Source organism: Ziziphus jujuba, chromosome 9 (assembly GCF_031755915.1).
Source record: "Ziziphus jujuba cultivar Dongzao chromosome 9, ASM3175591v1".
In the NCBI taxonomy this organism is placed as follows: Eukaryota; Viridiplantae; Streptophyta; class Magnoliopsida; order Rosales; family Rhamnaceae; genus Ziziphus; species Ziziphus jujuba.
The window spans coordinates 29,214,536-29,282,332 of NC_083387.1; the positions used below are offsets into that span (position 1 = coordinate 29,214,536).

Genomic DNA, 67,797 nt, shown 5'->3' on the forward strand with positions numbered 1-67,797 from the left:
AATAATATTAACATTGTTTGAATCATTTAATACACATGACATATATTGCACTCTCATCAATAATATTCTCATCATCATCATCATCATTATTATTATTATTATTATTACTATTCCATATATTCTTTTAAGATTTCTAAAATGAATTTTTAAATCTCATATTTGAAGTAATCCAAATACTATAAATAATTATATTAATAAAAAAATCCAACAAAACATTCTCTTTAATAAAAGACTATTTATGTATATTTATATAATCTCTTAACAATCTATTTGATCAAATAAAATTGTGATCCTGTTCTAACTCGCCCATTCTCGTGGAAGTTACTTATCGCTTGTACTACATCTACCACCTAAAAATCATCTATTATATATTATATAATTAATAACACCCCTTAAAACATTAAGAACGAAAAAATTAAAATAATAATAATAATAATAATAGGGGAAACAAATTAAACTGGAATAACTTATACTACTTAACGATTCCCCAAACCATTAAGTTTAGCTGCTATCAGAAGGTGTGGCTATGTTATATACATCCTTTACCACTGACTCAAAATTCACGAAAATGTTCCTTAAATTCCAAAGCGCTTTACAAAAAGTTAATCATTAAATAAAATAATAATTAATATTAAAATTCAAATTTAAAACCCTAGATTTTATATGCTATCTCCTTAACATTTGCCAAGTAATGATTTATTTTTTTTTTTTTAAATAAAATGATCCTTACCTTTTTTTTTTTTTTTTTTTTTTTTGAAAAGGATCCCTTACTTATTAAAATAAAAAATCTCTGACTAAAAATTATTGTGTATATATATAATGGAATTGCATTTGAGGTCTTTAAATCTCTTCCTCAATTCTAAAATGCAAAAAGATTTCCAAAATATATATATAATACAAAAAGCTTCTTGGATTTTATCATGTAAATACTTTATCTCACATTCAAATTTTAGCATTTATTAAGCAATTTATTATTTTTTTATATCCTGTCAAAAACAAAATCGTTTCATTTTATCTTTGCCAAAAATTTTAAAAAAGAAAAAGAAAAAGAAAAGAAATCCTTTCATTAAAATATATATATATATATATATATATATATTTTATTTTATCTTTGCACTTCCCTCGCTATGACGTTGCAGATGATTATATATCTCATTGAGTCCAAGTCATCGCAAGCGATGAGTTTTGAACATTGAAAATAATAAGTAAACCAATTGAAACAAAAATATGAAAATAAAAGCATAAAGATGGAATACACAATACAATGAATTCAGAATTATTAAATATTGATACTGCTATGCATGATAACTTATTAGATACAACATATATATATATATATATATATACAGAGGCTTGGTCAACTCTATGCATAAGAAGCAATGCCATTCTAGAATAGCACCTTAATTAAAGCAGTACCATTTTGTAATATTTCTTCGTATATTTTCCTTTAAAAAAAAAAAAAAAAGTAGAACATGAGGTTGAAGGATTTGAGATCAAAAGAAGAATAATCATTTTGGAAAAGAATATTTTCAGACATATTTGGTTGAAAATTAGAGTAGTAAATAAACAAACTATACACTAAGGTTTGAAATGAAAAGTCTATTTTTGGAACACCAAAATGGATTTCCATGTGTACTGCATTAATATGACATTATTTGCTACAATTTCCACACCTTGCCGAATACAAGATGGGAAGAGTTTTCATACTGCATTAAAAGGGAACAAAGACATTACAATCTAAACCCAATATACAGAAATCTACTTTAAAATTATTGTAAGCCTATTAGGCCCTGAGTCTGATTCCCAAACAGCTACAAAACCAGATCATGATCTACTTTTTATAACTATATAGCAACATCAGTTACAGTTTTCCATATTATTCATTTTGCCTTACAGCCAAAAAAACAAAAACAAAACAAGAAAACAAAAAAAACAAAAAAAAAAAAAAAAAAAAGCCTAATTTGCATCATTGTTTGGCAACCATGAAACACAGCAGTAATTTCATTAACGGAAAGTGTTTCTTTATATTTCTGTGTGGAATTACGTTTCTCACCAAACTCAGTTTCTGCATTGGTGACCTCGATGTAGCATGCATAGATGCTGAGAAGAAAGCGCTTGTCAAGTTCAAGGAAGGCCTAACAGATCCTTCTGGCAGGCTTTCATCATGGGTGGGAGATGATTGTTGTAGATGGGAAGGAGTAAGCTGCAACAACAGAACTGGACATGTGGTCGAGCTCAATCTTCGCTGCCCCTACTCAGAAAGTTTGGATGGTAATGGAATGGTGCAAACTTTGAGTGGTAAGATTAATCCATCTCTGCTAGTTTTGAAATATTTAAATCACTTGGACTTGAGCATGAATGATTTTGGAGGTTCCCAAATTCCCTCTTTCATAGGATCATTACAGAGTTTGAGATATCTCAATCTTTCTGGTGCATCTTTTAGTGGAACTATTCCACCAAGTCTTGGAAACCTATCGAGATTGATATATCTTGATCTCAATAAAGTTGATCAGTTTGAGTTAACCAAAAGTAGCCTCTCCTGGCTTTCTGGTCTTTCTTCTTTAAAATACCTTCATCTTGGAGGTTGGGACTTGTCCCTGTCTGCAACAGATTGGCTCCAAATTGTTAACAGACTTCCATTACTCCTGGAATTTCACTTTCCCTTCTGCCAACTTTCCAACCTTCCTTTCACCCTTCCTTCTCTTAATTTCACCTCTCTTAAAGTGCTTGATCTCTCAAACAATAGATTCATCTCTGCAGTACCAGACTGGTTGTTCAATCTCAAAAGCCTAGTTAACCTTGATCTTAACTCCAACAACTTATATGGGCCACTTCCAGATAAAATTGCTAATTTGGCTTCTCTTGAAAACCTTGACTTTTCACTGAATACCATTGAGGGTCAGCTGTCGAAAGAATTGGGAAAGTTATGCAATTTACGGAGTCTGAAGCTTTCACAAAATAGAATTACAGGTGAAATAACTAATATTTTGGATAGTTTGTCCACATGCTCCAGAAGCAACTTAGAGACATTGAATTTGGGGTACAATGAGCTGACAGGAAATCTACCGAACTCTTTAGGATATCTTAAGAGTTTAAGGTACCTTCAAATGTCCTATAACTTATTTCAAGGCTCACTCCCAGGCTCAATTGGGAACTTGTCATCTTTGGAACAAATTTCACTATCTTATAATAAACTCAGTGGTATCCCAGAGAGTCTTGGGCAGCTCTCAAAGCTGACTATATTAGACATCTCAGAGAACATCTGGGATGGGGTCATAACTGAAATTCATCTCGCTAATCTTTCAAGCTTGAAGGAGTTAACAATCAATAAAAGATCGCCAAATATTTCTTTGGTCTTCAACATTAGCTCTGATTGGATACCTCCTTTTAAACTCACCTACCTCCTCATCAGATCAAGTCAAGTAGGTCCCAAATTTCCTACATGGCTTAAGAATCAAAGTGATCTGACATTTCTGGTACTCAGCAATGCAATGATTTCAGACACCATACCAAACTGGTTTCTGAATTTGGATTTGCAGCTGGATAAACTTGACATAGCTTTTAATCAACTGAGTGGCAGGGTGCCAAACTCATTCATATTCAACAAAGAATGCACAGTCAAATTGACTACAAACAGATTTCAGGGGCCTCTTCCACTTTGGTCATCAAACATTACCGAGTTGTATCTAGCGGACAATCAGTTTTCGGGGCCAATTGCTCCTAACATTGGTGAAGTAATGCCTTTGCTATCAGATTTAGATGTCTCCTACAACTCTTTGAGTGGGAACATACCCTTGTCCATTGGAAATCTAACGGGATTGATGACCTTGGTTATCTCCAACAATGAATTATCTGGTCAGATTCCTCATTTCTGGGAAAATAAACAATTCATGTACATTGTGGATATGTCAAACAACAGTTTTTCAGGAACAATACCAACAACAATGGGCTATCTAAGTTTTGTTGAATTCCTGGTTCTCTCAAGCAACAAACTCTCGGGTGAATTTCCTTCCTCTTTGAAAAACTGCACTAACATGTTTAGTTTGGATCTTGGAGATAACAGATTTACAGGAAAGCTTCCAGCTTGGATAGGAGAAGGTATGCACAATTTGTTGATCTTGCGCTTGCGGTCCAACTCCTTCAGTGGGAACATTCCTCATCAATTTTGTGGGCTTTCCAAACTTCATATAATGGACCTGTCCCACAATCATCTCACTGGTCATATTCCACATTGCATTGGCAATCTCAGTGGCTTGAAATCTGAAGACATAGAAGAAATTACATACCAAGGAAAATTGAAGGTGATTGCAAAAGGAAGAGTTCTGTTATATGATTCCATCTTATACATCTTTAATAGCATTGACCTCTCTAACAACAACTTATCAGGAGATATACCAATGGAACTGACAGAACTCATAAAACTTGGTAATTTAAATTTGTCCAAGAATCAATTGACTGGACAACTCCCATCTAGCATCGGTAATTTTGAGTGGATTGAAACTCTTGATATCTCCATGAACCATATTTCTGGTCCAATCCCACTTTCAATGACTTCTTTAACATTTCTGAGCCATCTCAATCTGTCGTACAATAACTTGTCTGGAAAAATCCCAACCACCAATCAGTTTCTGACCCTTGATGACCCATCAATCTACCAAGGAAATGCTGGTCTCTGTGGAAGACCTCTGTCAACTGAATGTACTGACAGTAGCCAAAGCAAACCAGGAGGTGATGAAGAAGACGGAGATGGAGATGGTGGAGATAAATTTGAGAAACTGGGCTTGATTATCAGCATTTTGATTGGGTTTCTTGTGGGGTTTTGGGGAGTTTGTGGGACTTTGATCATCAAGAGGTCTTGGAGAATTGCATATTTTCGCTTTGCTGACAGAGTAAAGAGCGTCTGCTTGTTAATGTTTTGAAGAATGTTTGTCACAAACAAACAGCCTTGTATGATGTGAAAACAAGCCCATCAGACTGCATGTTTCAAAATCGTTTCTATTTGTCCCAGTTTTAGTTATTTTCATAGTGAAATAATTCTGTGTGTTATAGTATTAAATCTTTGATTTCCTCCTTTTTTTTATTTACTTAAAAATACTAAAAGTATTCCCAGTAAACTATATTTTGATATTATGTCCCAAAATATAATGGTAATTTAGTAAGTAAATGTATTCTGATGTTGATCATGGATTTGTACAACATTGGAAGCTCCGACCAATTTTTATTTTTTTAATTACATAAAGAAATTATTGCCTATAAAATTAACTTTTAAAAAAAATCATAAATATCATTCGCTTAAGAAATTATCAAGCCGTATATTATTTTTTTTTAAAAAAAAAGTTTAATCCAGTAAGTCTATAAAATCCAATAATGTTAAACATTAATAGACAATTTAATTATTAATTAAGTTTCACCAGTTTATTAGTCCACATATAGTATTTATATTGCAACATTTTACCTAGATTATTAGCTAGCTATGTCTTAAATTTAAGTAACAAATGCAAGTTGAACAATTCAATAAATCATTAAGTTTCACCAGTTTATTACTCCACATAATATTTATATTGTAAATTTGCAACATCTCACCTAGTTTATTAACTACATTTTAAATTTAGAGAACACTTCTAATGGATATAAAGAATAAACACAAGCCAGATAAGTATCCTGATTTAGTGAAATTGTGATAAACTCTTTAAAGATCATTTGGAAGAGCCTGTACCTCTCAACATACAATTTCTCCACTTTTGCAGGCTTCAAATTAATAATCATTTATGTACCTCCAAAAGAAATTAAATAATATTACGTATCATTGACTGCAACTCACTCAGGTGATGATTAAGTTCCATGTAAAACAAATCAACGAGAAAACAGTGGATAACAAAAACATAAAGATGAAATACACAAAATAGAGCAACATAAATTTAATTAATATTATCATAAAATGGTTTTGAAATATTTATCACGCTATGTGGACTCGGTCCTTAATAATCATGAATATTAAAATCCTGGCGTCCAACCTACGTACCATCCAACCAACAAAACCGGCCATGACCATAGGCAGGGCAGAAAACACTACTAGAGAACACTACTAATTTTTATTTTTTTTTTCCCTTAGTCTTTTGTTAGTAGGGTACTTAATTAATATTTTTAAATGTTAGTGTAATATTTGGCAGCGTACCAAACTCATTAAGGTTTTCTCGATGATTCAACAATTGATTTGAGCTCAAACCACTTCAATGGCCACCTCCCCATTTTCTCAGCATATATTTCTTCTTTGTCATCTAATGAAAATCGTCTTTCTGGACCAATTCCTCCCAACATTGTCAAAGCAGGGCCATTTTTATTGTACTTGGACATATATTTGAAATCACTCTTTAGTCTTGATCTTGGTGATGACAAATTTTCTAGGAAACTTCCAACTTCGATAGGAGAATGCATGACCCGGTTGATGATTTTGCACTTGCTTTCTAACTTATTTATTGGAGACATCCCTACAAAATTTTGAACCTTTCCTAATTTCATTTATTGGACCTTTCACAGAATAATTTGTCAGGTCACATACCACATTGCATATGCGATCTAAGTTTCTCAAATTATGATATTTCTACATTTTGAAATGGAAATACAAGTATTCCATTCTATCCCTTGTTAATAGCATTGCAAAATGATTGTCCAGATGAAGGATATTCCACATTGACTTGAGTTTCTAGAATTATCTTGTTTAGTTGATATACATGGACAGCAGGTAAAGCTTTGGAATTGGTATCTAAGCTTGCAATGTAGAACACCGAATTTGAGGAGAAATCCAGAAGCTTTAAGTAAGTTGAGCACCGACATGGACAAGCCATATAAAGGGAAGACGGGCTGTCATGTAACATGTGCTGCTCAATAGGGTAAGACTGGGCTCCTAGGGAGAGAGCTCTCATGAGTCAGTAATGATGGCTAGGTGTTCTTGTGTTAAGAGTCTCAAATACTATTATGTGTGTGGGTCTTGTGTTTTATGTTGTGTCTATGTATTTATTTTGTATAAGTCATTAATATAATAGAAGTGATATATCTTGGAGACATGCCTACTTTGGCCTTGGTGAAAGACTTGGAGACAGAGTAGTCAGTTTGCCTTTTACATGAATGATAATTTTTAATGCCAGGCTGCCTTACGTTTTTTTTTTTTTTTTTTTTTTTCCTTTTTCAAATTGTGTTGTTGTAATAATTGATCTATCCTATAGACTGTACCAAAGAATTTAGGAAAGCTTTGATGGAGAGAAATAAAGCAACTTGTAAGTTCAATCAGGTTTGTATTTTCCATCTTTTCTTTTCACTTCACAGAAACAACTAATATATTTTTAAAAAATTATTAATTATTTTTACCGCATTAAATTGAATTAGAACCGTCTGATAAAATGAGAGGTGTTTTGGAAGTATTTATCAAATAAAAGTCAGTTACTATTTTAAGATGTTATGATCCCCTATTGAAAGGAAAAGATTGAGATAGAAACCATGGTTTTCGTTTTTGGGGCTTTAGAGAAGGACCAAAAATCTTCCAGTACTAACATACTTTTTGGTTTGGAACATTTGTGGGTCTGGTCATATTAATGTAACCGCACTATAATTTGTAAAGCTTAACTTTATGATATATCATATAACCTTTGAATTTTTTATTTATTGGTGGGATCTATATATGAGCCCATCCACATGTCAGCTAGGCACACTGTATAACTCCCACCGAAGTTTTCTCTATGAAAAGTCATGGTCAATAAATTGGACAAACAGGATAGTTATATCAATTTCTTCCAAAGGCCAAACACATTCGAAAAAGACCCACACTATGCACCCGTGATGCGCCTTTACCCACCCCAACATGTCAACATACAATTTTCTCCACTTTTGCATCCTTCCAATCAAAGAAAAACATGAAAACAAAAGCACACAGATGGAATGCACAACCCATTGCATTAACTAAATAGTACTTTAAGAGTGGTTTTGGAATATACACCATAGTCAAGAAAGACTGGGGTGAAAGCATTTGAGTATAAAGTCATCACACTGAAATTTAGACATAATACAAATGTAGAATGGGTATGAAATTAAATATCTATATGTGCAGAACTTGCAACCTCAAATTGGAATTCAATTGCATCTTTTTCTGAGTATACTCAACAATCATTGAAAATTTTCCTTTTTCTGTATACCATGGATATGTATAACATTATTTTCTACAATGTTTCACATCTTCTCGAATTCAAGTGGGAAAATTTTATTATTTTAAAAGGGGAACAGAAAGCATCCACCATCTCAACCCCATATAGATAGTGATCCTCTTCAAAATCTGTACACTGAATTAATCAGCAGGTCAAATTTGACTTCCCAACTACAACCCGGATTATGCTTTTATATTTCCTTATGGTTATAGAATATTCCATTTTACATAAAGTAATTGCATTTGAGATCTTTAAATCTCTTCCTCAATTCTAAAATGCAAAAAGATTTCCCAAAAAAAAAAAAAAATACAAAAATATTTTTAGATGTTATCAAGCAAATACTTTATCTCTTATTCAAATTTTAGAATTTATTAAGCAATTTATTTTATTCTTTTTCATATTCTGTCAAAAACAAAATCGTTTCATTTTATCTTTGCCAAAAAGAAAAAAAAGAAAGAAAGAAAAGAAATCCTTTCATTAAAAAAAAAAAAAAAAAGTTTCATTTTATCTCTGCACTTCGCTCGCTAGGACGCTGCAGATGATTATACATATATCATTCAGTCCAAGTCATCGCAAGCGATCAGTTTTGAACATTGAAAATAATAAGTAAACCAATTGAAACAAAAGCATGAAAACAAAAGCATAAATATGAAATACACAAAACAGGGGATTCAGAATTATTAAATATTGATATTGTTAGCAGTGCCATTCTAGAAAAGCACCTTAATTAAAGCAGTAACATTTTGTAATTTTTATTCGTATATCTTTCAAAAAAAAAAAAAAATGAGGCTGAACCTGAGGTTGAAGAATTTGATTTTAAAAAAATAATAATAATAATAATCAATTTGGAAAAGAATATATTCAGACATATTTGGCTGAAAATTAGACTAGTAAATAAACAAACTCTGTATTGAAGGTATGCAATGAAAAGTCTATATACAATTTGGAATACCAAAATGAAATTTCCAACCAAAGACTAGAGTGAGACATTGAGTCAATATTCATGTTGAATGTTCCTAATTTCCATGTGTACTATATGAATATGACATTATTTTCTACAATGTTCACATCTTCCCGTATTCTAGATGGGAAGAGTTTTCTTACTACATTAAAAGGGAACAAAAACATTACAATCTCAACCAAATACATGGCAATTTCCTTCCAAGACTGTAAGCCTATGAGGCCCTGAGTCAACAAGGTCAAAGTGATTTCCAAAAAGCTATAAAACCAGATCATGACCAATTTTTTATAACTATATAGCAGCATCAGTTACAATTTTCTATACTATTCATTTCCCATTACAGCCCCAAACAAAAAAAACAAAAAAAAAAAAGAACCCTTATTTGCAACCTTGTTTGGCAACCATGAAGCACAGCAGCACTTTCATTAATGGAAAGTGTCTCTTTATATTTCTGTGTGGAATTCTGTTTCTTTCCAAAATCAGTTTCTCCATTGGTGATCTTGATGTAACATGCATAGATGCTGAGAGGAAAGCGCTTGTCAAGTTCAAACAAGGCCTAGAAGATCCTGCAGGCAGGCTTTCATCGTGGGTGGGAGATGATTGTTGTAGATGGGAAGGAGTAAGCTGCAACAACAGAACAGGACGTGTGGTCAAGCTCAATCTTCGCAACCTCTATTCAGACAGTTTGGATGGTGATGGAACGGTGCAAATTTTGAGTGGTAAGATTGATCCATCTTTGATTGTTTTAAAAGATCTAAATTACTTGGACTTGAGCATGAATGATTTTGGAGGTTCCCAAATTCCCACTTTCATTGGATCATTACAGAGTTTGAGATATCTTAATCTTTCTGGTGCATCTTTTGGTGGAACTATTCCACCAAGTCTTGGAAACCTATCAAGATTGGTATATCTTGATCTCAATAAAGATGATCAGTTTGAATCAACTAAAAGTAGCCTCCAGTGGCTTTCTAGTCTTTCTTCTTTAAAATACCTTCATTTAGGAGGTTGGGACTTGTCCCTGTCTGCAACAGATTGGCTCCAAACAGTTAACAGACTTCCATCACTCCTGGAATTGCACTTAACCTTTTGTCAACTTTCCAACCTTCCTTTCACCCTTCCTTCTCTTAATTTCACCTCTCTTATGGTGCTTGATCTCTCAAACAATGGATTCAACTCCACTATACCAGACTGGTTGTTCAATCTCGAAAGCCTTGTTTACCTGGACCTTAACTCGAACAACTTATATGGGCCACTTCCAGATAAAATTGCTAATTTGGCTTCTCTTGAAAAGCTTGATTTTTCTCTGAATAGCATTGAGGGTCAGTTGTCAAAAAACTTGGGAAAGTTATGCAATTTGCAGAGTCTGAAGCTTTCACAAAATAGAATTACAGGTGAAATAACTGATGTTTTGGACAGTTTATCAAGATGCTCCAGAAGCAGCTTAGAGACATTAAATTTGGGGTACAATGAGCTGACAGGAAATCTACCAAACTCTTTAGGATATCTAAAGAGTTTAAGGTACCTTCAAATGCCAAACAACTTATTTCAAGGCTCACTCCCAGACTCAATTGGAAACTTGACATCTTTGGAACAAATTTCACTATCCTATAATAAACTCAGTGGTATCACAAAAAGTCTTGGACAGCTCTCAAAGCTGACAGTGTTAGACATCTCAGAGAACATATGGGAAGGTGTCATAACCGAAACTCATCTCACTAATCTTTCAAGCTTGAAGGAGTTGACAATGGACAAAGCATCCCCAAATATTTCTTTGGTCTTCAACATTAGCTCTGATTGGATACCTCCTTTTAAACTCACCTACCTCCTCATCAGATCATGCCAACTAGGTCCCAAATTTCCTACATGGCTTAAGAATCAAAGTGATCTGAACTTTGTGGTACTCAACAATGCTATGATTTCAGACACCATACCAACCTGGTTTTTGAATTTGGATTTGCAGCTCAATAAACTCGACATAGCTTATAATCAACTAAGTGGCAGGGTGCCAAACTCATTCAGATTCAACAACGATTGCACTGTCGACTTGAGTACAAACAGATATCAGGGTCCTCTTCCACTTTGGTCATCAAACATTACCATGTTGTATCTAAGGGACAATAAGTTTTCCGGGCCAATTCCTCCTAATATTGGTGAAGTTATGCCATTGCTAACAGATTTAGATATCTCTCAAAACTCTTTGAGTGGAAGCATTCCCTTGTCCATTGGAAATCTAACTGGATTGACAACCTTGGTTATCTCCAACAATGAATTATCTGGTCAGATTCCTCATTTCTGGGAAGATAAACAATTCTTGTACATTGTGGACATGTCAAACAACAGTCTTTCAGGAACAATCCCAACAACAATGGGTTCTCTAAGTTTTCTTGAGTTTTTGATTCTCTCAAACAACAAACTTTCAGGTGAAGTTCCTTCATCTTTGAAAAATTGCACTAATATGGTTAGTTTGGATCTTGGAGATAACAGATTTACAGGAAAGCTTCCAGCTTGGATAGGAGAAAGTATGCACAACTTGTTGATCTTGCGCTTGCGGTCCAACTCCTTCAGTGGGAACATTCCTCGTCAATTTTGTGGGCTTTCCAAACTTCACATAATGGACCTGTCCCACAATCATCTCACTGGTCATATTCCACATTGCATTAGCAATCTCAGCGGCTTGAAATCTGAAGGCATAGAAGAAATTACATACCAAGGAAAATTGAAGGTGGTGGCAAAAGGAAGGGTCCTATTATATTATTCCACCTTATACCTCTTTAATAGTTTTGACCTCTCTAACAACAATTTATCAGGAGCTATACCATTGGAACTAACAGATCTCATAAAACTTGGTACTTTGAATTTGTCAATGAATCATTTGACAGGTCAAATCCCATCAAGCATTGGGAATTTGGAGTGGATTGAAACTCTTGATATCTCCATGAACCAAATCTCTGGTACAATCCCACTTTCAATGACTTCTTTAACATTTCTGAACCATCTTAATCTCTCATACAATAACTTGTCTGGAAAAATCCCAACCACCAATCAGTTTCTGACCCTTGATGATCCATCAATCTACCAAGGAAATGCTGGTCTCTGTGGAAAACCTCTGTTGACAGAATGTCCTGGCAGTGGCCAAACCACATCAGGAGATAATGAAGAAGACAGACATGGAGATGGAGATGGAGATGGTGGAAATAAATTTGAGAAACTGGGGTTCATCATCAGCATTGTGTTTGGATTTTTTGTGGGATTTTGGGGAGTCTGTGGGACTTTGATTATCAAGAGGTCTTGGAGGATAGCATATTTTGAGTTTGTTGACAGAGTGAAGGATATCTGCTCGTCAATGATTCGCAGAATGTTTGTCCCAAAGAAACAACCTTGGATGCTGTGAAAAGATTACAATGTTTCAAAATAGTTTCTTTTTGTCTCTGTTTCAGTTATTTCCATAGTGAAATAAATTCTGTGTGTTATACTATATAAATATTTGATTTCCTTTCTTTTTATTTAATTAAAAATACTAAGAAAAGTATATTCCCAGAAAAGTATATTCCCAGAAAACTATATTTTGATATTATGTCCCAAAATATAAGATGAGTAAATATATCTTGTTGATTTCGATGGGTTTGTACAGCATAAGAAGCTCTGACCATTTTTTTTTTTTTTTAAATATCATTTATATAAAGAAATAATTGTCAGTAAAATTAATTAAAAAATTCATATGAATTGTTGGCACAAAAAATAATCAAGCCACGAAAATTCCAATCATCCATGTCAGTCACTATCAAAATTTCCAGCAAAAGTTGATGTTCCAGTTATTCTCCAACGGAAATTACACAGTAGTTTTAGGGGTTTAGTGGGTTCTTCAACACGGGTCGAATCATGTATCGACCCGACACGGTTTCCCTTATGAGATATTTTATTACCCGACTATATTATCCGTTCCCGCCACGGAGACAAGAAACCAGAGGAAGCTCTCCGGACACCAGCAGACGAACAATGACTCTGTGCCTCCTGTCAGTTCGTCCGCCTCCTCCATTCATCACCTGCCACGCGTCCCCATCCGCCGTTCGCACCGTCGCACCTGCTCCGTCACCGTCAGTTTCACCTCCACTTCCATCACTCTCACTAGACTCCAGCTCAACTCCGCCTTCTCCAATCCCCTGCGCTCTCCATTGCCAACACTTCCAATCGTACTCTCACTGACCTTCCTCAATTTTCAGAATCTTTTTTTAAATTTTCGGTTTTCTTAAAAGTAAAAAAAATTCAGGTGCTCCGGGTGTACTCATGAGTTCAATCTCCACCGTCCGTCCATAGTGGACGAGGCTACAGACTTCTTCAAGTCCGTTGGTGTCTCCAATTTCACATTTGATAGCTGTAAGCTGGTATGATACTGATTTTGATAAGCTTGAATCTGATAATTCTGCTTCGAGTTTGTAATTTTTCTTTTTTTGCGCTTATTTATTATGTTTGTGTTTTGGTATTTTTTCTTTTTTTTTTTTTTCTTTTTTTTTTATGATTTGGATGTTTGGGTGTGGTGGTAGTGGGAATGGAGGTGCCGAGCAAAATTAGCAGTTCGTGGTTCATCTGAGAATCCTGTTATAGGGCTTTACCAGGAGGGCACTCATAATGCGGTTGATATTCCTCACTGTAAAGGTTTGTTTTTTATCCCCATTTTCATCTCTTCATTTCTTTTAGTTATTGAAAGTTAGGGTTTTGTATTACATACACTGTTACACAAAATTAAATATATATATATATATATATATATATGTGTGTGTGTGTGTGTGTATATGTATATATTAACATAACAAAAGAAATTTTGATGATTTGAAATATATAAGTTGTGATATTTTATGTTTTTTGCGATTTTTTAAAGATTTAGGCATTTGGCAATTTCGCTATTACTTTTATTAGGTGTTTTGAAAATTTACTAAAATTTGAAATTTAGATTTTGAAATCTTAGAATTGCAACGTGGACAAGCGCCCCTATTGCTCAGTGTAAATCTTCACAAGTTTTGTGTCTTCTCCATGATGGGTTTTCAAATTAGCAAACTTTCTTGTAGTTTAAACCCAATTGTCGGAATCTAATGCAGTATGGTGCTGATTCCGTTATTTACTTGTGTATTGACTTATTTCCTTTGTTGTTTTTTTTTTTCTTTTTTCTTTTTTATTTTTTTTTTAAATATCTCAGCTCATCATCCAAACATTAATGCAGCTGTGGAGTTGCTGAAACAAGGTATACTTTATGCTAAAATACCATATATGATTTTCTTTGTTTTTTTGTGGCATAAACTATAAATAAGCTGTTTGTGTGTTTGTAAGGTATTAGAGAATTAAACATTGAACCCTATGATGAAGAGGAGGGGACTGCTGATTTGCGATATGTGCAGGTGACTAATATTATACCAGTAAGTAAATTAATATTTAACTAAAATGGTTATAATTAACTATGCATGATTTTTGTGTGCAGATGGCTGTGACCACGTACAATACATCGCTTCCTGCCTCCCAAAGATATAGAAATGGTTTGTAGCTGAATTCACACACATATTAACTTGTGACCCCCTTTCCTTACATTTTTGTGTTCATGCATAATAGTTGTTAGCAGGGAAAGTACAGGTTTCTTTAGTTTGGAATTCAAGAAATGAAAAGGCACCCAATTCAGAAAAATTGCGTGACTTGGCCAATGTAAGCTAGTCGGTGCCTTCATTTTTTTTTATTTTTTTTTATTTTTTTTTTTTATTTTTTTGATGTGTGTGTGTTATGGCTGTCAGGTGTCTTTATTTTTTTCTGAAATGGATGTACATTTTAAAGTATTTAATATTTGTAATGATTTGCAGTTTTTATGGAGAAAAGGTGGGCCAAGAAGTAATACCCATTTGATTCACTCTGTTTGGGCTAACTTTCAGACCTCAACTAACAATGTAAGATCAAATATTTTTTTATAAGAAAAAAGAGTTAATTACACATCCAACTACATACCATTTGCTTGATGATTGATACGTTGTACTTAGATGATAAGGGGTTAATGCAACAGAAGTACCATTTACTGGAACTAGAATAAATCACTGGCAAAAAAGGCATTTTCTTCATGTATGGAGTAATATGCTTTCAGCAATGGCTAGGTGCAAAGGAAAAAATACAATCTGCAGAAAGATACTCTGGATTTTTTTATCGTGAGTTGTGATTGTTACTGTGGGAGTTGTGATTAATTCATCGGGAAATGTTGGATCCCAGCTGCTTCCTCCGGGCCCAATAATGGGAGTTCTAAAGACTGAAGCATAGTACTTCATTTGGAATCAAAATTTTAGGAAGTAATTTAAATTTTAGTATTATAACTTTCCACTTCTTGGACTTGCTTTATTTTGTTTCTCATACAATTGCATACGTATGCATGTCACATGGTTTGCAATTGTTTTCCTTCTTCATTTGAATTGCATAATTAGTATGCTCAATTCGTGATGCAGATAATTTTTGGGAATAGGTGGAGGCATCTTATGGGAGAAAGAGACTTTTGGGAACATGTTGGAGGAATTGATTTTTCTTTGGCTCCATCCAGTTTTGGCCAAGCAAACACAAGGGTACTAATCTTCTTCCTCCTTCCCCTCTAAAATTATATTAAATATATGGTTCAAAAGATAGAAAACTGGTCATGTTTGGTTCTAGTTGCATATGCTCAATCTCATGTATCAGTGGGTATAAAAATCAAGTATAGAGTAGCCATCTAATAAAGCATCAGATCCTTTAAAGCATGTATATGCTTAGTATATATGGGAGGGTGGGGTCTCATAGTATCAAGGCCTGAAATCCCTGACAACATAATTTTTTATTTCTTGGTTGTTAGGGATATTGGTCTTTAGATCCAGTCTTCTTGTTAGCTGAAAAAATATTCCTACTGATAATCTCAGTTTCAGAGATATTGAGGGAAGGAGGTCCAGCTGCAAATTATCATTCTAAATAGTTGGAACTTAATAATAGAAGAACATAAATCTTTATATTCTGTTACTTGACACAGATCCTATTATAATCTTAGTTTAATTCTACTTTTATTCCAGGCTTTTGATATCCTGCTTCGGAAGTTACATAAGAATGTCCCTTATGGAGCATCTGTTGCTGATTTGTATGCCAGAGCTGGTGTTATTGGATTATCATTAGCTACCACAAGAAAATGCAGGCAAGAATAAGGATGTTTAATGCAAGCACTGAGGTTGAAATTCATCTCAAAGTTTGTGATCTAATGGGAAATGTTTGATTCTAGGTCTGTTAAATGTGTTGAGATCAACAAAGAATCAAAACTATCTTTTGAAAAGACAGTTGACCGGCTGCCAAATTTTGTAGATAGCAGAATCAGTTGGCACCATGCAGATGCTTCAAAGGTTAGTTTAACCATTTTAAGTTTTTTACTATACCTTATAAGTTGGCCTCGGAGTCAGTCTCATATATGCAGCTTTGTTGGAGTCTCATTTTTATGGCAGTATTTTTATTTCTATCACATGCGTTGGTGCATGCACAATTTCTTAAAATTGCATCTTAGGTTATAGCAATTGTAAAGCACTTTTCATGGTTTCCTCACATTTATCTTGTGTGATAGCTGTGGGATGGTTATGGTTCATAAATAATTCTATAATTTTTCCACAACTAAACAGGAACCTCTTTCTTGGATAATGGGGTCAGATGTAGTTGTTGTTGATCCTCCTAGAAAGGGACTGGATCCATCTCTTGTTGAGGCATTACATTACCTATCATCAATGGAGAAGAAATCAGAGTCATCTTCTGAAAGGTTAGGCCAATTCTGTAGTTATCATTAGTGGTGGCTTTCAATTCTGGGATGCCATATGCTTTTTGTGAGAAGTTATTAATTCATTACTTAAATACAAGTTCAGTGCATCAACAAAGGTCAAAGATGAAAAGAGACCATGGATTTTACGAGCAAGGGAAGCTTCAGTTCAGATTCGTAGCGAAACAACTCCAGATGACAATAAATCCCTACCCGAAACACTTATCTACATAAGTTGTGGATGGGAAAGTTTTAAAGAGGTACTTACTTTCTCCCTTTTGAACTGGTTTGATTATTTCAAATTTCGAAGTGGTTCATTTTCTCTAGCTAATTAATGAGGTATTATGTAACAGGATTGCAAGTTGTTGCTGTCTAGAAAGGCATGGCATTTAGAGAAAGCCCACGGTTTTAACTTGTTTCCAGGCACCCACAGGTACGGATCATTTTCTTTCTTTATTGTATACATGTTGTTCAGTTCCATTGTTGGCACATAATGATTTTTTAGGAAAAACTGTGTTTTCTTAACTCTATAAATCATGAATAAACCGTAGAGGTTTAATTATTTCCATGTTATTTGTTTGCAAAATTTGCATTATAATTTTTTTTTTTTTTTTCATTTCCTATTTGCATTTTTTTGTTTTGTCATAACAAGTATATTTTTTACCATGATTGCAGCATTGAGATATTGGCAGTATTCAAGAGGGGCAAAGGAGTGGGCTATAAAAAAAGGAAACCAGGAAAAAAGAAGAAGAAAGCTCTCTGAACAAAGAATTTGAAACTTGGCTGTAACTTTCATCTTTCAACAACATCTAGTAAAACTTGGCAAGGTTTTTGAAAGAAGAGGGAGAAAAACTTATTAGAAATTTATAACTCACAGATATCATCCAAGGCCAACCCTGTGTTATTTGTTCTGTTGAGAAAAAGAAATTTTGTCCATAGACTGAAATTTGTGTAAAAATAGTTGTTGAATAAATACATTATTGTGGTTTCTTATCTAATTTAATGAAAGAATTCATAACGTGTAAAACCTTCAAAAATGAGAACGTTTTGTGGCAGCACCAAGAAAGCTACTAGATACTTCTGTTCAATATGAGAGATTCAGTTACCCTTCTCTCTGCTCTTGGATCTTGCCAGATGAGGAAAGGCGGACAAAATGTTGTAAGACCTCAAATCCTGTCTGGTCAATATACCAATCACAGGAGGCACCTAGAAATAGAACAAAGTTTCAGGTTAGTTATGTCTACCCATTTGGGAGTTATTAGTTTTGAATATGACAATGTTGGTTATTTTATATGCACGGTATACCCTATATGTACTCTGTATAACTTAGAAGCACATCAAACTCTGATTAATTAGTGTGCATGGTGTTGAAATGTGAGAAATGTTAGATGGACTGACCCCAGCTGCTTGATACTTTGGTATAATGAGCAAATGGCGCAATCCCACTTGTCTGAAGAGCACCATGGCTTTTGCAACTGACATGCTTTCTACCACTGTGAAAGGTGTTGTATTGGTCAGAGGTTGCAGATCTATGTACATCTCCATTTCATCACTTGTCACAGCCACCTCCTCAATCTTCCCCTCCCTCTCGGCCAAATCCATCGAGGTAAATTTCTCTTTCACTTCCCACTCTTCTGTTCTTCTTTTCTCTCTCAGGAACCACTTCTTCTTCAGCACTTGGACAAGGTGAGCTCTGAGGATTAATCCATGTAGTTCTGTTGCCCCCTCAGCCAGTCCCACTGGTGGCACCACTCCTCCATCTACAACAGGGAAAGCATTATGTGTGGTGTTTCTCAGTACATCCACAACATGGGCCACCTTTTCGACTCCACAGAGGGTAACTACTGGCGGCTTGGCATCAGCAAGCTCACCAACAGTGAGATTCCGCATCCATGGTTCTGGATTAGCATCCAAGAAAGGCAGGCCTTTCAAGTGCAGTATAATCTCATAGATGCTTGGATTGAAACTGTCTCCAACAGTTTTGGCAATAAGGAGGACAATCATAGTTATGGGTAGTAAAAGAAGGTTGTTGGTGAGTTCAAGAAATATCACACAAAGTGAAACGGTCATCCTCATCGAGCCAGCCATGAGGGAGGCTGCACCTAGAACAGCATAAAGCCCCTGGTCAATGTTTGTATAAGATCTCATGGCAATACCAAGCAGGCGGCCATAAGCTGAGCCCATGAGAATGATGGGAAGGAAGAGTCCAGATGGTACGGCAATACCAAAGGTAAACAGTCCCAAGATGCAATACAGTGCAAAGAATATTAGGAGGGAAAAGGGGTTATATTCACTGGGAGTGTTGGTTGAGAAAATATTTCGAACTGCATCATCATTAGTGGTAAGGAGTAGAGTAGCTAGGTCATTGTAGTGTCCCTTGGGGCAGTTAAATTGCTTGAAGTTGCCAGACCGTCCATTGGTGGGGCAAGCAGAATCCGGAAGAGAGGAATCACAGGGTGTGCATTTAGCAAGAAAAGGGAGACCATAAAGGCAAGCAGAGGTAAAGAGTGATACGGTGAGACTGAGGAGGAGCTTGTGGAGTTTTCCCTTCCTGAAAAAAAAAAATACAAAAATAAACAAACAAATAGAAGAAATGGATAGTTGCTAGCATCTTAAAGTAATATTCTTTGTTGGGTCTTTGGAGAATGCACTAATATTTTTGTGAATATAAAATATCAAGTTGACCTCACATTGCTGTCAAGCTTGAAACATCGTATAACTGTCTGATCACTTGGAACATGGTGAGCTAATTTGTCTGACCAAACAGGGTCCTAACTGGTCTATCTTAATTTGGATTCATTTCCGTTTTGGTTTTCTTCATCCTCAAAAATGGGTCATATTTTTACAGCGTAGTCAAACAGGGTTTACTTTACTGATTTTACAGTGGATAAAATGAGATGTTGAAGTTTGGGATAGATTGCTTACTGATTAATGAGATTGTATAGTCTGAGGACCTTGTGGAGAAGGTGGTTGTAAAGGCTTCCCAGAACCCCACCAATAATGCCGATCAAAACAATAGGGATAATATCCATTAAACGGTACCTGACTGTAACATTGCTTACATCAAACATTATTAACCCTCCTGTTCCGAAAAGCCCACATTGCCCAGAATTGCATATTTCCATGAAAGCCCTGAGCACCACCACCACAACTGCTGTGCTAAAGAAAGTTCTCCAGAGGAGGGCACTCCTCCACCATGTTGCCACCTCTTCAAGAGAAAAAAGTACGCCACCAACTGGGGCTCGGAATGCAGCACAGACTCCTGAAGAAGCACCACAGGTGATGAGATCCCGGCGATCCCGGTCATTGTTGAAGTACCGGAGCCAACGCCATTTAATACGGTGATTATCAGGACCCCCTTGGCCTAGTAGGGATGCAATGCAACTCCCAATGTGCACGAGAGGCCCTTCTTTCCCGAGATCTAGGCCAGCGGAGACAGCTCCAATGCTTCCAATTATCTACAAGATAGAAAACATTTCATTCGACTTGGTCAAATAAACAGAATTCTGAGCTGGTCTGTCAGATGCAAATGTTTTTAAATCAGGGGCTCATCACTTTGCTTCTTTTCCATGTCACTAAATCTAATTCAGAATTCTTAATCATAAGTAGATCAAATTTCCTTTTGAACTCCTGTATTTTAACCAGCTTAAGTCTTCTTTTAAGCATGGTTTTGATTTCTTTAGGAATAGATAGTCCTATTTCCTGCATTTCAGAGGAATTAATAGGAAAAGAGAAATGTGCATTAGAACAGTAAAAATGGAAACATGGAATAAATTTCTGAATAGAACTAGTTAATTGACTCGTAACTTTTTGGCAAGTCCATAACAAAAGTTTCCATGACGTTCAGATTCTATAATGCAGGTTACCTACCGAATTCATTTTTAATAAATAATTGAAATAAAACTGATTCCTTAATTGATATTCTAAATTTGAAGAAGACCCACCTTGACAATCAATGTTGTAGCACCAAACATGTTGGGAGTGTCCACTCCATTTAAATAAGCTTTGATTTCAGGTATACCAGGTCCAGCAGCAGTGGGAGCAAAACAGACACAGAGAATTGCAGCTAAAAATGTCAGAAGAAAGTTGGATGCAGTTAAGTAGATGAACCCTGTCAGGTACCTACACCGCATTCATTTACACATTGATATTTTTAATCATGAATTTAATAATTGATATATTTTTTGTTTTGTATGTACAGAAAACATTGAAGAAAAATGAAACATTATCTGAAACCTCTCTTCCTGTATGAATCCAACCACAGCAAGAAGCTTGTAACCAGCAATGTTTTCCACTGCAAGGTTGATGAGGGTGGCTATTAAACCAGTTAGAAGTCCAACAAGGAAAGCCAAAGTCCACTTCAAAAATATATACTGCAAAACTTGGACTTCGGATCTGCTTCTCCAATCTTGCTTGAAAAGATCGTTCTCGTTGATTCTGAAAATCCATCCAAAAACTTCAAATTCAGTGAGAAAATTCAGAGGAGGAAAGAGAAAATTGGAAAAGAGTTTGAATCAGTAAACAGTAAATTACTCATAATCCAAACTCTCAATATGGGAAACTTTGGCTCCAACAATCGCAAGTGGACTGGATGAAAGTGTTCTATTTCTCTTGAGGAGTGGTTGATGCAGAGAATTGCTTTCTGGGTCTCTTTCTTCTAAGTAAACTTCTGTTTCGCTGTTGGGAAATGATGCTTCTGCATACTGGTTTGAATCTTCTTCCATTGGTGGTATAATTGGAACTGCAGATACAGAGAGAAACTTGAAGTAAAGCCCTGATGGTTGTGGTCCTTCTATTAAGACAAAATAAAATAAAGCTAACCTTTCTTAACTCTATAAGGAATTCAGGAGAGGGAGAGAGAGTGTTAGATAAGCAAACTCTCAAAGTTTCTAATGAGAGTCTAGACCAACCAAATACATAGAAATAGCAAAACAATTGTATATGGGAGGGTATCTTGAAGGAAATGAAAGAGACAAAGTCAAGAAGATATCTTCAAAAAGCATTGGGTAAAAACATAATGTTACTTTCCTGTCAAAAAATAATAATAATAATAAAATAAGAGAAAAAGAAAGTATGTTTTTTTGAGAAGTTATGAAACTTGGAAGATCGGCATAAATGATTCGTTTGGGTAAATTATATAAAAGGCAAACAACAGCAAGGCATGTGCCAAACATGGATGATTATAAAATCTACAACCACGCTTTCTCTGTTTATGGTTGTTAAAGGTATTTGTTGGATTGATGACTACTCAATATGTGTATAAAATTTCCAACTTCTTAATATTAAATAAAAAATGATGTGATGGAATTATATTAGGTTTTAAACAAATCGGAAAATTTTTTTAAAAAAAAAAATTAAAGAGGTTCACTGACTCTAAAATTGTTTTTTTTTTTTTTTAAATGGTCCTTGATATTATTGTCAAGGATAAGATCGTTCTCTTTGTAATATGACTTGCCCACACAATTGGAACTCACAATTAAATCAGTGCAGTAAGAAATTGAAGTTTTTTATATAAGTTCAAATAGAAAAGACAAAAAAAAATTATTTTAAATGTAAAAGAAAAATCATAAGTGCATTATCACTTTTGGTCACAGGATAGATATGAAAATCAGGTGAGTTGGACACCTTTCTTCTTTTATTTTATTTTATTTTTCCCTTGTTAAATTTTTCTTTTTTTTTTTTTTTTAATACTAATTATACCAAATGACATTCTTATTGGTCCAATGTATATTTAAATTCAATCCACCACTTTCACATTTTCAATATATCTATAAATTATGATATATAAAAAGAACTTTTAACAAGTTAAATTAAATACTCAATCAAAAAGATTCCTCATTGATTTCTTTCACGTTAATTAATAACTAAATAGTATTATGATTGTTACTTTGTTGCACTAAAAACGAAAATCCCTAATTGCCCCAATTCCTATGTTCATATTTTGATCGCCAATGGACCTATACATATATAAAAGTATCATTAATTTTCTTTTTGCTTTTTTTCTTCTTCTTTTTTCAATATAAAAGTCACATTATATGTGTATGTGTATATATATATATATATATATTTATGAAAAAATAAATAAATATCCAATTGGCAGCATGTTGTCTGTGCATTGACATGTTGCAGTTTGCCACCTAGATCCAGATAGGCACCAATGTGAGAACAACTTGGCTCAGTACACGTGTTGTTATCCTGATGATCTCATCATAGATATTAGACGGTTCAGATAAAAACGGCTCTTCGGGTGATTGAAGAGCCACCTCTTTTATTGATCAATTTATAGTATTATAAGAAGTTCAATTATTGTTGATGGAATAAATGTCCAACGTATTCAGATTTCACGAGCATCATCAACGTGGGATTGGACCCCACATTTCTCACTATCTTCGCGTTCAATCAAACTGGACCACCGATAATCAAGGTTTTGATGGTGATAAAGAATGGGACGTGGCGAACATTACTATGCGCCGTCCACAGACAAGTGAATCTCATTTGTTCCCACGTTTTGATTGGACAATGCCTTTTTTTCCAAGCAGAACAACCACGTGGATTTTTCTCAGCCATCTGCCTTGTGGACCTCTAACTGAGCTAACTACCATATCCATGGACTTTGTGATGATGTTTCAAATAGACAAATAAATTCCATGTTTTTATTTTCTTTGGAAGCTTTTTAATTAAAACTTCTAGACCAAATAATAAAGAATAATAATTTAAAACAAAAAAGGTTGCGCTAAAATTTTAGTCCAATGTAAAGCATAAAAGATGAATGTTCCACTCATTGATAAGATGAATTGTCTATGTATATTTTGAGCTAGAATAATGTGTTTAACCATTATAGCTTCACCCATAGAATTTTATTTATTCTTGAAGAGGGTACCCAAGTGAACCAACTAGCGCAAGCAAGTTGTGAGGTGCAATTGATCAGTGATATATAGACCAATTATATATACCTATAAATTAATATCAAATTAAAGAAGCTTTGGTAGGTTATTAGTAACAAGTAGTCCAAGTGGTCTGAATGTCTTAGACTAGTAATCAATATAGTATATTAAACAAAAACACCTCATATAAGTAAGTTATTAGGTTTGTTCAAAAAAAAAAAAAAAGTAAGTTATTAGGTCAAATAATATTGTAAAAATAGTTAACATTTTGATATTATAAGTGATGCTGTTTATTATTACCGACTATGAGTGTGAGGGAAAAATATATAAGTTATTAACAAAAAAATATATATACAACATGAGATCTAATAACTTAGATATAAATCTCATAACCAGGAGGATAATTTCCAAATAATTTATATTAATATTCTTTGAAAAAACATCATATTCATTGAATAATTAAATTTGCTTATAAAACACTAATTAAAAATGAGTTTTAAGACTTTAATGGGAAAGAATTGAAGCAGAGGGAATCAGCAACGAAAAGAATAAAAATAAAAATCATTCGACATCGAGTTGGGAGGCCAGAGAAGAGAGAACAAAACGAAGAAAATATGCTAGAAATGATAGCACGAGAGAAAAAGAAAAGTTTAACGAGAGTAATTTTGGATTAAAAAAAATGCTAAGACATTTTTAAATTAAGATAAAAATTAAAAAAAAAATGAAATGTTTTTTTTTCAATTTAAAAAAAAAAATATTCATGTTAAGATATAAAATGGTAAAAACAAACACACCCCTGGGGATTTGACGTAAGTGGAAATTTTATGTTGAGGAGGATCTGTATAAGGACCATAGTATTAGTGACGGTTTTTCATAATATTAACGACGGTTTCTTAGAAAATCGTTACCAATACTATGAAAAACGTCACTAATACTATGGTTTGCATGAGGATCATCCGCACCATAGACGGACTATTGACGTAAGTGTCATACTCTTTGATATGAGCGTGTATATCCCTTCAAATGTTCGTTTCCTGGAAACTTTGTTTTATTACTTCACTAGTTTTGGGTTGGTTGTGTTTTTTTTTTCGGAATTAGGGTTGATTATGTTATAAAGGATATGTTTGTCAAGAAAAATATAAACATTACTCCAAAAGATTTGCAGCAGGAAATAATAAAACTCTAAATAAAATCTAAATAAAAATGCCAACTTGTGGCTGTAGTTTAGTGGTAAGAATTCCACGTTGTGGCCGTGGAGACCTGGGCTCGAATCCCAGCAGCCACACTTTTGTAATCTTAATTTTATTTAAAATTTTTCGACCCCTCAGGAAACGTCGTCGTTGCCTGTAAGCCAGCCACAAAGAAAATAATTGCTCAGAATCCGTAAAAATATTGTCTTTAAACTATTATCTTATGAATGTGGATCTTCTAGATTTCTTTTTTTGCCCTTCTTCCTTGAAAAACCAAACCTAAATTAAAAAATGTGTAACTTAAAAAATATAATATACCTTTTTATATATAGTAAATAGAGATATTTTTTTAAATTTAAATATTTGGTCGAACTAATAGCAGAAACTATATAAATTATAATAAATTGAAAAAAAAAGAATTAAAAAGGAAAAAAACGGTTGGATTTTTTTTTTTTTATTAGCTTTGTTGCAAAGCAACAATATTATATAAATTATAATAAATTGAAAAAACAAAAGAATTAAAAGGAAAAAACAGTTGGATTTTTTTTTTTTTTATTAGCTTTGTTGCAAAGTAACAATAGTTGGAAAAAAATAAATAAATAACCATATTTGGAATTCAAAATAGGTTAAAAGGAAAAATAAAATGAGGTAATCTCAACCATTTTATTGCCAAATGTCATGTCATAAGATGGTGGCAAATTTAGGTAATGTTTATAGTTGGAATGGATATGGATCCAATGAGGCATACCAAACAATTACCATTTAGAGATTTCGGTTAACGAATATAATGGTTTGATAGTGAACCAGATTCTTTTAGCAACAATCTCACCATGGTTATTATTATTATTATGCACCATCTGCGATTGCCCTTATGATTATTTTGGCCAAACCAGTCTTCTCTCTGAAAAATTAATATACGTGGGTCTTTATGGTTTTTCTGCCATATATATTTTCATTGATGTCCTCACGGAAATCATACATGAAACAATGAGAGAATCAAATGCTTTGGGACACATAACGCCTACATATGTTGCTGTAGTAGCTATATCATTCCTCATCACTGTTTGCATATTAGTAAACTACTCTTTTAAGTCAACTGGGGGAATTTATGATCAAACATGGAATCCCAATTCTCTATCTGTAAGTGGGTCAGTTTATCTGTTTATTAATCTTTTAATTTTTATTTTTTTATTGTTCTTTTGGTATATGTCGTTCAATGTTGACATTTTTTTGTTTTATTTCGTTTTATTGTTGTATAGGATTGGGAATTTTGAACTTTGAAATTTGCTAAAAGATATGGCAGTTTTGCTATTAGATTTTCTTAAGGAGAAGGCTTACAAATTTATATTATCGAAGATTTATTTTAAAATTGTCACATATTATTGTATTGAATCATTGAATTAAAATGATCAGAAAGTCTTGCCAATTGAACTCTAATATTTGACCATCTTATCCACAGCTTCATGATTTTCTTTGGGTATGTTTTTGTAATTATGGTGGTAAATAGTGAAAAATTCCTCTGGTTTTTTAATCAGAACCCAGACAGCAAAGAGTTGGTGCAAGTATTGAGAAAAGCATCAATGGAAAGCAGAATAGTCATAATGACTATTGTTAATGAAAAATGGGCAAGTCCTAACTCTGTTCTTGATCTCTTCCTAGAGAGTTTCAAGATTGGTAAAGGGACCAAAAGGCTCTTGGATCACCTGGTGGTTGCCACATTAAGCAGCCAAGCATTTCAATTCTGCAAATCTGTGCATCCCCATTGCTTCCAGCTAACAACATTTTCCCCCAAACTTGCTAAGGATAAGCAACTTGGTGTTGAAGATTACCGCATGCTTATCCGCAAACGCAATGATTTGCTGCTTGAGGTGCTACAACTTGGTTACAGTTTGGTTTTCACAGTAAGTTTCTTTAAGTTTACTTGGAATGATATATAATAATAATAATAATAATAATATCTGAAATGGTTGAGATGATTTATTTTGGCTGTTGCAGGAGGCTGATGTTATGTGGCTGAGGTCTCCATTTGAGGACATCCATGGCACAAAAGAAATCACAATCCCATGTGACATTGATTCCGACGATGCACAAGGAGGTAGCAACACACCGGACAGCGGACTCTTCTATGTGAAATCAAACGAGTTCTCAATCGAGATTTTCAGATACTGGAAAGTCGAGGGTGTTTTGTACCCAAATTCCCATGTTGACACTCTCTGCAATGAGGTTATGATAAACCAGGAGTTTATCGGAATGCTTGGAGGAGGAATAACATTCCTGAGCACAGACTACTATGGTGGGTTTTGCCAGCCAAGTTACAACTTGAGTGAGGTTTATACAATTCATGGAAACTGCTGTGACAGTATTGAGAGTAAGGTGTATGATCTGAGGCTTGTTCTTGATGATTGGAGAAAGTTCAATGCACTATCATCAAGTGATGGTTTGGGTTTCTTTCCTTGGAGAGCGCCAAGCAAATGCAACCATAAAAGTTTGTTTATTTAGCAGAGAAGCTATAAATTCTTAAACAATGGTAAGGAAACACAGATTCTGCAGCAAATAGAACCAAACTTAAAAAGCTCATTCTCTAGACTCAGTTAATGGATGTGGCAAAAAACACCCTTGATATGCTTCATTAACAAAGGGAATAACAAAGTTTTCTTTTGTAGGAAAAACATATATTAGCTCATTACCAACAAATTTTCATATATTCACTTACTAAAGATCTTGTAATCCCGACGATATTCTACTTCTCCATGCCAGTTGATGAAGTGGATTTCAACGCTTGAAGATAATCTTGCAAGAGCGGGATTTTCTATAAAGTTAAGAGTAAATTTTGAAACATTGTTTTTATTTTGAAAGATAGCATCAGAATTTATGAAGCGTAGAGTTTTAGTATTAGTTTATAAGCTTTTATGCTCGCGCTCCATTCACTGTGAAATCCAACATTAAACAATTTACAGTGGACTACTTTATCCTTAAAAGAGGGCTTGAAGCTATGCATTTTAACATACTTATCGATAGATCTTTTTGTTCAAGTTTTTCTGACGGCTGCTTTTGAATGTGTTATTCCCATGTAGAACCTTCTAGGATTGAAAATCATTTTGATATTGTTGCTTCTTTATTGTATTTTAGGCCAAAATACTATAATGACCAAATTTGTTTATCAAATTTTGAATACCAAGTGAAATAAATACTTTGGAAAAGTACAAAATGTTTAACTAACTAAAACAACAGCTAGTGCAATGCAGCATTTGCCAAAAAAATGCCCCAGTCACTTAAAAGGATAACAAGGTAGCCAACACCATGCATAAAAATTTCCCAGAGTAGGAGTAAAAGATAGTCAATAAGTTTAGCAGCAACTATTACTCTATGTCATTACACCATGAAAGGAACTTCACAAGCCACTCTACAAAAATGCCTCTCAGCAACATTGACAGTATACAATTTAATTAGTTTTTTTTTTTTATATTTTTATATTTCTAAAAAGAAATTTGTCTTTTTGTTTTTCTCCTTTTTACCAATTAAATATGGAACAAACGGTTCTTCATACATGGCTAAGACGCATAAATTGATTCTCATCAAGCAACAAAACTGATGTGGCCGGGCAAACACAACCATTGAGATAATATTCTTCTCTAAAAGCTTGATGGGTGTTTCAAAATTCAAAGCAATGCATCACAAATGTGGATACAAATTGCATTGGCACTTCAAATTGAGAAAGGGGACGATTTACTGTTCAAAAGAGATCTCCCTCTCATTTTAGAAAAATATTACCCTCTCTATGCATCTGGTAGATAATTGCACACAGCATAAATGCCCTCAGCTTTGATGCAAGAATGAAAAATCATTACTTTATATGATACAAATATAAACATGTAATAAGTTATGCACCAAATTAACCAACGAACCAGATTCACTGAATGCAACTTACACAGACCAAAAACCTCTGAAAAACAAGGGTTAAGAGTTTTAGAAGTTGAAGACCGGTAAACATGGTCAATAGGGAATGTCTCCCTCTGGTAGATCCCAGTTGTCTTCATCTTCTTCCCTTTTGCTTGAAGGTGCATCCTGCTTTTTTGGTGGTGTTTCTCTATATCGGCTCCTCCTAGTTAAACAATGACACAAATGAGCAATTGGTAGGCATCTTCCAGGGTATATAAACCAAAAGAAATCCACTCAGGGATCATTTAAGCGAAAGCAATATCCAATTATTACCGCCAAAAAAAAAAATCCAAAGATAAATGGATTTCACAATATATGGAAACCACAATAGGCTGGAGATGGAAGAATATGAATGTATTGGAGTTTGAGGACCGATAATGCCAGCACCATATTACAATAGTTGCATGGACTAAAACTTAAAAGCTCAAACATTAGCAACTTAGGAAATATACTATAACCGATATAGCAAACTGCAATCTCTGTTTTAAAGAAACTACATGACACATACAATTTGCTTCCTGTTGGGATATAAATATCAACAACAAAACACAACAGTAATAAGAGTTGGATTTCAATACGGTTTTCTCAATCATAACTGATGTTAAAGCCTCCAATTGGTGGTGTTTCAGAAGATTCTATATTCACCCTGCTACCCAATTCAAGTTAATGCTAAACCCATCTACATCTCGTTCTAGAAATGAAAATTATATTTTCGATTCTATGTCCAATTAGCCCGTGAGGGTCACCAAAGCATTCATCTTTCAGAAACTATATAACTTAATCTCAAACAGAATTATAACCCTAAATATTCAAATGAGATCCATCACCTAATTACAAGAAATTGACTCTATACTTCTACTAATTTGTTCCTTCACAGTGATCTTATCTATAACACCTCATAACAAATAAAATACATAAATTTCTAGAAACATGAAATCTCCATTTCGAAAGTGGAAAAAAAGGTTACCTTTTACTCGTATGAAATTTTCAACCTTGACTAAGAGAGCAAATTATAAATAACAATAATAATAACAATAAAAAAGTTTAAACTCCCTCTCCCTCTCCCTCTCCGATATCAAATTTCACATATTTTCCCGCTAACCAAACAAAAAAAAAAATTAAAAATTAAAAAAACCAACCTTCTGCTGTTACGCTTAGCAGCTTCGCGTATTTTGCGCTTCTTCGCTTCCCGCTTGTTCTCAAAGAACCTCCTTCTTTTACATTCTTGAATAACACCGGCCTTCATGACCTTCCTCCTGAACTCGCTCAGCAGCTTCTCCTCAGACCAATTGTCATTCACAACAACCTGAACATTGTATGTTGAACTAAAGAAAAGGGTGTTGGAATAAGCCAGAGAGGGACAGATTACAGATGAAATGGAGGAAGAAGACCAGGAGGAGTTACTCTCTTGGGCAACCAAAGAAAGACACCCACCATTTTTGGGTTGTTTCAGAATTGGAAAAGAAAGAGGAAGTTGGGCAGGTGGGGTTTTGGGCTTGGTAGGTGGCTTTGTAGGTAAGAAGAGGAAAGAGACGAAGTTAGGGAGACAGAATGAGGCCAAGGCAACCATGGATGATTTTGACGATCAATGGCTCAAGCAGCTTTTTGTGGGCCCTTCTGATTTTTGCTTCTTTTGTTTTTTTTTTGCCTTCTGTTTTTGAGTAGGGTCCGATTGGGTATTGTGTCAAAAATGGGTCCTGTCTGGTGGTGTTTGACTTTGACCCTGTTAAACAGGGCTTTCTTAAACCTGCGCTAATTTTTTTTTTTTTTTAACTGATAATAAAACGACGACATCGTTTTACCACCAACCATGTCTACGTGGGTTAGGCCTCCTAAATGGGTTATATCCAATCTTCTTTGGTGTGTTTGGATGTTGGATAACTGTTTTCAATCATTTCTCCGTGCTTGGTACTAGAATAGCCCACAATTGTGATGCCATTATTTTAAAGGTTTTATGTAACACGTTTTTTTATATCTATTATTATGAATGTGATAAATTTTAATTTAGATATTTCATTTTATTAAATTGTTATATTAAAACTTTAAAAAATAAATTATTTAATGGTAATCATTTTTATTTTTATTTTTGCTGAAATAATGATAATCATTTAAACAAAAAGGAAATGTACTAAGCAATCCAAAAACCATGTTTGGCAAAAATGCACACGAATTCCATGTGCATTTGCTGTCCTTTGAACTACCAAAACTTTGCAGTTGCAGTTCCACTCCCAAGTTTTTTTTATCCCCTGCTTTCAAATGCACCACTTTTTAAGTGCCAAATTCTCTCGCCTGTTACAGAATGCCGACCATTCAAGTTCCTACTTGTAACTATTATTTTTGTTATTCTGTACAACTTCATCGGATTGAAAATAATTTTGATACTGATGCTACCTTATTGTGATACTATAGTCACCGTTTATTTATTTATTTATTTTTTGTTCAATCAAATTCTGAATACCAAGTGAAATAATACTTTAAAAAGTACAAATTGTTTGACTAACAGAGCACAGCTAGTAATGCTGAATTTGCTAAGCGTCCCACTTGCAAGGCTAACAAGTTAGGCAACACTATCCATAAAGAATTCCCTGAGTTCAAAGTAAAGATAGTAAGTTTAGAAGCAACTATTACTCATATTTTAGCACCATTGACATTACGACATAAAAGCAACTCAACAAGCCACTCTAGAAACATGCCTCCCAGCAACATTGACATTAACAGTAGACATTTTAATTGCAAGATTTCATAGCTTTTATCATATTTTTACATTTTTTTAAAAGAAAATCATCTTTTCGTTTTTTCTCCTCACCGAAACGGCTCTACTTACATGGTTAAGACACATGAACTGATTCTGATCAGGTAACAAACCTGGTGTGGCTCTGGGCAAACACAACTACAACCACTGAGATAATCTTCTTCTATAAAAGCTTGATGGGTGTTTTGAAATTCAAACCAATGGATCACAAATGTGCAACAAATTGCATTTGCTTTTCAAATTGAGTAAGGAAACAAAAATGATTTACCGTTCAAGAAAGGCCTCCCTCTCTATGCATCTGGTAGATAATATTGCACAACCCAGCATAAATGCCCCCAGGATTTGATGCAAGAACGAACATCATTACTCTATATAAATATAAACAAGGAACCAAAGAACAAGATTCGCTGAATGCAACTTAACACAGACCAAAAACCCTCTGGAAAAACAAAGGTTAAAGAGTTTTAGAAGTTGAAGGATGGTAAATGTGATTAATATGGAATGCCTCCCTCTGGCAGATCCCAGTTATCTTCGTCTTCTTCCCTCTTGCCTGAAGGTGCATCCTGCTTGTTTGGTTGTGCGGCTCTAAATGGACCCCTCCTAGTTAAACAATAAGACAAATTAACAATCAGTAGGCATCTTCAAGGATATATAAACCAAATGTATTCCCACTCAGGGATGTTTTATGTGAAAGCAAAACGCAATTTTTACCCAAAAAAACAAAGGTAAAACAAAAATCCAAAGATGAATTCGCACTCAGGGATGGATTTCACAATATATGGATTAGAGAACCCACAATAGGTTGAAGATGGAAGAACATGATTATATTGGGGCTCAAAGACCAACAGCATCAGCAGTACAATTCCAACAGTTACATGGACTAAACCTTAAAAGCTCTAATACTAGCAACCTAGGAAAAATAAGATAATATATCTAGCAAACTGCAATCTTACAAATTTAAGATGGATTGATAAAAATAAACGATTTTACTTTGTTTTAACGAAACTACAGGACATATTGAATTTGCTAACATTCGGGCAATAAATATTCTGGCCTACAACTACAAACCATAACAGTAAAAAGTGTCGGATTTGGATATGGTTCTCTCAGTCACAACTGATGAGTAAAGCCTCAAAATTGGTGTCATTTCAGAACGATCCTAAATTTAGCCAGTCGCCTAATTCAAGTTATTGCTTTTTCAATTCTATATCCTATTAGCTTTCCGGGGTTCAAAAACATTGATCTTCCAGTTTCAGAGACTACAAAACTTAATTTCAATCTCAAACAGATCGTAGAACACCAAATATTCAAGCAGGACTTATAGAGATGAGATTTATCACCGAATTAAAAGAAATTGAGCCTTACGACTAAAAGCTTCTTCTAGCTTGCTGCTTCACAGTGTTCTTATCTAAAACACCTCATAACAAATAAAATACATAAATTCCTAGAAAAGTCACTAAAACCAAACAAACTAATTTCACATATTTTCCCACCTCATATCAAATTTCATATATTATCCCACCAACTAAGCAAACGAAAACCACTAAAAAAAATTGATATAAAAAAAAAAAATAAAAAAAAAATAAAAAAAAAAAAAAACCTTCTCCGGTTACGCTTAGCAGCTTCGCGTGTTTTTCGTTTCTTCTCGTCCTGCTTGTTCTCAAAGAACCTCCTCCTCTTGCATTCTTGAATAACACCGGCCCTCATGACCTCCCTCCTGAACCTGCCAAGCAGCCTCTCCTCAGGCTCATTTTCATCCACAACCACCTGAACATTGTAAGCCGATCTGAAGAAAAGGGTGTTGGAATAAGCCAGAGAGGGACAGATTACAGATGCAATGGATGAAGACGAGGAGGAGTTACCCGCTTGGGGAACCAGAGAAAGTGAACCAACATCCTTGGTTTGTTTCTGAACTGAAGAAGAAACTGGAAGTTGGACAGGTGGGGTTTTGGTTTGTGAAGGTGGCTTTGAAGGTAAGAGGAAAGAGAGGAAGTTGGAGAAAGAAGATGAGGTAGCCATGGATGAATTTGAGCTTGACGATGAATGGTTAAGCTTCCTGTGGGCTTTTTCTGATTTTTGGTTTTATCGCTTTTTTTTTTCTCTGTTTCTGGATAGGGATTGGGTTATGTGTCAAAATGGGTCGGTTTTAGTGATTTTGACCCGATTATATTGGGCCAATCTGCCCTAATTCTTAACAGATTTTCGAATTTTTAAAGGACATCGTTTTACCAACATCTCTGTCTATGTGGGTTGGGCCTCCAAAATGGATTCATACAATCTGCATTTTTGTGTGGATGTTGGATCACTCCTTTGGACTATGTTTCCATTGTAATCTCATAATTTTTTAGGTTTTATGTCACGTTTGTTATGTTATGCTTCTCTTTGTTAGAGCGCTACAGTGGTGCATAACCTAACTATCTGAAAAATAACCAAATTGGTTGATTTGGCTTTTAAAATTTTGAATCCAATCCAAATTAAATTTAACTTCAATCCAATTCACAGTAAATCGGTTTGAATCTAATTAGTTAAGGGTTAGGATTTTTAATGAGATTGGATTTGTTTGGTTAATCTGATTCGGTTTATTTCATTTTTTAGATTTTTTTTTTTCCATTTTAAAATGAGCATGCTAGGATAAAATTATTTTATCTCATACGTAAAAATGGTTCCAAATTTAACATTAATAGTCTTTATATTTTGTTTTTAAATGAGATTAGTTCAATTGGTAAACCATTTATACCTACATTTGAAATATCATAATTTAAAAAAAAAATTATTATAAATGATGAAAAAATATTTATTTTTCCTTTATTTAAAAATCACAACAAAATAATAAATTCAACAATAAAAATAAACTAACTATTAAAAAAATATATTTTTAAATATCTGAAATAGTATGGTCAGTTGGGTTCAATTACATTGGAATTTTAATCTTCAAAATTAATCCACAGCAATCAAATGATCAATTTTTAATTTTAACTACCAAACCTGTCCAATTAGTGATCAAATAATCGAACCAACTATCAAATGAGTTAGACTTATTTGATAAGTTATATACACGTAAATTTAGAAAATTGTGGGTTCAAGACACTAGAATAGAAAAGGGAAATTATTATAATTGTAAGATGAGGATTATTATAAATGATAGAAAAAAAAATCCAATTATATTAAATTAGATTCGATTTAAGAGTATCTCCAATAGTCCTTTATATTAGAGTTTATGTGACATTGATTTTGAAAAATATTTATGGTTATTTTGTATTCTTTCTATTTAATAGATAATGTTTTAGACAATTTTTATCCAATAAATTCGGTTTAAAATATCCTGAAATGCTAATATATAATTTTTTTATTTTAAAATTATATCTAATTAAAAAAACCAAAAGTCCACGAAGGGGTTATTTTTCTTTTAACAAAAATTAATAAAAATAAATAAAATACTGGTTCAGCCTAACAGAACTTCCAGAAATAAACAGTGTCCTTTACAATTTCTATTTATTTTGTTACCACATCAGCTTGACAGAATTAATGCACAGAACCATTAAAGAGGATTTTTTTAAACCTTATTATTTGTCAGATATGGTAAAAAAAATTTAAATAAACAAAATCAATATGCAAAACCATTGGAAACACTCTAATTGGTTAATTTAGTGAATAAGATTGGTTTGTGTATACCCTAATCTTTAGGAATTGGTTTGTTTCTTTGCAAAAATATATCTATTAAGCGTACAAATTCACGTCATTACAATATCAATTAGCACATAAGGTTTAAATCGAGTCCAAAACTAACTAGTTTGCCTACAGGTGAAAGATATTAATAAGCTATACTTAGTTCAGTCCACTATCCTAACAATTTAAATTTTTTAGACTAAATATAAGGTCACGCCACTGGTACTAACTTAAAAAATTGATATGAAAATAAATAAGCACATTGTCATGTTGAAACATTTTAAATGATGATCATAAGAAAGTGCCTCCACTTCTTCAAATTTCTCAAAGGCTTCGAGAAGATTTCAATTGTGATCTATTTGCGTTAAGAGTAGTAAATATTATGCAGTACTTATTGTTTTCTAGCCGTCCCCTTTTCAAGCTTCCCTAGTGGGGATAATCATTCCATATCTCTATTTGATAGTACTGATCACAATATCCAAAATAATAAGCTCAATTAAGATATGTTGTACTTATAATGTCACATAATTAATTATTGCATGCCCTTACTTTCACTTTTTAATCAACGGTGCTATACAAAATAGACATATATATGACATATTAGGAGAGTTATTTATTTATTTTTTTTTCCTACAACATATTAGGAGAGTTTGATACAAACTACCAACCAACCAAGTAGTTACAAAATAATATTGATCTAATATAATAAATAGCATCCTCAATTAGAAATGCAATATAATAATGGATATTGCATATATTTGTGAAGATGATTGTGTTAATCTTATAACTAAGTAGATCATATTATAGTACGTAGTAGTACTACTTGATCTTTATGCATCCTTTAACAATATTAGATTCACAAAAAAATTTAAAAAAAGAAAAAAAAAAGAAAAATATTATTTTTTTGGTGATTTTATAATTTACTAACTACTTAGTAGTTAAGTAGATCATATGATTAGTTATAATTTACAGAAAGAGTTAACCAAGTCAAATTCATATAGATTTTCAAACCTCATTATGTATTACTTGAACATTTGAAATATTCAACCTGAATAACATATTCATGAATTATTAGTTCTTAATATTTCTGAAAATTTGTTCCGAATAGTACTATATCTGAAAACATATTGAACAAAAATGGCTAGCTAGGTATTACCAACAAAAAAATAAAAAATAAAAAGTTGCTATCTGGGCATCTCAATGCCTTTTCTTTCTGTTTAATTATATTTCTTTCAGCAGCAATCAGCTCACAACAATTTCTAAAAGAACGCTGTGTTTTGTGTTTCAGAAACTTGAAAATTAATTTGAAAACGAATTCTTTATTTGACCATGAGGTTAAAAATTGTTTAATTCTTTTTTTTTTTTTTTTGAAAACAAAAATAATAAAAGAAAAACTATTAATAATTTTTTATTTTTAATTTGAGAAAGCAGTTTTTCACCACATGATCAAACAGGCTTTAAGTAATTGTTTACAATCACGCTGAAAACGATGTAATACCTTATAATTATGTTCTCTCTTTAATCCAAGTCAAAAATTAATGATATACTGTTATAGTAATAATTCTGATTTCTTAGCCAATTAGAACAGTTTTGAAGTAGAAGTCTAAGTAGGGTAATAACATAGACCCTCTACATGGCCCGTGGCCACCACAATTTCTCAATTAGATTTTTGCCAAATTGCCACAACTAGGTGAACGTACCCCAATTAGATTCCTTGCAAACCAAATTATTAATGAACGTACCCCAACAAGGTGACTACTTTATCTTCCAAATTTTTACCTACGTTCTTACTTTGACAGTATACATGTAAATGCATGAATCTATGGTGAAATCTTGCTATGGTTCAAACCCTAGTTATATAAAGGTTGAACCAGGGTTTCGAGTCAACCTTGCATTTACTATCTAAAATAAATGTCAATTTGTTGCCCTACCATAGCATTTTAGAATGCTAGCTCTATCACCATATAATATAATACTACTTTATATATTTGCCAGTACCTTTGATATTGATTGTTTCATTTTTCTACTCACTGGGGCAGTGGGTTTAACTGTAGAAAAGCAAAGGTTGCTCTTGCCACTTGGAGAATAAAATAATGTAACTGATAGGGTTTTGCATCTCATCAAATTAAGGAACATATTCTAAATATATGCTGAGGTATACATACATGTATACACGTAATTCTATTAAATTAATTTATTGAAGTCCTGTAAAATTCGAAACCAGTTGCTTAATATATAATTATAGATGATCTCCCCCCCTAAATCCCACCTTTGGAGCACTTGATGTCTTGATTGTTTTTCTTAATTTAATCTCCATTGAGATATATAAGGTTATAAATTAAAAGCTGTGACCCAATCAAAAGAAGAATTGGTGTGTTAATTGTAATAACGGTTAGCTATACCAGAGCTAGTAGTTGTATTCCTTTAATTCTTTTTTTTTTTTTTCAAATAAATTTGTTTTTATTAATTTATTTTTTATTCGTACCTAATGTGCTGAGATCTGATCAGGCTTTACAGTACTGCAGCCATAGCCAACCCTATGGGTGGCTTTCGTTTTATATAATAAGGTTTTATTCCGAGAAACTCCTAGAACAAAAATGCCAAGCTTACACGTTATATGCATATGCATCTGAAAACCTGGATTATAATATTGTACAATTTAAAGAGGAAACCACAAAAACATATTAAAAAAAATTCAAAGGCAAATCCACCAAACTAATCAGTGGGAAGGACAACACAAAACCTTTGAATAAAATAAGACATAGGGGACAAGGAAACTCTAAAAAGAAAGCTTTGTCCAATGGACATCAACTTCCAAGTGTTAGGATTGGTTGTGATTAAAAGTAAATAAAATTGAGTATATTGAATACTTTACTAATGTATCACCTGGTCTAAAATTAATTGTGTTATACTCTCTTTTTTTTAAAAGAATTATTTATTTATACTCTTTTAAAAGATATTTATATTATACTTTTTTTTTTGGTAATATATTTACTTTATTTTTTTTATTTTTTTTATTTTGGTAATATAGTACAACCTGAGTAGTACAGATGTAATTGTTCCTAAAACTATTGTTTACCCCATATAAATTTCTACTTTTTCTTCATGGGTTCCTCATTGGGTCATCTTAATTGTATGGTTAATTTACTATTTCCATGTTTTTTATCTAGACCCACTTTATATTAATTAGTGTTCCCAAGATTCCATGTATATGTTAAAAAAATAAACACCAGGTTTGAGAAGAATGGGTTATTATGGAGAACCCATGAGCATCAGATATAATATAGTCTGTAGTAGATTTGCTGGATGATGGTCAGATCGGTCACCGCATTTTTGCAGAATATATTAATCATGTTAGTGATTAAGAGTGACCCATGATAAATACAGCCTTCTAATGTGTCTTTCAAATTTTCTTAATATTTATGTGTTTTGTTTTATTAGTTAAATATTCTCCTTTTTAGGATTAAATTGGCCCTGTAAATCAACCTGTAGCTACCCTAGCCATGCACGCATGTCCTCCTGTCCAGCCACTTCATGAAGGGATGTGTACCGTTAAAGGATTTTTTTTTTTTTTTTTTTGTTTTTTTAATGCAAATGTGTACCCTTAAAGTTAGGAGACAATTAAATATAATGCATATATTATTATTATTATTATTATTATTATTACAAGGGAAAAGCAAAATTCAATTCCTTTCTTTATAAGGGAGTTTGTCCTTTAGAGCACTTGCATAATTATGATATTCATAATTAGATACAATAGTAATACCTCATTACCTTAATACAAGATTAGAAACTAAAAATCCAGATGAGTGTTAAATTTTCTAACCCTTCAACAATTGCAATGTCTTTATCAATTAAAAAAATAAAAAAATAGAATAAACATTTGCGATGTCAAAATATATAATTTCTATTATAAGATTACCAAAATAACAATTACCATTAATAATAATCTCTAGTTCTGGATTTAATTATATCTGAAGTTGAAAATAACCCTTCCCAAATAATCATTTGCCTGAAAAAGAGAGCAATTTATCTATATATATATATATATATATATATTCTAATGAATTTAAAGAGATGTCCATGTAATTTTAATAAAAATAAAGTCAAATCTCCCAAAGTAGGAGATATGATTTAAAATAAATCTCCCGTTTTCAAATTCATGAAAAAATCAATGTGATGTGAAGTAATTGAAAAGCACCATAACTTTTAGATGTTAAAAAAATCCTGTGAATTTAAAATAAATGTTGATGGTTAATTAATTTAATATGTATCTCCTATAACACACATTAGAGTTACCAAATGAAATGGTAGTTTGATCTTCTTGACTTTTTTTTTATATTAAATTTGGTCTTATTAACTTAAATTAATCAACAGACACATTATATTAGAAAAAAAAACAAAAAAAAAAAAAACAAGGAAGAAGAAGAAAATGCACACAAGTCTTGAAAGTTAAGTTTGTTTTAAAAAATAGTATAATTCATCGTTACCATCATTATCGTGAGTACTACAGATTTGTAAATTAATATACTTCTTTACTCACTCACCAATAAAAAAATCAATAAAATAAAAGGGCTTTATATTTTTCAGTTATTATATAATGATAAATTACCTTACTTGTTTATGCAAGATCTCAATATCCACAAAATTACTCAATAACCTAAGTAATAAAATCCACTGTTTTATTAACAGACTTAAAAAAAAGAAAAAAAAGAAGTTATTAAAATTGCTAATGATAATATTCAATATATTGTTTATTTTAAAATAAATTTTTAAGTCTTTAATTATTTTCTTTTAATTAAAGTAAATTACACATTTTCTTACTTATAAGGTTATTTTGTCTTTTCACCGTTAAATTTTCTCTTAATCTTAGATTTTATCATAAAAAAGAAAAAGAAAATGTAAAGAGTTGAAATTCAAATGAAAAATGCAAAAAGTTGAAATTCAAACGAAAGTTTCTCCCACGAAAAAAGGGAAAAAAAAAAAAAAAACTTTACGAATACAAATTAAGGTCAACATGTTAAAAGTTTCAAACAATAACAAAGGAAAGTTTGTAATTAAAATTTACAAGGTCGATATGGTTTTCTAAGAAACTTTCTAAACTATATGTTATTTTAAATAGTAGATGATTATGAATAAAATAAAAACAAAGATAAAGATAAGATTCATTTGAGATGTCTATAATTTTTGTGGATTATATATTTCAAAAATGGATTAGAGTATTTTAGTTTTTATACTCATTCATGATTTTTGGTAATTGGTACATAAAAAAAAATGGAAAATATTTTTAATCCAGATTAACAAATTGAAATTAAAACAACTCATTTTCGTGGGAACATGCAAAATTACGAAGGCACGTGTAATTCGATTTCAGTGAGGTTGTTGTCCACTTTCCCTTAAATATTATTACAATATTTTCCCAACTTCGGACAAAATAGAGGCTGCCTCCTCGCCACCTTCTATAATAGAGATTGTATTACACGCACCGCTCTCATGGTGATTCATCATGAAAACACAATTTCCAAAGGGCGCGTAGTTTTTCATATTCCCATAAAAGCGTGGACCTAGGAATAATAAATAAATAAATAAAAAGAGAGAGATAGAGAAAGAAAAAAAAAAAAAAAAAAGCCTTTGATGGTTCACTATAATATTAAAAAAGAAAAAATTGATTTTTTTTTTTTTAATATTTTGTGCCAAATATAATGGTTGCAAATATTTGCATACTGATAAATTTACGCTTCAAGCCTCAGCAAATGGGGGATCTTGACCTTCTACTTCATCTATTTCTTCTTCACTCTCACTTCTACTCCTCCTGCTACTACTACTGCTACTACCTGTTTTACTCCTTTTCTCTTAAGTTGAATGGACTCCTTTCATTTTCTTTTCGTTTTTCTTTTCCTACTTTCTCTTACTATGCTTTATGTTTCTGGGTTTCTTCAATTTCTATCTCCACCACTCAAAAATTTAGTTCCTTAGTAGCTTTGGCAAAAATCCCACCTCCTCTGCTTTCTTCTTCTTCATGTGCTTTTTCTTGTTCTTGTTGATGCCGTCCTTTGGTCTTTGATTTTGTTGCTGTTTCTGTGACCGTTTCCCATCAATTTACTGCTTTTTAATCAGGCCTCTGCTTCCCTGGTACGCATCTCTCTTTCTCTCTCTGTATTTATGGGTTTTATTTATTTATTTTTTGGTTTTCAGTTTGTGCTATAAATTTTTGGTCAAATCTTTGATGCAATATTGTTGTTGTTCTCTATATATGAAATCTCATCTGGGTTATTATCTTTTTATTGGTTTATTTATTTATTTATTTATTTGGACTAATCCGTTGAAATATTCTGTTTTTCCTAACAAATTTTGATCGACTCAGCTCTGGGATTTTGATCAACAAAAGGCTTGAAGCTGGTCGTTGGGTCTCTTTTCTTTGTAGGTATATTCATTTCCCTGAAAAATTTTCTTTTTATTTATCTATTCCATCTTTCAATCTCTTAAGAAATGAAAAAGTTATGTTATTGTTACCTGATTGCATTTGTTTTATATATAAATATATATATATATATATTCCTGTACATATTGTTGTTTTCCCTTTTCAAAAATTGATGATGGTCATTTAGGTTGAATTTTTATCTCAGAAAACTCCAACGCTTGGAAGGTGATTGATCAATGTTCAATCTAAAGGAAGAAGAAAGGGATTACTTGTGCAAGAATGATTGCACAAGTTTTTGGGTTACTTCTCAAAGTGCCACCCCATCTGAAAAGATTAGGGTCGTCTCTGAGACCAATCTGCGACTAGGACTGAATAGCAATGTATATTCTTCCAAAAATGGCAATTTGTCTGGTTCCCCGACTGTGGAACCTCAGGATGCAGATTACAAAATTCCTCGGCTCATTGATGAGGTAGAGGATTTGATCTTGTCTAGAGTTCCTAGATCAGACTATGGCAACGTTTGTCTTGTCAGCAAGCGATATTTATCACTTCTGAAAAGTGGGCAGCTCTTTAGGATTAGAAACGAAAATGGGTTGGCAGAGCCATCTGTTTTTGTGTTGGCGAACAATGAGACAAGTTGGTGGACATTTGATCGCAAATTCAAGTCTGCGAGGAAGCTCCCCATCTTACCATCAACTGATGGCTGCTTCAACAATGGAGACAAGGAATCCCTTTGCGCTGGAACTCACCTGCTTGTTTTAGGCAGAGAGTTGGAAGGTTCTGTTATATGGAGGTACCAATTAGCTTCGAACAGGTGGTCCAAGGCTCCTTCCATGATCAACTCAAGGTGTATGTTTGCATCTGCCACATGTGGCAACTTTGGATACATAGCTGGTGGCAATGATACAGAGACTTATAGGGAAATCTTGAACTCTGCTGAGAAATACAACCCTGAAAGTGGATCGTGGGAGCGCCTTCCTAATATGCACAAGAAGAGAAGGGCTAGCTCGGGTTGTTTCATGGATAACAAGTTCTTTGTTATTGGAGGAAACAACAAGGAAGAAGGGAATCTCAAATGTGCTGAAGCCTTTGATGTGAAGAAAAACACATGGGAATGGATCCCAAACATGTTGGAAAACCTTCCAGTGATAGCAGCTCAATCTCCTCCTCTTGTTGCGGTGGTGAACAACCAGCTCTACTATCTCGAGCATTCTAACAATGAGCTGATGGTTTACTTGAAGAATACAAAGTCATGGAAGAATTTAGGAAGTGTCCCAGTTAGAGCTGATTTGCGTAGAGGCTGGGGAGTAGCCTTTAAATCACTTGGAAATGAGCTACTTGTCATTGGTGCTTCCACAAATTCTAATGCCAGCCATTCTATGACTGTATACAGTTGCAGCCCTGATCCAGATGCTACACAATTGCATTGGAATCCTCTTCAATGTGGACTAAACGAGCTCAACCACTTCATCAAGAATTGTTCTGTCATGATCTTATGAACCTGAGGTCTTAAACAATAGTATTCAAGTATGTTAGGTGTGTTATTAGTAGTATCTGAAAATAAAAGATACATTTGGAATTCGGAGGTTTTTTTAATCGAAGCTACTTTTGGATGTTTAAACAAATTGTTTATCCTGGTGTATCGAATTAGCTGACTTAAAATCTGTGATGACATTTGATAATGTAAGAGGAAGTTTACTTGTTTTTTATCTTTCATTTTTATCTCTAGATTCTTTTATCCAGATTGAGAAATTTGCTTCCTTTTTTTTTTTTTTTTTTTTTTTTTTTTTTTAAGTTTTTCCGTTCTTGTATTGCTCTATTCTAGTCGGAGAAAATTTAGCCTTCTTAAGGTGGTTCATCTGAATGATATATATTGCAGTCATAAAATAAGTGCATCATTATGATGCTGTTGGTTGTGTTAGATCTGCTTTTGTGCTTTACCATATGTTCATCAATATCTTCATAATCTATTTCTTTTTTATGGATGCAATTTCTCTTTTTCATATTAAACAGTTTCGTAATTTGCATATATATATATATATATATATCAAGTTCACATGGTAACTTGAAAGGCATATGAACCCCTCAAAATTTCTTCCTGACCGCCCACTTCTTTCTCTAGAAAGCTATTTTTTCTACAAGGTTGGCCATCGACAAAGGTCCAAAAAAGTCCCTTTTTAGGAAACCCTAGTTGGAAAAAATCCACCTTTCTTGTCAAATCAGATTCAAGTAATCTTCTAAAATGAGAAAAAAAAAAATTAATAAATAAGAGTAGGCAAAAGAGTATGAAACAGAATATAGAGACACTGACAATGATATGTTATATTTTGGTCGGCTAACTTTTCACCGAGAAAATTACTACTATTTTATCAAAAACAGAAAATTACTGCTAATTAGTGCCTTATTACCAATGAGTATCATTATGAAAGCAACCAATTACTATCAGTGCCTTATTTCCAACCCAAAAAAGAAAAAAAGAAAAAAAGAAAAAAAAAAACGTTTAGTGGCTGGAATGGTTATTGGAATTGAACCAATGGCTTTCTGAAATGACCAGGAAAAGTGAGAGAGAGAAAGAGACAGGAGTTTGATCATGGTCATGTTTTGTGTCAGCTCCAGGAGTAATTGACGGTGGCGATACAACATATTGGTGGGAAGTGATGTTTGACGCAAAGAGCAGATGGTTAATTTTTAAAGTAAAGAAAAAAAATGTCCATATCTCATATATTTGACTCACTTTTTAACAAAAAATCAAACTACATAATCATCTATTACCCAAAAAGGCCCTATGCCAAATCCATATTAATCGTCCATGTCAAGACGCATCACACAAGCTCCATGTTTTTTTATATATAAATACCACATACATCATGTCAGCTTGATATAACAATAGCTATAGAGTCACATTCCAAAGCAATAGCCTATTGTATAATTTAATGGGTCTTTAGGTGAAATAAGTCGTAATTATTTGGGTTTGATCATCACTAGCTCGTAATTTTAAGGAGAAAGATATTGTTTTTGTTTGGTAAGGTTGGCGTTTTTACTTGTTTATAACTGTCTCATGCTTTAGATCATATCCAACTTTCTCACTTGACTACCAGTTTAAAGAAATTAACTACAAAATGAAAATAAAAATAAAAATAAATAAGAAAACTAAATTGAAAACCATTTCAAATAGCTTATAAAATAAAAGCTCATATAAATTATAGATTCTTTCGTTCATATGCAATATTTTTGCTACATTTTTTTATATACGTGTCCACCAAAATCTAATAAATACGAATATTATTTCAAATCAATTTGATATTTGGACCAGAGTTTTTTTCTCTGGCTCAGCCTGGTCTCCTACTACTACTACTACTCTCTCTCTCTCTCGCTTAAAAAAATGTCTTTCGGTGGAAACTCTGGCTTAAAAAAATGTTGGTGGTAGTGGTGGTGCGCGGTTTTATATGGCTAAATGGAAAATAAAAACTATATTTTGTTCATAAATCATAACCCCAAATGGACCACGTTCAAATTTTGAACTATTTCTTTAATACTTTCTTTTTATATTTTAATCTCGGTGCTTTGAAATGGCCTGCCCATGCCATCCCCTTCATTTTCTATGGAACTGCAACCACCAAAGCCTTAAGACTTGGGAAGACGCCGTCTTCTCCTTTTCTTCCTTGATTTCCTGATGCACCCCACTCTCTCTCTCTCTCTCTCTCTCTCTCTCTCTATATATATATATATATATATATCTGGAATATTTGTAATATAATCCTCTGTAAAAAGAATAATTATGTTTGTGATATGAACTTTGCATATATGTCTACATGATGCACCAGAAAACATAACACAAAATCTACAAACTAATTGTTAATGTTTTGGGGTCTAAATTACATGTATAGAACTTGATTAATCCATTACTTTTCTTTGCTTTTAGATGATTTTGGTTTAATAATCCGAGGGAGAAGAAGGTGGTCTGAAACTGTTATTCAAATACTCTCTTGACTGTTTTTCTTTCCCTTCTCAACAAGGTCATTTTCCTTCTTTTCGTCCTCTTTCTTCTTCTTCTTCTTCTTTTTTTTTCCCTTTTTTTTTCTGGACTTTTAAAGAGAATTAAGAATTAAAGAGTGACTGAACAGGAAATGGAACTTGAGGATGCAGATTACAATTATCTTAGTCCACCTCTCAATGATGAGGCACAGGCTCTGATCTTGGCTAGAGTTCCCAGATCAGAGTACTTGAAGTTTACTTTAATCAACAAATGGTTTCTATCACTCATAAAGAGCGGTGAATCTTTTGGATAAGAAAGGAAATTGGGATTAAATAACCATCTGTCTTTATATTAGCAGCTGCGGAAGAAAATCGGTTAGCCTTTGATCAGAAATTCAAGTCCCCTAGAAAGCTCCCAATTTTACCATCAAATTTTTGTTTCACTGCAATAGGCAAACAGTCAATTTATGCACGAACCCATTTGCTTGCTTTAGGCAAAGAGCTTGATGGCTTTGTCATATGGATATATAATTTGGAATCAAACAAATGGTTCAAAGGTTCCTCCATGGTCAACCCAGATGCAAAGTTGCATCAGCAACCAATGATACTTTTGAATATGTAGCTGGTGGAATATGTTGGAAAATGGAAGGAAAATCTCGGGTTCTGCAGAGAAATACTACTCAGATACTGAAAATCGGGAAACTCTTCCAAATATGCACAAAATAGAAGTTGTTGCTCTGGTTGTTTCATGGACAACAAGTTCTATATCATATTGGAGGTAAGAATGATGAGGAAGGAAATCTAAGATGTGAGGAAGCCTTTGATGAGGAGAAAAACTCATGGGCATTGATACCAAACATGTAGGGAAACGTCACCATTTTAGAAGCTCAATCTCCATACCAAACATGTTGGGAAACGTCACCATTTTAGAAGCTCAATCTCCTCCACTTGTTGCTGTGGTGAACAATACCATTTTAGAAGCTCAATCTCCTCCGCTTGTTGCTGTGGTGAACAATGAGCTTTACTGTCTTGAAGCTTGTACCAATGAGCTAATGGTGTTCATTAAGAAGACAAAGACATGGACGAAATTAGGAAATGTTCCAGTGAAAGTTGATTGCAATAGAGGTAGAGGAGTAGCTTTTAAGTCCTTGGGAAAGGAGCTACTTTTGATTGGTAGTGATTCCTTGGGATGCTCTTCTTATGTAAACCAATCCGTAACTGTGTTATACACTTGTTGCCCTGATCCAGAGGCCAAAGAATTGCAGTGGAGGCCTCTTGAATGTGGTCTAAACCAGATTAGAAATTTCATTAAGAATTGTTGTGCAATGATAGCATAAGCTAATTAGGTCCTAAAGAAACCACATTTTTTATTCTAAGTTGGTGTGAAGAAATGTCTAATAAAGAGTGTTTTGTTTTTGGTTTTTGGTTTATTTATTTATTATTATTATTAATATTTTTTGTTTTTTTTGTTTTGCTAGTGTTAACAAGTAAATAAAAAATCCTGCAAAAGCAATCATAATCTGAGAACCAATAACATTTGGTTTTGTTGAAATGTATTGAAATTAAATGACATTTCAACTTGTGGCCTCCCATATGAAAAAGTTATTGGTTCTATGCTTGGATGCTAGTCAATTTCTTTCAAAACAAAAGAAAAAATGAGAGTCACGTTTTTGTAAGAATTGAGTTGGAACTACTTGGATTTGAGTCTTGTAAAAGTCTTGTTAGGTGTGAGTGACAAATGTTGTAACTTTATAGATAATTTATAGTTAGTTGGCGTGAATTTACATTTTAAGAAGAAAAAAAAGAGTATTCATTTTGATTTGCAATTAAATCGTAAAAGTTAAGGTTGACCGTTTCCCCTATGTGAGACTTTTTTTTTTAAATTTTTTATTTTTATCCAGAATCTTTGTTTGTTCCTCATTTATTATTTCTGTAGTCAGATTCTTAAGGATATTTTCTTACATACAATAGTTATTACCCATTACTTTTATTTAAAATTTAAAATTATTTTGAACTATTTAATTTAAAATTCTCTTTAGTTATTATAGAGTCGTTATTTTTGTCACTAACTATATATATATATATATATATATATATATTTACTATCTTTCACCACCATTTCTTTTAATATCAAACCTCCTTTTTAATTTAATAAATTTTAAAATTCATTTATAACTTATTTTTTAGAAAAATACGACTCATATTATTTTACTATTACTTTTCAAATTGAGCAATGTTCCCACCATAATTTTTTCTTAAGTGTGTATATACATATATGTTTGTAATAATGGATATGTGTTTTTTATTTTAAATAATTATGTCAATTCCTTTAGAAAATATTTCTGCGGAAAAAAAAAATGGTTAACAATGATTAATTGAAAAGGACCCCTATTCTAAAAAAATAAATAAATGCTATTTCAGTAATTAAAAAAAAAGAAAAAAAAAAGGAGGTTGGTTTTTTTCAAAAAAAAAAATTACAATAAAAAATAAGTATGTGTTTGTTGGTATAAATATGAATATTTAATTTATTACTTTTTGCATTTTATTTAATTTACGGCATTTTTTCTTTTTTCCCTTATAGGAGGTAAGCATGGGCAAGAAGAGCCAAACAAAGCCAAAGACGTTTGTGCCTCACTCGTCGGCGTCAGGTGGAGGGAAGCAAAAGAGCCTGAAAACCCCAAAAAGCTTCGACTTTTTCACACTCTGTGTAAGCATATTATATTCCTTTTTTACTTTCTTTCACTTTCTTTTCCACTCCTCAATTTTCAAACTTTCCACCGCTAAACTTCACCTATTTTCGCTTTCTCTAATTCGCACCAATTCAGGGACAACAAACAAAGAAGAAGAAGAAGAAAAATTGGAGCTTGTTCACGATCTGGGTCTTCTTTCAAATCCTCTAATTCTGCTTATATAGCTCCTGATTCGAAGTATCTTCCACAAGCTCGAACTGTGTCAAAATTAGGGTTTAAGACCCACTTCATGAATTAGGGTTCTCTTTGCTACCAACTATGCGTTTCCCGTAGATTTGAGCTTTATAAGGAATTGGGTGTGATCTTTTTTTTCACTCTGTCCTTGCTTGGGGAAGTTCTTTAAGAGGTTTGAATTTTCGGCTCCTGCTGTTGTCTGGTTCTTTGTTCTTGGTTGATATTGCATAAAGTTGCAGTCTTTTGTTTTCTGATTTTTGAGTTGAGGATTTCTTTTACGGCTTTTGGGTTATGAAAGTAGAATGTTAGACTTTTGGTGGTTTTAGATTTGTTTTTGGCTGTAGAGATATTATGTCTGTGAACAGTAATAATCAGCCTAAGAGCCTTGGGGTTGGTTCTTCATCCCCATTTGGTAATGCTGGGATGGTAGCCCCATCTATGGGTGGAAACCCAACATTTTCACAATCACAAGCTCATATTGCTGCTGGCTTTCAAAACCAGTTTCAGCTGTCCCAAGCTCAAGCCATTGCCCAGGCACAGTCAAAAGCTCAAGCTCAGGTTCAAGCTGCTCATGCTCAATTCCAAGCTCAGTTGCAAGCACAGGGTCTCACTCTTAACCAGAACCAAGGCATTGCAAATCTTGGTTCTTCTTCACCCTCGCTTTCGACACCCGGTAATTCAGGCTTGAAGCGATTTCCTCAAAAACCTCCTATGCGGCCACCGGGTATTTCCCCAACGAACATGCTCTCATCTTTGAGAACAATGGAACTCACACCTGCTGCTCGTAGAAAGAAGCAGAAGCTCCCAGAGAAGCAGCTGCAAGATAAAGTTTCTGCAATTCTGCCTGAATCTGCTCTGTACACCCAGCTTCTTGAGTTTGAGGCTCGTGTTGATACTGCTCTTTCTAGAAAGAAGGTTGATATTCAGGAAGCCCTTAAAAGCCCACCTTGCATTCAGAAAACCCTTCGCATTTATGTGTTTAACACTTTTGCTAATCAGATTCGTACAATACCAAAGAAGCCCAATGCTGAACCCCCTACTTGGACTCTTAAGATAGTTGGGAGAATCTTGGAAGATGGGATAGATCCGGATCAGCCTGGAGTTGTACAGAAAACAAACCCCTTATACCCAAAGTTCTCATCTTTCTTCAAGAGAGTAACCATTTCCCTGGACCAGAGGCTATACCCTGATAACCACATCATTATGTGGGAAAATGCACGGTCACCTGCACCTCATGAGGGCTTTGAGGTAAAGAGAAAAGGGGATAAAGAATTTACGGTGAATATTCGCTTGGAAATGAATTACATGCCGGAGAAATTTAAGCTTTCACAACCCCTAATGGAAGTTCTTGGAATTGAGGTTGATACCCGCCCGAGAATAATAGCTGCAATCTGGCAGTATGTGAAGGCTAGGAAGTTGCAGAACCCGAATGATCCTTCTTTCTTTTACTGTGATCCACCTCTTCAAAAAGTATTTGGGGAAGATAGGATGAAATTTACGATGGTCTCTCAGAAGATTTCTCAACATTTGTTCCCTCCTCAACCCATACATTTGGAGCATAAGATCAAGCTTTCAGGAAACAGTCCGGTGGGAACTGCTTGTTATGATGTATTGGTTGATGTTCCTTTTCCAATTCAGAGGGAGTTGTCAGTTCTATTGGCCAACTCAGAGAAGAACAAAGAGATTGATGCTTGCGATGAAGCAATTTGCTCAGCAATAAGAAAAATCCATGAGCACCGTCGAAGGCGGGCCTTTTTCCTTGGGTTCAGTCAATCACCAGTTGAATTTATCAATGCTTTGATTGAATCTCAAAGCAAGGATCTGAAGCTTGTATCTGGAGAAGCAAGCCGCAGTGCTGAAAAGGAGCGCCGGTCAGATTTCTTCAGCCAACCGTGGTAAGCTATCCATTGTTATGTTGATAATTGGCCCCTTGGTTTCTGCATTTAAAATATCTACCTTTGCCCTTTTTTTTTTTCTTTTTTTTTTCTCCATAAATGCGTTCATTTAATATCCGCTGGTCATTATTTAGTAAATGGAAGCCAAATCTATAACTTGTTATTTCATTATCAAAGGGTAGTTTTTCATTATCAAAAGGTAGTTTTTCTTCCCTGTCTAATATGTTGGTCTTGTTTAAATATGTTGGATGGCAAAGTGGACTCATTTATTTTGGACATGCTGTTTTCATGACTTCCTTTAGACCAAGAAATACCATGTACTATTAGAATTTTTATGGCTGTGTTTTTATATGTTACTTTGATTTTTTATCCAAACACTGAGTATCCTTACTGCGAACTTTGATAACTGTGATTGCCTTTGCGTTATTAATTTTAGTGTTCATTCTATCAGGGTTGAAGATGCAGTTATCCGATATCTAAATCGCAAGCCGGTCACAGGAAGTGATGCTCCGGGAAGTACATGAGAGAAGTGTGGAGCTATTTCTAGGGTAGATAGTTGTGGTTTTCCTTTCAATTTGGAGCCAAATATGGGGGGGGAAAAAAAATCAGATGTAACATGTATATCTTGATTGGAGTATATTATTATTGTAGAGAAGGGAGGAAGCTACTTGAGGGGTAAAATGAACACGATATGTTTTGTAACTCTTTTTAACTATTAATTGTCGGTGGATTTGTTATGCTAATTATGCTTTGTTGCTTAATTTTCATACACAGAAATTGTATCATAGGTCTACGGTGCTTGATTTGTAATTTTAAAGATGTAGTTGATGTTGTTGAGGGCTTCTTTGCTCGCTGCAATTGTGATTGTGTGGTATGGTTTATGTTATGCACTTTCAAATGCAAAAATCTTATTTGAACCTTGTTGATCATAAGGACTTGAGTTGATGCTTTGCCCTGAAGATTTCAAAGGTGGTTTTGCCTTCTCGAACATGAGAAGCAAATTGAGAGAGACGAAGAATTTATATTTGTAATATCTTATTCGAGACTTTCTCGAATTTTAACTTGCGTTAATAGATAGGAGTAAAACAATAAGCCGACGTGGATACAGAAAAAAGTATGCTTTTAGAATTTATTATTAACTTATAGAAACTATATTGGTAATTATTTAAATTTAAAACTGGTATTTGTCATTCTTGATTTTCATAGAATACATCGCAGAACTAGTAGAAATAATGACTTCCTATTGTATGTTTGTTTTGTGAATTTTGCATAAACTGCATTACGAAACATCCTTTTAAATTTTATTTCTGCTGCAAGATCACATTGTATGAAATTTTCATTGCAAAAAAATTTAAAATGTACAGGAAAAATGTTGTCTTAAATATAATTTATTATTTTTTCAGTTCACAGAAATCAAATGATTTACAAATTAAATTTTCAAAAATTAATGAAGAAAGAGGTAAAAAAGAATTATGTAAGAAAGGTGACGATGTGAAAAATGAAAATCAAAGAGAGGATTTTTATAATTTTTCTAAAATACAAAAGCATGTCCAAAAAAATGCAAATTTTTGTAATAAAATAATAATATTTATTATTATTATTATTATTATTATTTTTAATAAAAAAAGCCCAATATGCAACCAACAAACAAACAAACAAATCGGTGCGTGTTTAAAAGAAAGAAGCGGGACTGAAAGGAGGGACAGCGAAAACAAAAAGGGAATAAAATGGCGGGAAAGGAGGAAGGAATACGAAGTTCGTCGGCGACGGCGATGGTGGAGGAGGAGGAGGAGGTGTGCTGGAGAAAGCAAGTGGACGATAACTTGAAGAGGCTTCAGTCGCTCCTCTTCGGAGCCGAACTCGCTCTTGAAAACCGCGATTTCTCATCAGCTCAACTCCTCGGGCTAAGACTCATCGGCTTCCTCGACTCTCACTCTCACTCTGATCTCGACCACGCCTTCATCCGCCCCATCCGCCGTCAAGCTCTCTCCATGCTCGACTCTGCTCGTCGTTCCCTCAGTCCCGCTTCCGATATGTGCGTCTCTCCATCTCTCTCTCTCTCTCTCTCTCTCTCTCTCTCTCTCTCTCTGTTGCTTGGGGTCAGAAAATGAACGATGAACTTGTTGATCTTTTGGAATGCTTTTACTCCTTTGAATTCAAATTTGAAACTGAAACTTTTTTTTTTAATTAATTTATTATTATTTTTAATGTTATGTTGTTACTGTGGATTTCAGTTCCAGTTTCATTGAATGTAATCTTTCATTTCTAAAACCTGGAGATTGATACAATAATTCAATTTACATGCCCTATATTGATTGACAACTTTAAATATGGATTAGCTTCAGCCTTGATTATTGAATATCAGTGATACAAATTACAAATCAAATAGTTGAAAACAATAAAATTTACGACGAGTAATTTGGACGTCAGCATTGGAAGCTAATAGTGGTAGTGGTTAATATGCACAAACTTTGGATTTGTAGGTTTTACAATTAATTCTGGAGTTGGATGAATATTTCTACTTTGACTTGCTTTGGTTTTTCGAATGTTTCATAAGCACTTCAATGTTATATTTAGAGATAATCAGATTTCTTCTTGCAGTAGTAATAATCTGAATCCTATGTTTTTCTTCAGAAAAGCATTTGAACGAGCAAAACAAGTTCCAGGTTGCGTTTTTGGTTCGAGAGGAGATATTGAGATTGAGAAGATTAAGAAGTCAAAGTACTTGCAAGCTCTTCTCCAGCAGTCTAATGAGGTGGCTGTGAATGGATTGGTAGTGTTTACTGTCTTGTGCATACTTTTAAACGGTGCATTATTTTTTCGTCTTTGTTTTGTTATGCTAATTTAAGTTATTTATATCTTAGGGAGATAAATTGGAGAAGGAGGACAAATTGAATAGTAAGGCATCCAAAAATATGACTCAAGTTAATTTGACATCAATGTACAGAAACAACACCACTAGGGCAAATAATGGCACATCCAAGAGTTATTTGGCCTCTGGAAGTAACAATTCTGAGGAATGTCTTATTGTAGAAAGGCCTCTGCCATTTCACAACCAAAACAAAGGTCAAAGCTCCTTTCCTTTTCAAAGAATTGAAGAAGACAGAGCTTATGGAAATTCATCGGGGCCAAAACGTTTGCACATGGAAATAAATAGCCCCAAGACGAAGTCCCCCTTAAGCGATGAAGACGCTAACACTGACAATTCCGGCAATGGATTTGTTACTGCAAAAGCAAAAATGGTAACTGTTTGTCCACTGACAGCATTTTATTTACTTTTATTATTTGTACTGTGTCAAGCCTCAGGGAGGATATCTTTTTTCATATTCTTACTCTAGATGTACTTGTGCCTTACTCCAAACCTTGGTAGCTATTCAATGATGGTTATAATAACCATCTATTTGAAGTAGAAGAGTCTAAAGTGCTTGTGCATGACTGTTACATATTAAAAAGAAAACTTTAATTGGGTATTTGAACCTGAGGTTTGATATGTGATATGCAATTAGTTTTTTGTGGAACAGTCTTCCACTTAATTTCTGTATTTAATTCAACCTACTGGATGTCAAATGTATGTTAGTAACATTTCTAATTTTTCCATTCCTTGACATATCATGCACATGTGGCAACAAGATTGATGATTTTTCCTTGTACAACTAGGAAATGGATGCAAGGCAGAGGAGAGGGTTATCTGGATCACCAAGTGCTAATGTCTCCCCACAAAGTGATATCAATGCTGCCAGTAGGGGCTATAATGGAAGATCATATGGTGTTCCACGCCGTGGTGTTCGGGGTAATTTTATCCCCCCTATCAGATCCAATGGTGGAAACACTGGGAATGTGACTTCACGAATTGCTGGAAAGAGTGATGATGCATTAGAGGACTCAACAAAAAGATGGTAAGTGGTGTTATGATGGAGTTAGAAGTGCCATATAATTTCTGTTACTGTCTTGTTCCCAATAACATCTTGTTGTCTTGTCATGGTTTCCATCTGCTATACTTTGTAAGTTTTTTTCATAAAGGAGTTTCAGCGATATAATTGTGTCTACTCAAATTTAACTTTTGGAACTTCATGCCATACTCGCTACCGCACTTTTATATGGCTGGCTGTGGTTGGGTCAAGTTTTACCAGTCTTTTCGGCCATTCTACAGCTAATGCATGCTGTGATAATCTTGTAACGAACACAGACTTTTTTTTACCCATTTGCTTTTAGCAGCTACTTGCTTAGATATGAAATAGTCGCATTTAGATTTATGGTTATAGATGAAATATCTGTGGTACACATGACATTTTGTGGGACCTGTTTCCTCTTTCTCAGCTCCCTTTCTTGCTTATAATTTTACATTATGCTATATGTAATTAAGTGTACTTCCATATCCTAATTTTATTTTTTCATTCTTTTATTTTAGTTTGGATATGCTATGTGGTCCTGATGGTGAGCTTCCAGAGAAATTAAGAAATTTGGAACCTCGACTCATTGAACATGTTAGTAATGAGATAATGGACAAGGATCCTAATGTTCGATGGAATGATATCGGTAATGTCTTACTTCACTTCCTTCTAGAATGCAATGTATGTCAAAAGCTGTTCTGGTTGACACCGTAACCTGACAATATTGCAGCCGGCTTGGAGCACGCGAAAAAATGTGTGACTGAGATGGTGATATGGCCTCTATTACGTCCTGACATCTTTAAAGGTTGTCGTTCTCCTGGAAAAGGCCTTCTTCTTTTTGGTCCACCTGTAAGTTTCAGAATCCTTTCTTATGTAGGGATGGTACAGACAATTCTTGCCAACGATATAAGCACTTGTCATGTTTTAGGGAACGGGCAAAACAATGATTGGGAAAGCAATAGCTGGAGAGGCAAAAGCTACCTTTTTCTACATATCTGCTAGTTCACTAACAAGCAAATGGGTATGTATTGTATCTGCTCTTTTTGGTCCTGATGGTTTATGACAGTTCTCTATGTTGTTGTTTGTTGTAAATTAACAGAATTGTTATTGAATTGCAATCTTAATCCTCTTTTTCCTTCATGCTTCCTGAATTATTCAGGAATAGCTTTCAAGCTCATTTCCTTTTGCTGACTATTCCCAAGTCAACTTATTTCCAGTTTTCTGCTAATTATTAAAGCATGTAAAAATTTTAAGAGTTTAACTGGTAACTGTAGATTGGTGAGGGTGAAAAGCTAGTGAGGGCCCTATTTGGTGTTGCCAGTTGTCGTCAGCCAGCTGTGATTTTTGTTGATGAAATTGATTCACTCCTCTCTCAGGTAAGGTATATTCTACCCTTTTCTCACCAAAAAAGAAAAAAGGTAAAAAGAATCATCAAGTACATGAGTTTATAATGCGATACAATTCCGTTTAAGGAGTATATCTATCTAGCAGATATACTTTGATAGGCATTTCAACTCACTGATCAAAATAAGTTGCTAGAAGGAGCATGAGAAACTAGGACATCCCAACTAGGTTGACACCCCCTAAGGACTAAAAAATCTCAAAACATTGATAATCACACTTGAACAATTATATTATAGTATATCAGTCTAGTTTACTTTGGTATATCAAGTGGCTAATTAATATTTTTCCAAGACTTGTGTTCCAATGCATTCAGCTGATATAAATTTCTTTGGTTACAGCGGAAGTCAGAAGGTGAACATGAATCTAGTAGAAGACTCAAGACACAGTTCCTCATTGAAATGGAAGGTTTTGACAGTGGGAATGAACAAATTCTACTTATAGGTGACTACTGGAGCCTTTAGTTCAACTAAACGATATGAAGTTTTCTCTATTCAATAGCTCCAATTGGTGCTTAATTCTTTTGCACACAATTTATGTGGCGTCTGTGTCGTTATTTGACATATGGATACATTATTAAGGAGCAACAAATCGTCCCCAAGAACTTGATGAAGCAGCACGTAGACGACTTACCAAGAGACTCTATATCCCTTTACCTTCATCAGGTGCCTTTTGCAACAATTTTTCCAACTTTCTGACAATTTTTGATGCTTGAGCTTGTGCCTGACCATCTGTTATTTGCAATGAAGAAGCAAGAGCTTGGATTATACAAAATCTTCTAGAGAAAGATGGATTATTCAAACTTGCAAAAGAGGAAATTGATAAAATATGCAATTTGACTGAAGGTATATAGTCCATGCAGATTGGGGGCTGAATCCGTTATCTTTTGTGTGGTTCTTGGTCAAACCGAAGCATTCTTATTGGGATTCTGTGGAAAAATTCTTCAATTTTTACTTGCTTTTACAGGGTATTCAGGATCAGACATGAAAAATTTGGTGAAAGATGCGTCAATGGGTCCGTTGAGGGAGGCTCTAAAACAAGGAATTGAAATAACAACGCTGAAAAAGGAAGATATGCGGCCAGTAACTCTTCAGGTAAGAATCAGCAGAAATGCACAAACCCAGAGTTATTTATTTATTTATTTTTATAGATATTTATATATATATAGCATAAGAGTAATTAGCATAATAATTTTAACCCTTTTTTTTATTATTATTATTATTTTCATGCAGGACTTTGTGTATGCATTGCAAGAGGTTAGGCCCTCTGTTTCCTTGAACGAATTAGGTACCTATGAGGAATGGAATAGGCAATTTGGGAGCTTGTCACTCTAGGGATTTTTTTATATAATGGACAAACAAAATAGAACATGAAAAAGACAAGAGAGGCTAAGAAAGGAAGGAAACAGAAAGGGGGCCCATAACTTGTAAACAGCTGTTTGTAATATCAATTAATACACACCTCAACTATTGTAATATAATGTGGTCAATTTCCCATTTCAAGTATCATAAAGCTTCCGACTCTTTTAATATTAACAGCTCACAAAAAAATTGATTGACCTACCAACTGCGTGGGAATTAAATAAGGATAGTTCTAGATCCCCCTTTAAATATTGGTCTAATTAAAAAAAATATTATCTAAAACAATATTCTTCTTCCCTCTCTTTTTGAAAGCAGAAAAACATGTGAAATAGTCGTTCCAAACACGCATGTGAAATATTCTGACCAGAACTTAGAGAAATTATTTATCATGTCACATGCACTTTCAGAATTATGTTCCATACCTTAAGAAGCACATGATTTCTAGTCGTTTTTTTATGAACGATTGATGGTGTTTGATGACCATGATCACGATCATAATATGCATTTCTTTACACTAAAAAAAAAAAGAAAAAAAGAAGAAGGAAGTAGATGTGTACATAGTTTACTTCCATGATTTTTGTACATATGATTGTTGTACATAACAATATCTTGCATTTATATTAACAATAAAGGCATATTGGCATGTTATGCCATCCAACAAAACTTGAATCAAAACCATTGACTCCGAACTATTTTAATGAGTTGTTTAGGTTCCATCTTAATTAGTCAGTCTTCCTCTTCCTAACCGAAACATTTAAACCGCCGGCCATGTGGGCTGTCAGGAGCGGCACGAAGACCGGCCTATTTGAACCGACCGGTCTGATTTCGAACTCCCTGAGAATAGAAGCCACCACATATTTCATTTGAATAAATGCCATTTTCTTCCCAATACAGATCCTTGGACCTGCCTGGAAAATTGGAAACTTGTAAGGACATACCTCCTTTAGTTCTCCTCTTTCCTTGTCCGGTTCAAGGAACCATCGATCTGGCTTGAACTCCATCCAATCTTTCCCCCACAACGCTTCCATTCTCCCCATCCCATAGGGGAAGTAGGTCACCCTATCTCCGGCCCGAACTTGAGTGCTATCCGGCAACAAATCGTCGGTTATGGCATGCTTTGAGTCCCATGCTATTGGCGGGTAAAGCCTCATGGACTCACAAAGGCATGCCTTTAACATCTTCAACTCATGCAAAGATTCATAACTTAGCATTCCTTCTTGCTCCACAGCCTTGATCTCATTCACAACTTCCTTCTCCGCATTTGGATGGCAAGAAAGTAGCCAGAATAGCCATGTCATTGCTGCTGAAGTTGTGTCCCTCCCTGCCATGATAAAGCTTATAACCATATCCCTAGTCACCTCCTCATCATGCCTGGCCGTTATTAGCCTTGTTAAGAGATCTTCACCAACGAATTCTCCTTCTTCGATCTCCTTCTTCCTGGTATGAATTATTTCCATAACATAGGCATGGACTTCTTTAACAGCAGCTTTTAGCTTTCTCTCCGATCCAATTCCAAGCCATCTCTTAGTCTTCCAAATCATAAACGAGGGTGCAGCGCCACGCTGAGCAGATATACCCGACGCAGCATCGAAAGCTCTTGGTAGCGGCGAGGCAGATTCAGAAGGATCCAAGCAACAGCGATCAATCCCCAAAGAAACCTTACAAATCACATTGAATGCAAATCTTCTTAGGAGGTCTTGTAAGTCTACTTCTTGAGCTGCAGCTGCCAGGGATTCCATGACAGGCATTAACCGGTTCTCTACTTCTTCCTGCAACGTGTTCATGACATATTCTCGCAGAGACTTGGTGCTAAATTCATGGCTGACAAGCTTGCGTTGGGTGCGCCATAGCTCTCCATCCACATTGAATATACCAAAGCCAAGAAAGTCCCCAAGTATTTCAGTGAAAGGTCTTCCTTTTGGGAAGTTGTTGAAATTTGTTTTGAGCATGTACTCAACGTTCTCCGCGTTGGCTGTGATGATGGTCCGGCGAGCACCGAACCGTTGCACCACGATGGTGTTGGTGGGTGACTCTGCGAGGAGTTCAGTGTACCAGTCCAACAGGCGGTATCGGTTCCTATAGAAGGAAAGCAAGCACCCTATAAAAGGGTAACTTGGAGGGCCATGGCCGTTGCCGGAAAACTTAGCAACTCGATAGAGACGGCTTAGAATTATTAGAAGTATGTAGATAGACACTGACAACAAAATAAAGAATGGATGGTGAAGGAAGAGAGTAAGAAGGAATGCGCCCATTTTGATATGAAAAAATAACAGAAATGGAGGGAGTGATTTGGGTGTTGGAATTTTATGCCTCAAGACTAACGAGCACACCTTGCAGCTACTATATATTTTTAAATCTATAAGGCCATATAAAAATATAATATATATATATATATATAATATATTTTCAAATGCAATATTTTGATTTTTAATATCGATTAATATATTGTTTGATGTATATCCTAATTTTTAAATCAAGATATTTCAAAAAATTTCAAAAAATTTATATTTTAGTTTCGTTATATCATAGATTTGATTTATTTTGATTTGATATAATTTGTAAGTTTATGAATATCAATAATGAAGGGTGTAATTATATATGCATACAACTACCAGTCGGTGCTAATAACTCAACCATGGAACAAACATGGTAAGCTACTATTATATCCCTGTAAAGGACTTTCCTCCACATGAGAGTTAAGTTACAATAAAAGGGAACATCTTGAAAATTGGTTTTAATTTTTCTTCTTTTTCTTTGCTCTGTCCGAAAGTTGGTTGAATCATAAATTCACGTCATCAGTGACGTTTGATTTGAACCTAAATGTGAATCAACGTTAATGGATATGAATATGGAGTCAATATTAGGGAATGATCTTGTTCATTAAATTATTTAGGAATATTGAATTTTGAATTTTTTGATAAGAACCTTGAAATTTGAATTGACAAAACGTTGGGACATCATTTGTAGATTTTGGAAGATGTTCTCTCTGAAATCATACCCCACACAAGCCGTAGAGTAAGATTATTTGTACATTTGTAAAATGTTGATCAAGCTTGAGAGTCGAACTACTTGATTTTATTTTATTTTATTTTTGTGAAATATAATAAACTTATTACTACCAAAAAAAAAGTATAATATATAATAAACTTAATTTGGGCGATAGCATTACCGATTTGGTCAAGCAAGGAGGCAGGATAGCATGGTCCATTCGTCTTGAGGCAAACTTACAAGTTACAATTTGATCTTTTAACGTATTCACCCAAACAATAATTATAATAACCCAAAAAAAAAAAATAATCTTGATCATTTAACAGTTTCTGATCAAAAGTATGTACTAAATCTTTATCATTTATTTTTGTTTTTTGGTGAATAAAGATTTGTACTTGGTCAAGACATATAACAAAGAAGAATTTTGGGTTGATCAGTCAATATTCTATCGCGTTCACCAAATTTATAAAACTAAACCGATTCCAATACAAGACAACGTTTTTTTATTTATTTTTTTAAACTATTTAATATAAGATAATGCTAAAGCGTCATTTCTTCTATACAAGCTCAAACCATAGAAGATAGTTTCATAATGGTAGTAGTAGATATCGAAATGAAGCTGTAGCTCTCTCATTATACTGAAAGTCGAAATACCAATTTTTTTTTGTTTTTTTAAATTTTTTTTCCAAAAGCTTATGTAGGTAGAAGATAGGCATAACGGTTTTTTATACTTTAAAAGATATAAAATTACCATTTTTTCTCTTTAATGATGTAGTATCTATCTCTTAGTGGAATGATAAGCATTGGGCTGTGCAAGATGTGCGATTCCTATCAAAGTCAAGTACTTTATTTTTTTTTTTTTTCTTTCCTTTAAAAATTATATTATATAATATTCAACAAGACCATGTGATGGAAATGATGCATAAATTTATATATACACCTCTACTGTCTTTTCTGTACGAATTACACAAAGTCACTAAAGTCCACATCTTGTTTTTGTTTTTGTTTTTTTTTTGTTTTTTTTTTTTTTTTTTTTCTTTGGGTAAATCACAAAAGTTTATATCTGCATGCAATTAGCACCATTAACCAAAAAAGAGGCTAGGGTTAAATCCAAACCCCCCAAAGCATAGATCATAAAAGACTTGTACGGTATGGACTATGGACCCTAAAACTTCCAAATGATCGAAACCCAGTTGACGAAGAAGCTATATTGTTATACATTTACTGTTTCTTCAACAGGGTCAGTAGGGTCAAGCAATTGTATGAAAAAAAAAAAAAAAAAATGTCTGCTACTTGCATCAGATACGTTTTACAGGGAATCGACAGGTGTTACTTTAAATAACGACAATCTTCAATGTTCCAACTGAGTTGCAGTTTCTATCCATTGTTTCTCCAACTGCCGACCATAAGTTAAGGACCACCCGTTTACACAAAACGTGAGAAAAATCAATTAGAAAACTTATTTCTTTATTTATTTTTTCTTTTATATTGTTTACGAAATTGTATATTGAAGGAATAGTTGAAGTAGCTTTTTTGGAGATAAGTTGTGGACCACAGGACGTATTAAAACAAGAATTATTAAATGAAGTTTGCTTTTGGTCTGAAATCTAGTGTGAATGATTGAACTTTCTTAGGATTTTTAATTGCACAATAATTTAGGTGATTAGAGTGAGAAAAAAGACTATTAGGAATTCATCGAACATTGTACTTAGTGCTTATATTAATAACATTTTCATGCGAAAACCTGGCCAAAAAACGATGGGACTTGGAGGGTGATTGCAATTTTGACCTTCTTTAGTGCTGGACTAGGTGAGCTTACTTGTTACAATTATTAATATTGCTAAAACTAGTGGTAGGGCCACCATTTTTTTATTTCTTTTTTTTAATGGTAGAGAGTAGACATCACAATTAAAGCCCTCTTCAGAGGACCACAAAATTAGAATTATTACTTTACACTTTCCAGTCCTTAAATTTCGATTGTTTTGTTTATTTGCATATCTACGAAACACTGTTTTTTGATGGGTCAGTTCAAACCATGTGCAAGGCTATTTGTCAATATCCCAGGCTCCCATCTAGAGAGAAAAACAATAATAATAAAAATAAATAAATAAAAGAAGATGCAGACAAGTATAGTTTCACCAAAAGAAAAAAGAAAAAGACACGTGCTCAAAATACCCAAGGAAAATGATGGGAAACTGTAAACCTAGAGAAAGCTAATGGAGGAAGTAACTGTTAATCATTTGATTAAACAAAAAAGTTGAAGATAAGGGATTATGGGTTCCCATTTCAGGCCTTTTTTTTTTTTTTTTTTTTTTTTAATAAAAGGAAATTTCCCCTTACCCCCATTTCAAACACTAGTCAATTATGAGTTCTTAATACAATGTACCTTCTTCCCTTGGCCAGTAAAAAAATAATAATAATAATAATAAAAATAAGAAAAGAAAAGAAACAAGCTAAGTCAGTCCAAAACCCCAAATGTAGTGGGTGAAAGTTTTCCAATCTAACTTGTCTGGCTATTATTACTTGCTTTATTGTAGACATCCACTGAAATATGACCCAAACAACAGATTGATGAGACAAGCCAACCTAAAGGACTACAGTGGTTAAATGCACTGCCAGCAAATGCCCCCACCCACCTACAAAGCTTCAACATGTAAACTGGTTTATATTGGCATTATCACATGGAAAGCAGGCCCTCACAGATTACAAGAACAAACCATGAATCTTTCTAGGGTTTGGTCTTTTACATGTTTGAGTGACCAACTCGAACTTGAACCCCATGCCATGAGGTGTTCAATATCCCTCTCAGATTCCATATGCTTTCCACATTTTGAGGCTGCACATTTGCTGCTGAATCAACCTGCACATTAGAAAATGGTAAGCATAAGGCATACAAAAGTAGTTTAAACTGTTATCTAGTCCCAGCCGTCCAAGACAACCATAAAGTCTCATGGTCTGGGACTGGATAAGGATCAAGCAACAGGCCAAAAAATATGAACAGAGAAGTAGTTTATTGAAAATGACTTTTTTTGGAATGTAGTACGTATCAGCATACGTGTCGCAGACCAGGAAGAATGGAAATTAAACTTCAAACACGTGGATTGCCCTGAAGTCAAAAGAGTCGTGATATTTTCTCACTAGGTTAGGTCCAGGCTGTACTTGGAAGAACAAGGGACTATAATGGGCAAACTCCTAGCATATAATAATGAATCACTAGATCCTACAATTGAAAATTAGCATATAGTATGGTCACGGAAAAGAAACTTAGATGCCAGAAATCCATGCTAAAGATTCTACCTAACCAGACAAGCACAGTCTCTCCATGTCAAGACAACAACGACGAGTCCAACAAACATGTCATCCAGGCTATTTAAGGTTAGTTCTTCAGCGAGAACTAGTTGACATTCAACTGCTCATAAATTGGTGGTTTATAAAATGCTTAGGCTTCAAAACAAACAAACACAGACCATTAACCTATTAGTTAAGAATTGACCAGGCTATGAATCATATAGCTCGTTATCAAGATTATTTTATTATCATACAATTCGAAAATTGTTTATACATACTTTAAAATTTTTGTGTTGAAGTTTATAATCATATTAGTTGAGTACTTTGTGAACTTCTCTATGTCTTATGCGGAACAAAGAGATGCTTTGACAATCAGATGAGACAAAAGGTTTTCAGTTCGGGTAAATCTTGAATAGGACTAGTTTATACAATATGCATATAAGAAATTAAGTATGAGGCTTAACTATTTAGCAAATGCATTGGAGAATCAAAATGTTATCAAAGGAAACATGACATACTGCTTTAGCAACAATTTCAGTGTTGTTTGGGACATCAACTGTGGCTTCGAAGAGCACCCATGCCCATTTGTCACTGCTTGCATCATCTGAAATATATGGGGTGCCAATCTTCTGGTATCTAGTTGCTTCCACCCAAGTTTTTCCTCCATCAACCGACACATCTACTCTTTCAATTCCACGACCACCTCCTGATACTGCGTATCCACGTACTGGTACCTGCAATGGAGTAAATTGACATCGTGGTCAAAGTCCATAAAAGACTGCAAAAGCACAAAAATATTGTGTATGCAAAAGAGCCAAATAAACCTACAATTGTACTTTAAACCAACCTTTCCAGGCCGCACTACATTCACATCCTCCAAAGAACAGATTGCACTCTGTCAATCAGCATATGTAAATCAGACAATTGTAAAATAAATGTAACAGAAAATTCACTAGTAAGGTAATTATTGCACAAAAAATATTATCCTTTCTTTCACATGATTCAATCAAAACTGCATTTGAATAAAAACTCTACCTAACCAACCTTGGATAGAGCTACTCATCACATTAAAGTGAATCTTAACTGCATTAGTTGTCCAAATAAAAAAGGTTAATTGCATTTATGATACTTATGCTTTTTCTTTACCAAATTATACATATCTAGCATAGAAGCATCAACTAATCTAGCAAGTACCATTGTATGGTAATACCTGAACAGGGAAATCCATTTGTGGCCTCCTGGTAGACCAATTTATATTATCCCAATCCACTGAAGGTGGGAACATTTTGTAGTCCTTTTGCATAAAGAAACCCTGCTAGGTAGTCAATGTAACATTAATCATGTAGACTCCGCAAGAGATTAGAGCAAAAGCAAATTTTCAAAGTACAAAAAAAAAAAAGAACAGAAGGAAATTTTGTACACTAAAGCATTTCCTAACCTGGCATTCATCTGCAATTATATTAATTGAATCAAGCCATTTAACAGAGCGTGCACCGATAACACCAGGGACAACAACACGCAATGGATATCCATGATCCCTGTTAAGCGTCTTTAGCATGATAAAAGCAGAGTCAAATGAGAAAATAACTTGGTAATTTATTATGTTCCAACAATCAGAAGCATCAAAAGAAAGGTAAGCAAAAAAAAAAAAAATAAATAAATAAGTTTCAAACTTTTTTTTTAAAAGGAAAATTTGCCCTGGAGACAGACCCATATTCAAATGCAAATATATAGATAAATATATATATATTCACAAAATGCAATAAAACTCCATTAAAGTGGAGGACATCTTTCAGTCAAATCACATTTGACATTAAAAAATTTTACAATGGCTAAATCAAAGGGATTTCCAGCAAGAAGAAATGCACTTAAAAGCAAGCTCCTCTGAACTCAAAAAACACAGTCTACAGGCTTCCAATTTGAGGAATAGCATAGGAGTCAGAATGAAAGTAAGGAACACAAAGTAGAATTTAAGAAGATATAATGCAACAGTTAAACTAAAGATAAATGAACAGCAGACAGGAAAGAATTCACTCGTACCTCAAGAAGCCAAGTTGAGTTTTTCAGAAGGCTTTAAAGCAGAAAATATAACATTTAGGCATATAGAATTACCTCTCCATTCATCTCGTAAGCAAGTAGAACATCTGCTTCAGGGTTTGTAGCCTGTATAAGGGGAATAGATGCCTTGTAGGGACCTCCATTTTCCTCCTATATAAATCAACCATTATACAAAACATTCAAACATTTATACATCCAAGAGAAATTGCCATAAGAAACGGAGCGAAAAAACAATCCTCAGAATAATACTTATGAGGAAAAAGCTGTACCTTACACTTATCAACGCTTACAAATTCCACATGTCTTCCTCCTGTTTTAGTGGAACTTGCTAACTTAGGAATTCCAATAAGTGCAAGGACATCAGCCAATTTCGCACCACCCCATACAGCTGTAAGGAGGTTAAAGAAAAAAAATGATGATGTAGCCGATAAACAATCTGGCTCTAGCCTATGTTTAAGAGAAAAATTTAGTATGTTTGAGATAACAAAAATAAATAAAAAAGTCTTTCCAGTGTACTTAAGACTAAACTACAAAATATGTTGTCAAATCCATTTAGCACACAGCAAGAAAATTCCCATTTTAGGTTAGGAAGGGAAATATAGTCTTTCCTTCACTGCTCAAGTTTGCATTACTTGAAGAGAAAATCAATTATGGAATTTGTATAAACATTAACATGAAAATGACTACCAAGGAAGCCAGAGGTATCATAGCTTACAAACACATGCATCTACCAAAAAGAAGGGAAGTAAATAAAGTAGTAGAAGGAAAAACATTAAACCTAAGGTAGAAAATCTATATATAAAATTAGCAAGAAAGGAAAAGTTCCATAAAGCACCATTAATGTTGAATGTAACTGAAGATTATATAACCAACAGAAAGAAGCAAAACAGGATAAATGAAATCACAAGATTCTAAGGCTGTAAAGAGACATTGAAGTACCAAGATTCCATCTTCACAATACAGACATCAGATAAACACTCCACAAATACATGTGGACAAAATTTTGTCATATTAACTCCTTTCTGATACATTAGTTTGTCAATAACCTGTGCATGATTCCATCCCTTCCTTCCTGAGTTTCATGTATCCTAGCCCAAAGCATACAAAAACCAAAGGTGGAGAAACAACTGAAGAGGGTAAGAAAGGCATAACAAAAGTACCACTAATCCAATACTTCAATCAATTAACATTAATCTTCCAAAGAGACTTCCATAACTACAAGAAAACAAAAAAGACAAATTACAAATTAAGTAGAAGCCCACAGTCGACAATAATACTTCCAATAACCATATCATAGAACAGAAAATTATTCATCAAGAGTTGAGCTACAAACCATTTCCTATAGCCGAGACATCCCACCCAACTCCCTTCACTTTTCTTGTTTTGCTCATAGCCGTTCTTCTATTGCCTGCACACTGTATAACCCATAGAACCCAAATATCCATGTCAATGCCAATTCAGGAACAAAACTAAATTGTTTCCTTAATTGAGGATAAAGAGTTAACAAGGGCTCAAACAGATCACAGATATGGCAACAATACGTGTTTAACAGAACAAACCTGCAATGTTGCAGTGACATCATACTTGGGAAGCATCCTGACATTTAAAAAAAAAAAAAAAACACTTTTAATATCATGTTCAAGGACCTTGTATTTTACATTTACCCAAAAAAGAAAAAAGAAAAAATTCAATACTTCCAAAACACAATCCCCTGTTCCAGCACTAACCTGATATCTTTCATTGATAGCTTCCTGGGATCTTCTACCAAACCAGATATAGTAACTGAATATCTGGTCCCAAAAACATATACAAAATCAGCTAACGTTGATAAAAGTATTTTTTTTTTTTTTTAATTTAAAATCAACTAAAACGTTTTTGTACAATTTCAGGAAATGGGGAAGAGAACCTTTCTATGTCATCAACTATTGGAATTGGGCCGTGATTCCTCTTGTAGAACAAATCCACGGGAGTCACATACGAGTTTATCAAAGCCGAACGCGGTGGCTCAGCATTAAAAGGTTGCTGCACAACAACAACAGCAACAACAACAACAACAATAAAATTTACTCTTTAAATAAAATCCAGCATTAAATTTCGTTAAGATTCAAAGTTTTTATACAACACAAACTACGTTCATGTCATTCAATCAGCCACAAATTCATCAAAATCAACACCACGATGTTCATCATGACAGACAAAAATCACAAAAACAAGATAAAAAATTCAAAAAAA

The 67,797-nt window shown here is 33.9% G+C and overlaps 12 protein-coding genes and 1 non-coding gene across 21 annotated transcripts in view; 8 read left to right on the forward strand and 5 right to left on the reverse strand.

Moving 5' to 3' along the window:
* The first annotated feature begins 1,663 nt into the window (after nt 1-1,663).
* Nucleotides 1,664-5,101, forward strand: LOC125418387 (receptor-like protein EIX2). The gene has a single exon (XM_048461847.2). The coding sequence runs from the start codon at nt 1,983-1,985 to the stop codon at nt 4,917-4,919; it is 2,937 nt and encodes a 978-aa protein (XP_048317804.2). The 5' UTR covers nt 1,664-1,982; the 3' UTR covers nt 4,920-5,101.
* A 4,207-nt stretch (nt 5,102-9,308) lies between these two features.
* On the forward strand, nt 9,309-12,784 carry LOC125418386 (receptor-like protein EIX2). Of its 2 annotated transcripts, XM_048461846.2 has the most exons (2): nt 9,309-12,107; nt 12,237-12,784. In XM_048461846.2, the coding sequence occupies exons 1-2, from the start codon at nt 9,560-9,562 to the stop codon at nt 12,545-12,547; spliced, it is 2,859 nt and encodes a 952-aa protein (XP_048317803.1). In that variant the 5' UTR covers nt 9,309-9,559; the 3' UTR covers nt 12,548-12,784. The 2 variants fall into 2 exon arrangements, with proteins under 2 accessions (XP_048317803.1, XP_048317802.1); XM_048461845.2 differs by having other exon boundaries at nt 9,313-12,784.
* Nucleotides 12,785-12,935: 151 nt separating this feature from the next.
* LOC107427940 (uncharacterized) lies at nt 12,936-17,931 on the forward strand. The gene is made up of 15 exons (XM_016038350.4): nt 12,936-13,346; nt 13,424-13,538; nt 13,698-13,809; nt 14,348-14,392; nt 14,479-14,546; nt 14,627-14,681; nt 14,765-14,844; nt 14,997-15,080; nt 15,624-15,737; nt 16,212-16,330; nt 16,415-16,532; nt 16,803-16,936; nt 17,040-17,193; nt 17,287-17,366; nt 17,609-17,931. Exons 1-15 carry the CDS (start codon nt 13,036-13,038, stop codon nt 17,694-17,696), a joined length of 1,677 nt encoding a protein of 558 aa, XP_015893836.3. The 5' UTR covers nt 12,936-13,035; the 3' UTR covers nt 17,697-17,931.
* Nucleotides 17,814-22,049, reverse strand: LOC107427939 (chloride channel protein CLC-b). The gene is made up of 7 exons (XM_016038348.4): nt 21,755-22,049; nt 21,467-21,674; nt 21,170-21,370; nt 20,878-21,055; nt 19,859-20,391; nt 18,332-19,484; nt 17,814-18,139 (listed from the first exon to the last, which is right to left on the reverse strand). Exons 2-7 carry the CDS (start codon nt 21,655-21,657, stop codon nt 18,032-18,034), a joined length of 2,364 nt encoding a protein of 787 aa, XP_015893834.1. The 5' UTR covers nt 21,658-21,674; nt 21,755-22,049; the 3' UTR covers nt 17,814-18,031.
* Nucleotides 22,050-25,030: 2,981 nt separating this feature from the next.
* On the forward strand, nt 25,031-25,102 carry TRNAH-GUG (transfer RNA histidin (anticodon GUG)). Its single transcript has one exon. It is a non-coding gene; the product is annotated as a tRNA-His (tRNA).
* A 672-nt stretch (nt 25,103-25,774) lies between these two features.
* On the forward strand, nt 25,775-27,949 carry LOC107427906 (uncharacterized protein At4g15970). Its single transcript, XM_016038313.4, has 3 exons — nt 25,775-26,147; nt 26,543-26,908; nt 27,003-27,949. Exons 1-3 carry the CDS (start codon nt 25,995-25,997, stop codon nt 27,504-27,506), a joined length of 1,023 nt encoding a protein of 340 aa, XP_015893799.4. The 5' UTR covers nt 25,775-25,994; the 3' UTR covers nt 27,507-27,949.
* An 879-nt stretch (nt 27,950-28,828) lies between these two features.
* On the reverse strand, nt 28,829-30,842 carry LOC107427929 (small ribosomal subunit protein bS21c-like). The gene is made up of 2 exons (XM_060811541.1): nt 30,086-30,842; nt 28,829-29,109 (listed from the first exon to the last, which is right to left on the reverse strand). Exons 1-2 carry the CDS (start codon nt 30,514-30,516, stop codon nt 29,001-29,003), a joined length of 540 nt encoding a protein of 179 aa, XP_060667524.1. The 5' UTR covers nt 30,517-30,842; the 3' UTR covers nt 28,829-29,000.
* Nucleotides 30,843-31,899: 1,057 nt separating this feature from the next.
* Nucleotides 31,900-33,782, reverse strand: LOC107427921 (small ribosomal subunit protein bS21c). Its single transcript, XM_016038330.4, has 2 exons — nt 33,299-33,782; nt 31,900-32,298 (listed from the first exon to the last, which is right to left on the reverse strand). The coding sequence occupies exons 1-2, from the start codon at nt 33,715-33,717 to the stop codon at nt 32,190-32,192; spliced, it is 528 nt and encodes a 175-aa protein (XP_015893816.1). The 5' UTR covers nt 33,718-33,782; the 3' UTR covers nt 31,900-32,189.
* Nucleotides 33,783-41,090: 7,308 nt separating this feature from the next.
* LOC107427924 (F-box/kelch-repeat protein At3g27150) lies at nt 41,091-43,501 on the forward strand. 4 transcript variants are annotated; one of them, XM_016038334.4, is made up of 3 exons: nt 41,091-41,496; nt 41,729-41,788; nt 41,973-43,501. In XM_016038334.4, the coding sequence occupies exon 3, from the start codon at nt 42,022-42,024 to the stop codon at nt 43,282-43,284; it is 1,263 nt and encodes a 420-aa protein (XP_015893820.1). In that variant the 5' UTR covers nt 41,091-41,496; nt 41,729-41,788; nt 41,973-42,021; the 3' UTR covers nt 43,285-43,501. The 4 variants fall into 4 exon arrangements, with proteins under 4 accessions (XP_015893820.1, XP_015893819.1, XP_015893821.1 ...); XM_016038333.4 differs by having other exon boundaries at nt 41,991-43,501; XM_016038335.4 differs by having other exon boundaries at nt 41,729-41,784.
* Nucleotides 43,502-48,308: 4,807 nt separating this feature from the next.
* Nucleotides 48,309-51,364, forward strand: LOC107427946 (SWI/SNF complex component SNF12 homolog). Its single transcript, XM_016038359.4, has 3 exons — nt 48,309-48,467; nt 48,586-50,579; nt 51,031-51,364. The coding sequence occupies exons 2-3, from the start codon at nt 49,036-49,038 to the stop codon at nt 51,101-51,103; spliced, it is 1,617 nt and encodes a 538-aa protein (XP_015893845.2). The 5' UTR covers nt 48,309-48,467; nt 48,586-49,035; the 3' UTR covers nt 51,104-51,364.
* Nucleotides 51,365-52,251: 887 nt separating this feature from the next.
* Nucleotides 52,252-57,401, forward strand: LOC107427925 (ATPase family AAA domain-containing protein FIGL1). 3 transcript variants are annotated; one of them, XM_060811422.1, is made up of 14 exons: nt 52,252-52,614; nt 53,214-53,352; nt 53,444-53,477; nt 53,613-53,821; nt 54,237-54,475; nt 54,988-55,115; nt 55,200-55,318; nt 55,398-55,490; nt 55,744-55,845; nt 56,212-56,314; nt 56,452-56,535; nt 56,620-56,715; nt 56,837-56,964; nt 57,103-57,401. In XM_060811422.1, exons 1-14 carry the CDS (start codon nt 52,307-52,309, stop codon nt 57,202-57,204), a joined length of 1,884 nt encoding a protein of 627 aa, XP_060667405.1. In that variant the 5' UTR covers nt 52,252-52,306; the 3' UTR covers nt 57,205-57,401. The 3 variants fall into 3 exon arrangements, with proteins under 3 accessions (XP_060667405.1, XP_015893823.4, XP_048337272.2); XM_016038337.4 differs by having other exon boundaries at nt 53,444-53,821; XM_048481315.2 differs by having other exon boundaries at nt 53,214-53,334; nt 53,444-53,821.
* A 375-nt stretch (nt 57,402-57,776) lies between these two features.
* On the reverse strand, nt 57,777-59,652 carry LOC107427926 (cytochrome P450 94B3). Its single transcript, XM_016038338.4, has one exon. The coding sequence runs from the start codon at nt 59,481-59,483 to the stop codon at nt 57,954-57,956; it is 1,530 nt and encodes a 509-aa protein (XP_015893824.1). The 5' UTR covers nt 59,484-59,652; the 3' UTR covers nt 57,777-57,953.
* A 2,970-nt stretch (nt 59,653-62,622) lies between these two features.
* LOC107427949 (sulfite oxidase) overlaps nt 62,623-67,797 on the reverse strand; it is a 5,599-nt gene continuing 424 nt past the window's right edge. The window contains exons 3-14 of one of the 3 annotated variants that reach the window (XM_025077572.3): nt 67,472-67,587; nt 67,293-67,355; nt 67,125-67,161; nt 66,899-66,980; nt 66,612-66,653; nt 65,835-65,953; nt 65,620-65,715; nt 64,946-65,056; nt 64,718-64,819; nt 64,355-64,402; nt 64,026-64,241; nt 62,623-63,079 (exon numbers count right to left, since the gene is read on the reverse strand). In XM_025077572.3, the coding sequence (XP_024933340.2) occupies nt 62,963-63,079; nt 64,026-64,241; nt 64,355-64,402; nt 64,718-64,819; nt 64,946-65,056; nt 65,620-65,715; nt 65,835-65,953; nt 66,612-66,653; nt 66,899-66,980; nt 67,125-67,161; nt 67,293-67,355; nt 67,472-67,587 (1,149 nt within the window). In that variant the 3' untranslated portion in view covers nt 62,623-62,962. Of the gene's footprint in view, nt 63,080-64,021; nt 64,242-64,354; nt 64,403-64,717; nt 64,820-64,945; nt 65,057-65,619; nt 65,716-65,834; nt 65,954-66,611; nt 66,654-66,898; nt 66,981-67,124; nt 67,162-67,292; nt 67,356-67,471; nt 67,588-67,797 lie in introns of all 3 variants that reach the window. The other 2 variants (XM_048481190.2, XM_048481189.2) reach the window with 2 other exon arrangements.

Bases quoted from the DNA above. Each gene is read 5' to 3' on its own strand.
- LOC125418387 (XM_048461847.2), top strand. From the start codon at position 1,983: ATGAAACACAGCAGTAATTTCATTAACGGAAAGTGTTTCTTTATATTT.
- LOC125418386 (XM_048461845.2), top strand. From the start codon at position 9,560: ATGAAGCACAGCAGCACTTTCATTAATGGAAAGTGTCTCTTTATATTT.
- LOC107427940 (XM_016038350.4), top strand. From the start codon at position 13,036: ATGTATCGACCCGACACGGTTTCCCTTATGAGATATTTTATTACCCGA. The intron at 13,347-13,423 runs GTACTCTCACTG...AAAAAAATTCAG, and splicing joins CATTGCCAACACTTCCAATC to GTGCTCCGGGTGTACTCATG. The intron at 16,937-17,039 runs GTTAGGCCAATT...ATACAAGTTCAG, and splicing joins TCAGAGTCATCTTCTGAAAG to TGCATCAACAAAGGTCAAAG.
- LOC107427939 (XM_016038348.4), bottom strand. From the start codon at position 21,657: ATGGAAGAAGATTCAAACCAGTATGCAGAAGCATCATTTCCCAACAGC. The intron at 21,056-21,169 runs GTTTCAGATAAT...AATGCGGTGTAG, and splicing joins GGATTCATACAGGAAGAGAG to GTACCTGACAGGGTTCATCT. The intron at 20,392-20,877 runs GTGGGTCTTCTT...TCTATCTTGTAG, and splicing joins CTACAACATTGATTGTCAAG to ATAATTGGAAGCATTGGAGC.
- LOC107427906 (XM_016038313.4), top strand. From the start codon at position 25,995: ATGAGAGAATCAAATGCTTTGGGACACATAACGCCTACATATGTTGCT. The intron at 26,148-26,542 runs GTAAGTGGGTCA...TTTTTTAATCAG, and splicing joins GGAATCCCAATTCTCTATCT to AACCCAGACAGCAAAGAGTT. The intron at 26,909-27,002 runs GTAAGTTTCTTT...TGGCTGTTGCAG, and splicing joins GTTACAGTTTGGTTTTCACA to GAGGCTGATGTTATGTGGCT.
- LOC107427929 (XM_060811541.1), bottom strand. From the start codon at position 30,516: ATGGTTGCCTTGGCCTCATTCTGTCTCCCTAACTTCGTCTCTTTCCTC. The intron at 29,110-30,085 runs GTTGGTTTTTTT...TTGTTTAACTAG, and splicing joins GCTAAGCGTAACAGCAGAAG to GAGGAGCCGATATAGAGAAA.
- LOC107427921 (XM_016038330.4), bottom strand. From the start codon at position 33,717: ATGGCTACCTCATCTTCTTTCTCCAACTTCCTCTCTTTCCTCTTACCT. The intron at 32,299-33,298 runs GTTTTTTTTTTT...TTGTTTAACTAG, and splicing joins GCTAAGCGTAACCGGAGAAG to GAGGGGTCCATTTAGAGCCG.
- LOC107427924 (XM_016038334.4), top strand. From the start codon at position 42,022: ATGTTCAATCTAAAGGAAGAAGAAAGGGATTACTTGTGCAAGAATGAT.
- LOC107427946 (XM_016038359.4), top strand. From the start codon at position 49,036: ATGTCTGTGAACAGTAATAATCAGCCTAAGAGCCTTGGGGTTGGTTCT. The intron at 50,580-51,030 runs GTAAGCTATCCA...TCATTCTATCAG, and splicing joins GATTTCTTCAGCCAACCGTG to GGTTGAAGATGCAGTTATCC.
- LOC107427925 (XM_016038337.4), top strand. From the start codon at position 52,307: ATGGCGGGAAAGGAGGAAGGAATACGAAGTTCGTCGGCGACGGCGATG. The intron at 55,319-55,397 runs GTAAGTTTCAGA...GTCATGTTTTAG, and splicing joins TTCTTCTTTTTGGTCCACCT to GGAACGGGCAAAACAATGAT. The intron at 56,536-56,619 runs GTGCCTTTTGCA...TTTGCAATGAAG, and splicing joins TATCCCTTTACCTTCATCAG to AAGCAAGAGCTTGGATTATA.
- LOC107427926 (XM_016038338.4), bottom strand. From the start codon at position 59,483: ATGGGCGCATTCCTTCTTACTCTCTTCCTTCACCATCCATTCTTTATT.